Genomic DNA, 72,089 nt, shown 5'->3' on the forward strand with positions numbered 1-72,089 from the left:
TATGTACTAGATAGACCCCATAAATCACCCATATTAACAACGTCTCCCCTCAAAGTAATCAAAACAGCATTCAGAAAGTTTCTTAACCCTTTAGGCGTTTCACAGGAATTAAAGCAAAGTAGAGGGGAAATTTACAAATTGAATTTTTTTTGCTGAAATTCATTTGTAATACATTTCATTCTGTAACACAGAAGGTTTTTGTCAGAGAAACGCAACTCAATATTTATTGCCCAGATTCTGCAGTTTTTAGAAATCTCCCACATGTGGCTCTAGTCTGGTAATGGACTGATACACCGGCCTCAGAAGCAAAGGAGCACCTAGCCGATTTTGGGGCCTCCTTTTTTTAGAATATATTTTAGGCACCATGTCAGGTTTGAAGAGGTCTTGTGGGCCCAAAACAATGGAAATCCCCCAAAAGTGACATGGTTTTGGAAACTACACACCTCAAGGAATTTATCTAGGGGTATAGTTAGCATCTTGAACCCACAGGTCTTCTGCTATATTTATTGGAGTTTGTCTGTGAAAGTGAAAATCTAAATTTTTTCCCTGAAAAAAAAAAGAAAAAAAAAAAAAGAATAAAACGCACCCGAAAACTTGTAAAGCTACTTCTCCCGATTACGGCAGTACCCCATATGTGGTACTAAAATGCTGTTTGGACCCACAGCAGAGCTCAGAAGGGAAGGAGCGCCATTTGGATTTTGGAGTGCAGATTTTGCTGGAATCGTTTTCAGTGCCATGTCACGTTTGCAACACCCTGGAGGGACCAAAACAGTGGAAACCCCCCAAAAGTGACCCAATTTGAGACAACAGTGGAAACAGTCTAAAACTGACCCCATTTGGGAAACTATAGCCCTTAAGGAATCTATCTAGGGGTATAGTGAGCATTTAGACCCCATAGGTCTTTAGCAGAATTTATTAGAATTAGGCCGTGAAAATGAATATCAACATTTTTCCCACTAAAATGTTGCATTTTTTTCATTTTCTCAAAGGATAAGAAGCACCCCAATATTTGTAAAGCAATTTCTCCCAAGTACGGCAATACCCCACGTGGTTCATAAATGCTTTTTCAGGAGAAATGAACCCTTTCAGGACTTTTACATTTTAGTTTTTCCCTCCCCGCTTTTCAAGAGCCATAACTTTTTTGATTTTTCCATAAGTAGAGTGGTGTGAGGGCTTATTTTTTGCGTGAGGAGTTGTAGTTTCTAGTGACACAATTTAAAGTACCATTTAATGTACTGGGAAACGGAAAATACAATTCTTTGCAGGCTGAATTCGGAAAAAGCTGCGATTCCTCCATTGTTTTTTTGGGTTTCGTTTTTACAGCTTTCACCGTGCAGTAAAAACAACAACTTACATTTTTTCTGAGAATTAATACGATTACGGTGATACCAAATTTATACAGATTTTTTTTATATTTTACTACTTTTTCAAAGTAAAAACTGTTTGTTAAAAAAACAAAACTTTTCACCGCATTCCGGGAGGCATACGGTTTTTTTATTTTTTGGTCGATTGAGCGGTGTGAGGGCTTCTTTTTTGCGGGAAGAGCTGTAGTTTTTGTTGGTACCATTTTTTTTTTACATATAACTTTTTGATCACTTTTTATGATTTTTTTCTTAAAAGCTAACTTGACCAAAAAAAACAGATTTTGGCGTTTTAAATTCTTTATTTTTTACGGCGTTCCCAGTGCGAGTTAAATAATGGTGTATTTAAATATTTCAGACTTTTACGGATGCAGCGATACCAATTTTTTTTATTTCTTACATTACTTTAGAGGAAACATGGGAAAGGGGGATTTTGGACTTTTTTCTTTACACATCTTATTAATCCCCCTAGGGGACTGGAACGAGCGATCATTAGATCGCTGGTACAATACACTGCAATACTAATGTATTGCAGTATAATGTCATTTTTACAGGCTCCTGTAACAGCACGATCGCTGTTCCTGACCGTTAGTCCTGGGTGTCAGCTGTAATACACAGCTGACACCTGCAGAATATGGAGCGGGCGCAGCGCATGAGCCCGCTCCATATATAACCCCCCGCACCACGACATGCTATTAAGTCGTGGTGCGCGAAGGCGTTAATGCGCAGCGGATGGTGCAAAGTGAAAATTTAAATTTTCCACTGATATGCCATTTTAAATCACAATATGTTGTGCCCAGTTTGTGCCACTGAAGACAAATACCTCTTACAATGTTGAGTGGGTTCTCCCGGATATAAAAGGTCATATATGTGGATGTAAGCTGGTGTTTGGGCACGCTGTAGGGCTTAGAAGGGAGGGAGCACCATTTGGCTTTTGGAGTGCAGATTTTGCTTGGTAATAGTTCTGTTTGGGGTTTTGCTGGTATTTCAGTTTATAGTGTGGGGGTATATGTAAGCTGGGCAGAGTACATCAGGGCATAAGAAGAGGGTATAATAATGGGGTGAATAAATAATAATTCATAGATATGTGGTCGGTGTCGCACTGATAAATGGTGCCCGATTTTATCCGCTTTTGGACACTGCACAATTTCTGTCGCTATATTCTGAGAGGCAGAACTTTTTTTTATTTTTTTTTCCACCGGAGCGGTGTGAGGGCTTATTTGTTGCAGGACAATCTGTAGTTTTCATTGGTACCATTTTAGGGTACATGTAAATTCTGACATTTTACTTTATTGTGCGGGTCGATAAGATTACGGGGATACCATATGTATATAGTTTTATGTTTTGTGGCGTTTGCAATAAAATCACTTTTCGATAAAATTATAATTTTTTTGTGTCACCATATTCCGAGAGTCATAACTTTTTTATTTTTCAGTCAAAATAGCTGAGTACGGGCTTGTTTTTTTGCAAGACGGGGTGTAGTTTTTATTGGTACTATTTTGGGGTACAAGTGACATTTTGATCACTTTTTATTCTATATTTTGTGAGGGGTGATGACCAAAAAAAGTGATTTTGACATTGTTTCTCAATTCTTTTTTTTTCGGTATTCACCGTGCGGGAAAAATAATATTATAGTTTTAAAGTTTGGGTCGTTACCAACGTGGTGATCCCAAATATATGTGTATTTTTTTTTTTAAATTTTTTTTTTTTTTCCTATAATAAAAGACTTATTATAGGAAAAAAAAAAGCATTTTTTTGTTTTTGTAACTTAAAACTTGTTTTTAGACTTTTATAAAACATTTTTTTATTACTTTTTACTTGAAGACCTGCAGCACTGATAGTGTAATGTATTATAGCAGCTACCTAGGTACTGTAACGTATTATAAACTGTCAGAGTGTGACTCTCAGCATCACAGACAGGAAGCCTATGAGGACCGGCCTTCGGCTGGTACTCATAGGCTGCCTTGCATGGCAGACCCGGAGGCTGTTGTATGGCCTCCGGTTTTGCCATGCAACAGACTGCAGCACCCGCAATCGGTCCCTGGGAAAGTTAGTTATAGTAACAAACTTTCCAGTTCGTTGCTACAACAAACTTTCCCTGCGATCACATGATCAGGACCTGAACCAATTCGGTCCCGATCATGTCTCCGGGACCAGAGGCAGTGGTTAACAGCGCGATCCGGGTGTCAGCGCTACTCTGAGACACCCGGATCAAGCTTTTAAACACCTACCGTGAATTCACGTTGGCGCTGCACAGAGCCCAGCAAGTGCCGACGTGAATTTACTGTGGGCGGTCAGGAAACTGTTAAAAGGTGGGAATATCCCTGTAAACAAAACATCAAGCTTCATCAGGCTTAGGGTAAATTCACATTGAGTTTATTGGCGCTGATTTTGATGCGGAAACCATGCCAAGAAACGCCCCAAATTGCCCCCCATGGATTTCAATGAGAAGCACAGGTATTCTTTTCTCATATGAGGCTTTTGGACGCTCGCGGGGGAAAAAAAAAAAAAAGAGGGGCATGCGCTTTTTCTTCGAACGGTTTTGCCTCTGACCTCCCTGAAATCAATGGGAGGCAGGACAAACATGCGGCGCTCGTGACATTTTTTGCCAAAGGTTTTGTATTAACTTTAAAGGCTTAACCCTTTCACGACCAATGACGAAAATGAACGTCATGTTCGGCTGCTAGTTCCCGCACCATGACGTTCATTTTCGTCAGTATTTCAAACGGTCACTCCGTGTAAACACTGAGTGACAGGCGCGCGCTGACAGCTGTCCTAGACAGCTGTCACATCAGTCTCGCCAGACAGCGGACCATCGCCGCTGCTTTCGGCAATTAACCCCTTAAGTGCGGCGACGGATTGCCGTCGCCGCATTTAAGTGGTTTGAAGCACATCGGCAGCCCCCACGAAGTGATCGTGGGGGCTACCGATGCTTGTCGTGGCAATCGGAGGTCAAACAATGACCTCCGGGTTGCCATATACGGAAGCCTCGGAGGAGCAGCCTCCGGCCGGTCCTCCGGTGCTTCCTGTCAGTGTGACTGTCACGTCACAATGACAGTTAGAGTACATTACACTACGTGTGTAGTGTAATGTACTCTAGCAGCGATCAAAGCTGCAAGTCTAAATGTCCCCTAGTGGGACAAGTAAAAAAAGTAAAAATAAGCAATAAAGGTTTTAAAAAAAAAAAAAAAAAAAATGTAAAAATGAGTTAGAATTATAAACACAAAATGCTTTTTTTTCCCCTATAATAAGACTTTTATTATAGAAAAAAAAATAACACGTTAAAAAAGTACACATATTTGGTATCACCGCATTCGTAACGACCCAACTATAAAACTGTAATGTTCTTTTTCCCGCACGATGAACACCCCAAAAAAAAAAAAAATCAATAAAAAACGACGACAGAATCACATATTTTTTGGTCACCACCGCTCCCAAAATAAAGAATAAAACGTGATCAAAAAGTAGCATGTACCCAAAAATAGTACCAATAAAAACTTCAATCTGTCCCGCAAAAAACAAGCCCTTACACAGCTTTTTTGACTAAAAAAAATAAAAAAAAATTATGGCTCTCAGAGTATGGTGACAGAAATTTTTTTTTTTTATAAATAAGTGATTTTATTGTGCAAACGCTAAAAAAAAAAAAAAAAAAAAAAAAAAAAAAAAAAAAAAAAGGACCAAACCTATATACATATGGTATCGCCGTAATCGTACCAACTCCCAGAATAAAGTAAAAATGTCATTCATAGAGTACGGTGAACACTGCAAAAAGAAAACCTAAAAAACGGTGTCAGAATTCCTGTTTTTTGGTCAGGATTGCAAAAAAATGGGATAAAAAGTGAAAAAAACAAAAACAAAAAAAAAACGCATGTACCTCAAAATGGTACCAATGAAAACTACAGATTGTCCCGCAACAAATAAGCCCTCACACGGCTCCGGTGCTGAAAAAATAAAAAAAGTTCATACCCGAGAGAGCCCGCTTAACGTTTTATGAGGCATTGGTCTTCTGTGGCACAAACTGGGCACAACATATTATGCACTAAAATGGCATATCAGTGGAAAATTGCAATTTTCAGTTTGAACCATCCGCTGGGCACTAACCCCTTTGCGCACTAGGACTTAATTGCCCGTCATGGTGCGGGGGTTGATGTATGGAGCCGGCTCACGTACTGTGCCCGCTCCATACGCTGCGGGTGTTAGCTGTGTATTACAGCTGACACCCGGGACTAACTGACAGGTACAGCGATCGCTCTGTTACAGAAGCCTGTAAGAATAACAATATACTGCAATACATTAGTATTGCAGTGTATTGTACCAGCGATCCAATGATCACTGGATCAAGTCCCCTAAGGGGATTGATTAATAAAATGTGTAGAATTATAGTTATTAGTGAGAATTTTTTTTTTTAAAAGTAAAACACCTTTTCCCATTTTTCTTCTAAAGTAATGTAAGAAAATGAACAAAATTGGTATCACTACGTCCGTAAAAGTCCGATCTATTACAATATACCATTATTTAATTTGCACAGTGAACAACTTAAAAAAATGGAATAATTGAAACCGCCAAAATCGCAGGTTTTTTTTTTGTCACCTTCGCGCTAAAAAATTTAAAAAATAAAATAAAAATTAATACAACTTTTGAATCACTTTTTAGGTACCAAAAAATGGTACCAATAAAAACTGCAGCACCTCCCGCAAGAAATAAGCCCTCACACTACTCTAATGATGGAAAAATAAAAAAGTTATGGCTCTTGGAAAGCCGGGAGTGAAAATCTAATATAAGAAAGCAAAAAATGGATGTCCTGAAAGGGTTAATTCATTTCTAATGAAAAAACGTATGACCACAAGTGGGGTATTTCCGTACTCGGGAGAAATTGCTTTATAAAAAATGGTTGATTTTTTCCCCTCCTTTATCCCTTATGAAAATGAGAAAATGCAACATTTTAATATTAATTTTCGCGCCCGAATTCTAATAAACTCTGCAAAAGACCCGTGGGGTCTAAATGCTCACTATACCCCTAGAAAAATTCTTTGAAGGTTTTTCCAAAATGGGGTCACTTTTGGTGGGTTTCCACTGTTTTGGTCCCTCCAGTGCTTTGCAAATGCGACATGGCACCGAAAACCATTCCAGCAAAATCAGAAATCCAAATGGCGTTCCTTCCCTTCTGAGCCCTGCTGTGGGTCCAAACAGCAGTTTATTACCACATATGGGGTATTGTCATAATCGGGAGACATTGCTTTACAAATGTTGGGGTGCATTTTCTTCGTTATACCTTGTAAATATTAAAAATTTATGTTTCAGAAAAAAAAAGTACATTTTAATTCTTACGGACTAATTCCAATATATTTAGCGAAAAACCTGTGTGGTCAAAATACTTACTATACCCCTAAATAATTACCTTATGGGGTCTAGTTTTCTAAATGGGGTAATTTATGGGGAGTTTCTATCATTCTGGCAGCTCAAAGCCTCTCCAAATGTACAGTGGGGCCTAAAACATTTTCAAGCAAAATATGAGTCCTGAAAGCCTCCGGGTGCTCCCTTCCTTTTGGGCCCTGCCGTGTGTCCAGGCAGCGCATTAGGGCCACAATGATGGTATTTTTGGAAACAGGGTGATAGATTTTGTGGTGTGTTTCTTCATTCTCATGATCGCTTTACAAAGAAATCGGTCTTCAAACTGATACTTTTATGAAAAAAAGTGAAATTTATTTTTTTTTCACCTGCTATGTATTACATTTAGCAAAAAACTGTGGGGTCAAAATACTTACTATACCACTAGATAAATACCTTAAGGGGTCTCGTTTTCTAAATGGGGTCATTTGTGGGGGTTTCCATCACTCTGAGACCTATGAGCCTCTGAAAACCTGGCTTGGTGCAGGAAAACAAAATGTACTTCAAAATTTATAAAATTACAATTTGTAAGTCCTCTAAAATGCTGAAAATGTATTTTATTTTTTCAAAAGTGCTGCCAAAATAGAGTAAAGAGATGGAAATATATATTTAATTTAAAACATTGTACAGTATGTGTGTACATATGTGACATATTGCAGTTAAAAATATGGAAAAATTGTAATTTTTACCAAAGTTCAACATGTGACGAAAAAACAAATGTCCGAATTACTTGGAAATTCAAAAAAAAAAATGCGGGCAAAAAAAACTTTCAAAGAATGCGGAAAGAAAAAAAAAAAAAAAAAGTGTCAAGCAATGCTAGCAATTCAAAATTGGACACAAAATTCCTGAAGGAACTTTGAGGAAGATTTTTTCTGCCAGTAAAAAAAAACTAGGCATAGCTGTAAAATGTGAATATTTGCATAAGAATGGAACTGAAAATCCAAAAGAATAAACAGAACAAGTTGTGTGATCAACGATGAGTACAAATGCAAAATGAATGGTTTTATATTTAGCGATCAATACTTATACAAAAAGGAATACTAGTATATCCCATGTACTGTATATAGCTACCAAAACATCAGGGGGAAGTAGAATTAGAATTGTAAACTGTATATACATACACAAGAGAGAAAACAACACTTTTTTTTTTCTTTTCTCCCTTGTGGATGTATATATAGTATTTTTTTTTCAGGTACCAGCACTCCACCCCCATTTTGCCCAGGTGTTTTTTATTTGCAGAAAACCGCATAAAAAAAGGGTTCCTACCTAATTGTTCGCAGTTGGCCCCTGAGACTAGAAGGAAAGGTGAGCTTTTTCCATCGGTTTATTTTTTTGTGGTAATCTTTTGTTATTGTGGTGCTGTATCTGTGGGGAGACGTGGTCCAGAGCCAAGGAGGTTTAGACTGGCATCATGGGTGCTGTTGGTCTCCTGGGCTGTTCCCTCTGCAGGTGCTGTGTTGCAGCGGCATTGGTTGCCATTGGATACTGCACTGGGTAGAATAGGGACTCACATGGAAGAGGTCGCCGTGAAGCGGCAAGTGGGCTTATACTGTTTGATCAAAATGTTTACTAAGAACCTCATGTTCGTACATTTTATTTTGCTGAGCCGCAATAGATCAAGTGGATGTGCAGTCTAGGTTTTCTTTCTCCCCTTGTGGATGTATAATTGCAAACTAGTACACGAATTAGTGGCAAAGGGTGATGTTGATACATTAAATCTTTACCATTTTTTTTCCACGTATAAATCGAGAAGTAAAACAGTAGAAGCAGTGACGACTCACAGCCAAAATATCGGATATAGATATTTATATACACAGACATAGTCTTTAGCACAAGGACACAGGCAGCAAAGTTGCTTATAAGCCCAGGCCTGAGTGTGTTATAACTGGTCAGCACATGCAGGAGGTCACAGTGTCAGCTATGACACCTCTAATTTAACACTTAACTGAGAGCCACCATGACCCCCAACTCCAAAGCTGATCATTAATAAATATTCTCCCCCTACACCTAAGCACAAGGGCTTCCCCTACATACACAGTTAAGCAGTGAAAGGTTGTCTGATGGCCACCTCGAACCCACACACATCCAGATCTGACAAATAACCCAACACTCTCATACTTCAGAATTACGCCTCTGGATGATACTGATAATGTATATATTCCCAAAGAGCGAAACAGTCAACACAATGTTGAAAAGCTCAATAACTCAGAAACGTTACTGTCATTTGGGTTCCTGGAAAATGGACATGTCTTCTCCAGTAGATCCACATCTTTTACACATGATTTTCAATGTAATGATACATTCTTCACTTAAGTGTGTAATAGTCAGTTTCTGAAAACGAACTGGATTCAGCTGGAGTGGGTGTGATCTGGTAGAACCACTTACATATCATACAATACACACTTTGGCTGTGCAGCAGATAGACGCCTATACGTTATCTGAGGTCTGAACTTTATTTAATGCTCAAACAGCAGGCTTGTGGTGATGATCAGGAAGGGCAGGGAGTGTACACTTGCTTGATCACTCCAAGCCCTAGGACACAAGTTACTGTATTAAAATATCTGCCAGTCATGAACCAGCAAGAGGGAAGAAAAAGTTTCACTTGAAATAGTACTCCAGGGCATGTATGAATATATTGATGACGGTTCCTCAGAGCATTCAGCTGAGAGTAATGCTTGGTTGGGATATCGCCTATCAGCATAGCCCGTATTTTTCAGAGCTAACAATTAGGAGGCTGAAAGCCAGGTAGAACATCTCCCTAACTCCGGGCAAGAGAGAGGATGGAAATGAACGGACGTGACTAATTCTAATAAGTGTAAGGTTCAAAGATGACAGTGATATAAAGAGGTAAAAACACAGGATAGCCTCATGAAGGAGAGAATGGATTCTTCAAAAGGGGACAATTGGAGACTTAGTGTAAAAATAAATGTAATTTAGCAGGCAATTGTGCGTGAGGGGCAAAGAGGAGATGGTTGTGCCTAGAGTTATCACTGGCGTACTTTGCCTGGCACGTAATTTCTATCGATTGTTTCGTCCTGCAAGAACATATGCAGACACCGCTCATTCTGAGCAAGAGGATGTCCAGCGATCCTGCAAAAGAAGAAAGAATGGCTTATATTACATAAAGGTATTCCAAGAACACAGACATTTAAAGGCCATTTCCTCTTTGGCAGAATGTAGGTTAGCAAGAAGTATGCACCAGGTGGCATATGACCGCAGGATTAGACTACACAGGTTTTATTTGGAGTCTATAACAATAGAGACACGCAGGTCTGCACAGGAGCTGTAGACACAAGACATTTAAAAGCTGGCCGCAGAAATATATAGAATATAGGTACTGGAGCGCAGATGTAGGTAACATATTAAAGCCCAGAATATTCGCTTCTAAATATTACTCGACAATACTCGATGTGCAATATTCGGGGTGGAGGAGTTGAAAGTGGGGGAGCATATAAAAGTTTTACTTCCTGGCTTAGTGTCACTCTAAGATAAGGGACACACAAGGCGGACACGACCCACCCGGGCGTGGTCATGGCAGCGCGTCCCACTGTTCAGAGTACAGCCTGACCTCCTGGCAGGACGCTGTAGTCCATGTGACCACTGCAGCCTTTGATTGGCTGTAGCAGTCACATGGGATGAAACATCATTCCAGGAGGCCAAGCTGCAATCAGAACAGAGGATCGCATCGCTTTGACAATGGCCGGGGATAAAGTATAATCTGTTCAGATCTCATCAACTCTGCTGCTACTTCCTGTACTACGCTGCGGATTTTCCTCAATTAAATCCGCCGAAATTCTGCAGTGTACATGTGTGTGTCCCTACCCTAAGAGTTCACATATTGCAGATTTTCAACGTGGTATGTGTGTATAATATGATTTTTATATTTTATAAATTCAGATTATATTTCTGTTTTTCAAAAGGGTATAAATTGTCCCAGCAACCAAAGGTTAAAATGGACATTAATTGTTTAAACAACTTATGCTAATTTAATAGTATACCGGATATAGAACAACTCTGTAATTTACTTCTAGTTAACATGTAGTTGTTTTATCCATGCAAATTCTGTGTGAAGTTACCGCAGCTAAGTGTCTCCCTTCCTGTAATCTGCTGTCAAGCAAAGGCCATCCCTAGTTTCAGAGCAGAATTGACGGACTGCAGAAGGTGTGTGTGTGTGTGTGTCTCTAGTTACTGGCTACCAATACAAGTCTATGGAGGGGGGGGGGGGAGAGCAGAGTGGAACGAACACACACACACACACACACACACACACACACACACACACACACACTTTTCCTGCAGTAGCTTGCTGATAAGTGTTTTATGTCACCCAAGTGCCAAATTTTCAGTCATTACTGCAGTATAATGTCCTCCATGTTGCTGCTTCTAGAGATAGAGGTAGGAGAGCAGTATTCTCCTCTTCCATGTGTGGCGTATAGAGACATAATAGCAGTTAGGCTCCATGGTATTGCTTGAAAAAGCTCTCACAGAGAGTAAAAAGTCACTATCTGGTGATTAAAGTCTTTTTTTTTACTTAAATGCTGCCTTACCATCCTTTTCTACATTACATGGGGAGAAGGTCGCTTTCTTGAAGCTCTGCACCAACCGCAAGGTTTTTTTTCTTGGCTAGAAAGTTGTGCGGATATATAAGAGCTAGTAAATACAACAGCATCCTGGACACACAGAACTCACATTCAGCATGTATCACTGGCATAGATACAGCCGCAGTCGAAAATCCTCGGACTAGACAGCTTGCAAGCTGAATATCAGGGGAGTCTGAAAATTGTTTAAACTAAAAACTGACAATTAATCGAAATAAAACGGAAACCGAAACTTAGCACAAATAACTAACGCGATCTTGCGCATTTTTTTCCCCCGTTCATTTATTACAAACAGCCCATCTAATCTGCCGTCACTAACTGTACGCTATTCAATCAGAATCCCTGATATGTGAATCACAGATCAGCAATTCTGATTGCATAGCATATATCCTAACTGCCCTGGATCCAGCGAGACAGTCTCGGGTTCCTGGCGGTGTCCCGCTGTCCTGGGCAGTCATGACATGTCCCGGTTTAAACTGTATCTGTGTCCTCAGGACGAAGATACAGTTGGACTCAATCGTAGAGCAGTGAGCAGTCCGCTCCCTGATCTACCATTCACTATGTAACACCATCAGTGAGCGAAGCAGCACAGACAGGCGAAATGCTGTCACGTGATAGCGGCTGTCTACGCCAAGCCACACGTAGCACAAACTGGAGGAGACCTGCTGAGGGATCTCCTCAAATCGTCGTTGGAACGTGATAAGGCGATTATTTTATTATGTTTATTAGGCCTCTACGGGGGCATTACCCTGTGTGTGGGGAGGCACAATGGGAGCATGATACTGTGTGGGCTGAAGCTATAAACCTTCTGTATACTAGTAGGATCCACAACGCGGCGTTGGGTGGGGGGGGGGGGGGGGACTGGGCAATTGCCCTGCGCTGGCCGGCTTGATGACGTCACTGGATCACGCCGGCCAACGCAAGGGTCTGGTCTCAGGGTCTCGAGGCAGCTCCGTCCGTCGTTGTAACGGGGCTAGAGTATACTTTTTTTTAAATTTGTTTGTGGGACTGTGTGGCACCATCTACAAGACGGGGCACGCTATGGCACCATCTACAAGGGGGGGCACGCTGCGGCACCATCTACAGGACGGGGACACTGCGGCACCATCTACAGGATGGGAACACTGCGGCACCAACTACAGGACGGGGACACTGCGGCACCAACTACAGGACGGGGACACTGCGGCACCATCTACAGGACGGGGACACTGCGGCACCATCTACAGGACGGGGACACTGTGGCACCATCTACAGGACGGGGACACTGTGGCACCATCTACAGGACGGGGACACTGTGGCACCATCTACATTGGCACTGGATATAAATGTGCTGTAATCACTTATATGGTCTGTAGAGCTCCTGTGTATAACTGGAATCTACCACTATATGGTGGTAATATTATATGGTACGCAGAGCTCCTGTGTAAGACTGGCATCTACCACTATATGGTGGTAATATTGCTCTTTGTATAGTGGTTTTTATTCAGTAACAGTATGGGGGTATTTTTCAGTCACTATGTGGAGGAATTATTCAGTAACATTATGGGGTATTATTCAGTCAAGATGTGGTTATGGTGTGGTAGTATTGGCCATTGTATTGTGTTATTATTGGAAATATTGGTCTTAGAGAGTGAGTTGTGTTCAGTAACAGTATGCAGGTAATATTTCATCTGGTATAGTGGTATGATATAATAACTGTATATAGATAACTTTTTTGTGTGAGGGGGACATATGCTTTGAAGCTTGCAACACTCCTGAATGGGCCAGAAATCAGTGATGCAGTCCTCTGCACATGGCCTTCTGAATTGATTGCATTATAGATACAATAATTCAGCATTTGGGGCCCCACTTTCAACTTTGCCCACGGCCACACTTTGTCTAAAGCCGGCCCGAGTATACAGCTGGCTAAAGGGGTATATATATATATATTAATTCAATAATAGGGGGTGGCATGTACAAATGGGCGTGGTCTAAATAATCATGAATTAATCACAATCAAGGTTACATCTTCAATTAATCATGATTTTGATTTAGCCCATTATTGCCCAGCCCTATTAAAGTGACATACAAAAGTCAACCTTACTTATTAATAAACTGCTCCAGGCCTTGTCGTCGCTCTTCAATAAATGACTCCTCAAAAATGCCTTCATCTCCTCGAAATGGAAGCTGTCTCTTCAGTGCTTTTCCTGGCAATGGAGGTACCACAATCTACAGGAATGATTAATAGCACACAAACGTCTAGAATTAGATTTTAATAATATTGTTATACTACTTAGAATATTTACAAAGAGCACCAAAATGTTCGCCGTCTAGAACGTCAACTTTGCAGTTTCTTTCAAGTGTTGCCATTTAAAAGTGTTGCTCACCTTACTGTCTCTCTCCAGTTCATTCTTCAGCCACTCAAAGTCACTATACCGCCTTCTAACAGTGGAGTCCTTCAGTTTAAAGATGGGAAGATTGGTCTACAGAGGAATTAAAATAGTTATAAATCAATGTGAAATCCCAACTTTATTAAAAGTAGACCTGGCTCCATAAAGCACAGTACAGGATGATATAATCCGTAAAAACATAATGGCCCAAATATAGTTTTTAGGCCACTTTCGGCAGTATATTGCTTCTGTGTTTAAGACAAAACCAGGAGCGGGAACCTACACAAAGAAAGTATAATGGAAAGATTTGTACATTTTCCGTGTTTTCGAACCACTCCGGGTTTTAGCTTACAAATACGGATGCAAATTACTGACCAAAATATGTGGAAGTGGCCTTAGTGGGTTTTTTCTATTGCATATTTTTTTTAGCCAAAGCCAAAAGTGTATTCAAAGGGAATGAGAGATATAAAAGAAGGACTTCTATTTCTCCTTCCTGCTGGATCTACTCCTGGCTTTGGTTAAAATAAAACTCCATCAAAAACTGCAGTGGCGTTTTCCAAACAAAAAACCACTGTGAAACTACCCTTAGGCCTTGTTCACACCGTGTTTTTTGAAGGCAGAAAAAATCTGCCTCAGAATTCCTTCAGGAATTTTGAGGCAGATTTTCAACTGCCTGCGTTTATTTACGTTTTTCACTGCTGTTTTTGGCCACAGCCATTGAAGCTAATGCGATGACCCCGGGCATAAAATGCAGCAAAAAACGCTCGGAACCGAACGCCAGGTCAGAGGGGGAAACCGCAGCAAGAAAGGACATGCCACTTTTTCCCCCCCACCACGAGTGGCCGGTAGTCAGCCGGGAAAATTTTGGCGTGGATTCCAACACTGTTGTCTTGTCAAAATCAGCGCCAAAAAAACCTGAGTGTGAACAGGGCCTACGGCAGAGCAAAAGCGGCAATTTGGATCAAATATCCAAAATGTATAAGTCAATGCAATATATGAGAATGTATAAAAAAAATTGCAGGTGACACAAGGTTACTAATTATAAAAAAGAAAGACAAGAACTTAGGAAATATAAGGTGCAAAGAGATAAGAAAAACAATGTGTCACTATTATGCAACAAATCAAGTTAGGCCCCATGCACACGACCGTAGACATGTCCTATCTTTTGATTTTTACGGTCCGTGCTCCCATACTTTGTATGGGAGCTCCAGCCAAAAATGCGGATGGCTGCCCGCGGCCGTCCGTGCCCGCAATCGTAGCCCGTGATTACGGGCATGGCCGTGTGAATGAGGCCTTATACAAAAATATTTATAATCTTTGTAACACAATATTTCAAACCAAAAAAGCATCAGAAAAACCTAATGAAAAACACAAAAACTTTGGGAGCCTGGAGTGATTCCCCATGGTGAGGATTCATCATGAAGAACCCAGCCTAATAAGCTTCATACATGCAAAGATGAACATGCACATACAGATATACGAGACCAAAGAACATATGGCATCAAAGGAGTTAAATAGCCCCATGAAAGAAGCTACGTGAGAAACACGCGTTGGGGTTGGATCTCCTCATAGCTCTGGTCTGTATACTGCCTTACTATTGGACTGGATTTCTGTTGATGCCTTATATTTTTGGTTGATCTTTCATCCATATTCATCTTGTGATATAGTTACCAGTCCTATTTTTTTGCACTTTATTATAATGAGGCTGTAACCAGACTTATGTGGGGATGCACTTTATGGATAATGTGACCGCTATGTATTGTTTTAACTACATGGTTTTTCTAATAAAGATATATTTAGTGGATATTAGTTCGTGTGTGATTTATTGTATAGGTGTTGACAATGCAAAGATAAACAATTATACACTCCTCCCAAAAATAAAAGACACAAAGGGGTCCGATCCAGAGGCAAACAGCCCCACTTTTGTATCACTGGCCACACCTGCCCCATAAGGGATTGGTGGTTCAAAATATTGTGTTAAGGCCCTCTTAGGCTAGTTCACACGCTTAACAAAAAACGGCTGAAAATACGGAGCGGTTTTCAGGGGAAAACAGCTTCTGATTTTCAGCCGTTTTTTGCGGCTGTTTTTCTATTGAGTCAATGAAAAATGGCTCCAAAAACAGCTTAAGAAGTGACATGCACTTCTTTTTACGAGGCGTTTTTTTTACGCCCTGTGGGAATGAAACGCTGTTTTTCCCATTGAAATCAATGGGCAGATGTTTGGAGGCGTTCAGCCCCCGCATTTTTAGCCGTTTTTCGGGGACTTTACGGCCTGAAAAATGGCTGAAAATAGCCCGTGTGAACATACCCTTACAGCTCGTCGATTGGCACTCGTTTGCTCCTGCCACAAGGAGCTATGTATGGGGACGAGTGGTCGTTACTCCGATCGCTCGTCCCCATACATTATTATCACGTCGGCATGTGCATATCCCTGTTTACACAGGGAGATGTGCTGCCGACAACGATAATATTTTAGTTTTCTAAAACGATACGATCAGCCGATGCAAGAGCGTTTACGCTCATTCATCTACTGATTATCGGCAACGAGCATTCTATGAATGATCGTTTGCCCGATAATTGGCCCATGTAAAAGTGCCTTAACAAAGATTCTTTATATTTTTGCAGAAATTGATTTGATATATAATTCTCTTGCGTGTACATCAATACGGACACATCTGTTTTCTGTCCTACAACAATCTGATCAAGATTTTGCCACACAACAGGAGTGTCACAGACTTACCAATTGGTATTTAAGTGGCTTCATTGTGAGCACCTTAAAGGGAACCTGTCACCAGCATTTCACCTATTGAACGAAACTCACCCCTCGCTACCCGCCGCTGTCATTCATTGTCCATTGCCGTTATCCATTCACCAAAACAACTCCGACAGTAAATAACGGTCTGCAAACACTTTGCACCTTTTATGGTAACATGGCAGTTTCATTCATTCCTCTTCTTATGCCTGCCCACTGCCAAAAACTTGCCCACCCTGAATGCCAAAATCTCGCCTAAGATACCGCGAATGCGCCCGTCATGTACGATCCGACAGCCTTCCCTGCTTCGCCTGGGCCTCAAATCTAGTTACTGCGCATGATCCGCTACGGTGTCCCATTGTGCGCACGCACCAGAACATCGATGTGCAAGTGTGGGATTTCGTGTGTGCTTGGGGGAGACGAGGAGCTGTCAATCAAAAGTAAGGAGGCAAGGTTAACTCGGAAAGGCTTGAGGAATGAAGCTATCTTCGACTGAAGATATGACTCTTAGGCTGGGTTCACACGACCATGTTACGTCCGTAATGGACGGAACGTATTCCGGCCGGAAGTCCCGGACCGAACACAGTGCAGGGAGCCGGGCTCCTAGCATCATAGTTATGTACGACGCTAGGAGTCCCTGCCACTCCGTGGAACTACTGTCCCGTACTGAAAACATGAACGTTGAACCTCCATGTGCCTCACACTCAACTAATTAACCCCATCATGTACCTCATGCATTAACCCAATGTTGTCCCAATGTTATGACTCTGGGATTAATATTAATGTGAGGCACAGGGAGGTTAAAAATTCATCACACCTTGTGCCTCATCAGAAAATGTAAGAACTTTTTTTATTTTTTATTATTATTGCCAAAGTATTGTAAATTCTGGTATCATGACAACCCTAACAGAAACCGGAATACTAAAAGGTACAGAGCCTACTTAGATGATAGTTATAGGTTACATAAAAATAATTTTTCACCCACTTCCACCAGGTATTGCTGGCTTAACAGCTGAAATGCGATGACAGGTTCCCTTTAAGGCCATGTTCACACAGTGATAAATTTCCACTGCAGATGTGGCCTTTAATCTGCATCAAAATCTGGGGCAAAAATCCAGTAGAAGTCAGCATAGGACACGCTGGGGATATGAAAGTCCCCAGCATAATATGCACAGGTTTTTTTCACAGCGAGTGAATGTACTTTTGCATCAATCACTTGAATTGTTGCTCTGTTGTAGATTTTCATGGCGGAATTCTTCAATGAAAGTCTGCAACAAATACGCCACATGTGAACATGTCCTAAGGGTACCTTCACAAACCGGGTTTTTGGCAACAACCAGCTGGTGCTGGCTGCTTTCTTGAGGGCACAGCCTGGGTATCTGCTGCAGTTTTGCGTTGTGTTCCTTCCATAAAGACTTAAAAATAGTGAAGACAAATAATGCAGTGAAAATCCATAGTGGAAACTCCACATGTGAACAGACCAAAAAAGGGACAAGCATAGGCTTCAACATCTCCCATTGATATTAAAGAGGTGATCCCACATCCATCAATGAGGGAGTAACAATATACTGCAGACTTAAGGAACTAGTAAGGCTGGGATCGCACATCGCGTATTTGTTGCGGGATTTCGGTTGCGGATTCTACACCTAAATTCCACAACAAAAAAGTGCAATGCAAGAGAATTAGGGCTGGGCAATTAACTGAAAAATAATCAAAATAGAATTTCATTGCAATTAATCTACATCATCTTGCGAAGTTTGGTTTTATCAATTATTCTTTCCCGGTTTAAAATGTATCTGCATCTTCAGGATGCAGACACAGTTGAACCCAATGGTAGAGCAGGGGACCGTAAGGTTATAGAGTAATATACTATGTAGAGGCAAATATGGGGCATTATACTGTGTGAAGGGCATTTACGGGGGCTTTATACTGTGTGAAAGACAGTTATGGGGGCATTATACTGTGTGGAGGGCAGATATAGTGGCATTATATAGTGTGGAGGAAGTTATAGGTGCATTATAATGTGTGGGGGCACATATGGGGCATTATACTGTGTGGGGAGCACTATGGGTCATTATACTGTGTGAGGGCAGTGTCGGGGTATATTATATACAGTAGTATACAGCAGGCTCGGGAAAAAATATTAAATTCAAGGGCGTAGCATGCAAATAGAGGGGGTGGCATGCAAAAACAGGTGTGGTCTAAATCGTTCAATAATCGTTAATCGAGGTTACATGTTTAATTAATCGTGATTTTGATTTAGGTCATAATTGCCCAGCCCTAAAGTAAATGGTATTTTAACAATTCCCCACTCACATACACTGTCAATCTACAGGCATGTTGTGGATATGCGTGGTCGATTTCACTCATTGCGATACAGATGGTGACATACAAATCTAAATCCGCGACAAAATGTGTAACAAATGCAGAATTCTTGTGTATTTTGGTGCAGATTTTCAAGCTGGTTCAATAGCGCATTTGCAAGACGTGCGGGAACCCAGCTTTAGACCATTTCAGTAGTAAACAAACGTTTTCGGTATCCCGCAAATGAGAACGTTTGCGGTTGCACGAAACACATTTTTAAGCACATTGGCTAACGGGCTCCAAGGATTTTCAAGATCTGATCTACAGGGATAGACAAAACACAGTAGATTTTAAGAAATTGTTAAACCATTGAAATAGCAGATAAGATTTGTTAGGGCTCAGCAATAGGATCTCTCAGATCAAGCTAAAAATGTAGGCAGCGATGATAAATTACGAGAAGCATTGGTTACTTGTTTCATGCCCTGTTGAATGAACATGAGCAAGACTGGCGTCGTGGTCAAAATGCAATTTTTGCCAAGAACCGCGGCAAAATGTCATGGTTCTTCCATGGATATTGACAATAAAATGCATTTTGACAGTGAACGAGAGTAGCCAGCCTAATATAGGCAACTGAATAAGACTAACCCATATACACTGACCATCAGCGGACAGCTCTCCGGACACAATCACGCATCAGCCAAACGTGCAGGTTCATTTCAACAAGGAGATGTAGATAACCTGCTGTCAGACATCTCTAGAAGCATCCCATCTTCATGGTGACGAAGGATTAGGGTGAAAACCGAATGCCTGGTCTTTCATTCCCGTAACAATTACAGTTGGGGTGGGGGGGGCGACTGTTGGGCTCCCCCTATACGCATCAGATCCTGCCAAAATCAGAGCGTTTGTCTGACTTTAAAAGGGTACCTCCAATTATAAAGGACATTTAGAAAGACAATTTAGTGCAGGAGTGCGCACAATCGTTTTTCTGATTAACTTGTATTAGCACCACGAATTGCGATGGGCTCAAAGCTCTGGATTAGGAGACAGCGTCCTGCTCGTCTCCTGGGCTCCCGTCGCTAGAACGTCCGACAGCGCTGTATGATCACATTACATTCTACAGCACTGGTGGCCATTCTGTATAAGGGAGCCATGGAGACAAGCAGGACACTCTCTCCTACTGCAGAGCTATAAGCCACCAGAAGCCCAAAATATACACAATCCGTGCTGCTGTTAAAAGCAAAATTGCGAATACAAATAAAAACAAAACAAAAACCATCAACTATTATTGTGCACACTCCGGCCCTATAATAGTTTTTCTAAATAATGTCTGTATAACTGGAAGTACGCTTTAATGTGTGTTATCCCCATCTAAGACATTTATGGCATATATCCACAGGATTTGCCATAAATATCTAATAGATGTGGGTCCCACACCTATATGAAAGAAAGGTGGTCCTGCAAACCTAGTCCTACTTGGTGCGGCAGCTGCTGGCTACCGAATGCAGGAGGAGAATCAATGGGATCAATCATTCATTCTCCGGCTGGATGTTGCAAATGGCATCCCCGTCCTTTCTGGAAAAGTGGGTTTGGAAACATGCTGCCTTAACAGGTTAACTCCCCAGTTATAAAAAACAGCGTAAGCTCACGGTGCTATGCTGGTTACGTAACTCCTATTCACCCCTACGGGAGTTACATAACCAGCGTAGCTCAGTGAGTTCAGATGTCTTTGGAATTCCCATCTAATTACATAGTTAGTACGGTTGAAAAAAAGACACATGTCCATCAAGTTCAACCAAGGGATGGGAAAAGGGAAGGGAAAATTTTCTACACATAGGAGCTGAAATTATCTAAACCTTTTTTAAAGCCATCTACTGTCCCTGCTGTGACGGCTCCTGCAGTGACTATTCCATAAATTCACCGCTCTCACAGTAAAGAAGGCTTGTTGCCTCTGCAGGTTGAACATTTTTTTCTCCAGACAGAGGGAGTGCCCCCTTGTTTTTTGAGGGGTTTTACATGGAACAGAATTTCACCATATTTTTTGTATGTGCCATTCATATATTTCTATAAGTTAACCATGCCCCCCCCCCCCTTAGTCGTCTTTTTTCAAGGCTAAATAGGTTTAATTCTCTTAATCTTTCCTCATAACTTAGATTCTCCATGCCCCTTATTAGCTTTGTTGCTCTTCTTGTATTTTTTCTAACTCCAGGGCATCTTTTCTATGAAATGGAGCCCAGAACTGAACTGCATATTCTAGATGAGGCCGCACTAATGCTTTGTAAAGTGGTACTATTATATCTCTGTCCCGCGAGTCCATGCCTCTTTTGATACACGACAATATCATGCTGGCCCTTAAAGCAGCTGATTGACATTGCATGCGGTTATTTAGTTTATGATCTACAAGTACAACCAGATCCTTCTCAACAAGTGACTCCCCCAGTGTAGCGCCCCCTAGGACATATGATGCGTGCAGATTGTTGGTACCCAGGTACATAACTTTACATGTATCTACATTAAACTTCCTTTGCCAAGTGGACGCCCAAACACTTAGTTTGCTTAAATCTCCTTGCAATTCACGAACATCTTCCATAGACTGAACAATACTACATAGCTTGGTGTCATCTGGAAAAATAGAAATAGTGCTATTAATCCCATCCTCTATATCATTAATAAATAAGTTGAATAATAGTGGTCCCTGCACTGAACCCTGAGTACACCACTTATAACCGGGGACCATTCAGAGTAGGAATCATTGACCACAACTCTCTGGATACAGTCCTTGAGCCAATGCTCAATCCAATTACAAATTATACTTTCTAAACCTATAGTCCTTAAATTTACCCATTAGACGTCTATGATTGACAGTGTCAAATGCCTTTGCAAAGTCCAAAAACACTATATCCACAGCGGCCCCTCTGTCTAGGCTTCTGCTCACCTCTTCATAAAAACAAAATCAGGTTGGTTTGACAACTTCTGTCCTTAGTAAAACCGTACTGGCTGTCACTTATAATACTATTTTTTTGTCACATAATCCTGTATATAGTCCCTCAAACATTTTCCCCACGATGGATGTTACACTTACTGGTCTATAATTACCCGGGGAAGACCTAGAGCCCTTTTTGAAAATAGGCACCAAATTTGCCCTGCGCCAGTCCCGTGGCACTCTACCAGTCACCAGAGAATCTCTAAATATTATGAAGAGGGGGACAGAAGTAACTGAACTAAGCTCTTTAAGAACTCTAGGGTGTAACCCATCTGGTCCCGGGGCCTTGTGTACATTTATTTTATTTAATTTAGCTTGGACCATATCTACATTCAGCCAATTCAGTACATCAACTGATATATTAAAAGCACTGGCACCAGCTGCTCTTTCTTCTGTTGTATATACAGAGCTGAAGAACCCATTTAGTAACTCTGCCTTCTTTTGATCCCCTGTGACCAACTCCCCATTACCACTATTTATGGGTCTTACATGTTCAGACCTTGGCTTTTTTTGCATTTATATACTTGAAGAATTTTTGGGGATTTGTTTTGCTATCCTTGGCCACTCACCTTACATTTTGTATTTTTGCTTATTTTATTACCTTTTTACAGTTATTATGCTCTTTTTAAGTTATAAAGGCTACAGCTGTACCCTCAGATTTGTATTTTTCAAATGCCCTTTATTTTTTGTCATGTATTGCCCTTTTTACAGAAGGTGTAAGCAATGTGTGGTTTAATTTTAGTCGTTTATACTTGTTACCTATAGGAATAAATTTTGCACTATAATTACCCAAAGTAGATGTGAAAAATATCCCATTTATCATTTGTCCCATTTTTTGACATTAGTTCTTCCCAGTCTATATCCTGAATTGCAGCCCTCATCTTGGGGAAATTTGCCCTCTTAAAATTAAGTGTTTTTGCCCTCGCAGACTGTGTTTGTTTTTTACAGTACAGGTAAAATGTAACTATATTGTGATCACTGTTACCGAGGTTTTCACGAACATTGACATTCCTAACAAGCTCTGCATTATTAGAAATGACCAGATCCAACAGAGCTTCACTTCTAGTCGGGTTTTCCACAAACTGGCCCATAAAATTTTCCTGCAACAGGTTGAGGAAATTTCTCCCCTTCACAGTTGAAGCCGAACCATGACACCAATTAATATCCTGGTAATTAAAGTCTCCCATTATCACTACAGGACCCCCCCCCCCCCCCCCCCGTGCAGCCCGCACCATTTGTTTATAAATTTGACCTATCTCTTCAGTTATATTGGGGGGGGTGTCTATAGATCACACCAAAAGTAATTTTCTTCAGTGTTTACCTCCCTTTGTAATTCTACCCACAAGGTTTCAACCTCCTCACAGTCTTCACCCTCTAATGTCTCTTTCACACTCGCCTTCATATCACTTCTCACATTACAGACATACACCACCGCCTTTCCGAAACCGTGTAAAACCCTGCAGATTTAGTCGTGTCTAGCCATGTTTCAGCAACACCAAATATATCTATATTTTCTTCCAGTACCAAGGCCTTCAGCTCCCCCATTTTGCTTGCTAGACTTCTGGCATTTGTGAACATACACTTGTCATAACTTGTCTTTAATTTTTTCACTTTCAGTTTAAGAAATGTGATTGACATTTGGGCATTTTTATTTTCCTTGCCGTTTTGTAACAAAAGGATCTCCTTATCCTGTTGACTAGTCCTCCCCCCACAGTCTGTTTCTCCACCCACCAATATAGTCTGACCCCTCTCTAACCTGACTACCCCTTTATTTTCTACATTGACCTTCCTGCTCAGCCCTAGTTTAAATACTCCGCCACCCCAGCTAGAATTCTCTCCCCCACCACAGCAGACCCCCTTCCATTTAGGTGCAAATCATCTGCAGAATACAGTTTGTACCCCAATGAAAAGGCAGCCCAGCGCTCTAGGAATCCAAAGCCTTCTCCACACCAAAACTTCAGCCATGCATTTAACTCCCTCAGCTCCCGCTGTCTTTCCTGTGATGCGCATGAAACAGGCAGTATTCCTGATAGGGATGTCACAATACCAGAAATTGGACTTCGATACCGATACTTTGTTTAGTATTGCGATTTCGATACCAATTTCGATACTTTGCCAACAGTAATAAAAAAAATAATTCTTCCGTTTTCTGATGTGAGGCGCGACGTGTGATGAATTTTGAACGCGCCTCACATTAATAGTAATTAATCCCATCATGTTTCTCAGTCATAATGGGTTAATGTGCGAGGTACATGATGGGGTTAATTACTATTAATGTGAGGCACATGGAGGTTAAATTCATCATCGCACCTCGTGCCCCACAATAAGTGATAGAAAGCAGTTTTTATTTTATTTTTTTACAGCGCACACATCATAAATGATGCAAAAAAATTCTTGCGCGCGCCATTACTGAATGTGTATATTTTATGTATTGAAGCTTATTTTAATGTTTATTGTAAAAAAGGTGAATGTGTATTTTTTTTTAATTTTAACAATACTTTGTTTTTACTTTATTTTTAAACTTTAATGTACTGACATATATCCGATATATGCCAGTACATTAGCCTGTGGACGGATAGCACCCAGGCAGTTGTTAGGACATACTTGGGTATGTCCTAACAACATGAAATATGGTAAGACAGCCCTGGGGTCCGTCAATAGACCCTGGGCTGTATGCCCATATATGGTATGGCCCTCGATCGTGTCACAGGAATTCCCTGTGATGCGATCCAGGGGCATCCCCCCCCTTCTCATTTTCTCCTGAATGCTGCAGTCAGCTGTGATCGCAGAATTTAGGGGAATAACGGCGGAGATGAGAGGTTTCTCTGATCTCCGCCATTATAGAGCAGGGCTGCGGCTGTGTAATACAGCCATTGCCCCGCTCCTGACAGGAAGTGCGTGCGCGGTCAGCATAAGGAGGTGCTGCCGGCGCTGCACTAATGAGCGGCAGTTCAGGAACTGGAGACAGAACATGGGGGTGTTTTGCAGTGCGCCCGCCATGTTCTGTCTTCAGTGCCGCAGATCATTAGTGCAGCGCCGGCCGCATCGCATCATCCTGACCCCGCAAACTTATCATGACTCAGGAGCGGGGCTGTGGCTGAATTAAACAGCCGCGCTCCCATACATTCATGTATTACTATACTGAGCTGTGCGGCTGCGCAGCTCAGTATCGAAATACAGGAAATAGCGGTATCGAACCGTTTAGGGATGCACAGTATCGAAACAGTATCGAAGTTTCGATGCACCGTGCATCCCTAATTCCTGAGAATACAACCTTGGAGGTCCTTCCCTTCAACTTGTAGCCTAGTTCTTTAAAATTATTTTTAAGGCTCCTACACCTACCATTTATTCTGTCGTTGGTATCGACATGGACCACAACAGCTGGGTCATCACCAGCCCCTCCCAGTAATTTATCCACCCGTTCCACCACATGCCGAACCCTGGCACCAGGTAGACAGCAAACCATTCGGTTGAGACGGTCTTGGCGACAAATTACTATATCCGTCTTCCTGATTATAGAATCCCCTACAACTATCAATTGTTTTGCCATACCTGCATTACCATCCCGCCGACTACTAGCTGAGCTGTTCTCCCGGCTATTAGGGAGATCAGTATCCACTAGGACTGCCATTTCTGGGACTGACACCCTCGCATCATCACCCAACTTGGTAATTTTGCTTGGCATATCAGAAACAGGATTGGCCTTCCTTTTCTTGGACCCCTTCTACTGCCCCTAACTACATTAACCCAGCTACTTGCCTGATCCTGCTGACCAGTGTCTTCCCCCTCCAGTTCTAACCTACTGATTGCTCAGTGAGCAGCATGCTCTGCTCAAGATTGTCTATCTCCCTCAGTGTTGCATTTTGCTCCTCCAGATCTCTAATGCGAGCTTCCAGGTGAAAAACATGCTCACATCTGCCACAGAGGTATTCACCTTTGAACTCCTGCTCCTGTCATGCATACATATGGCAAACTGTTAACTGAAGAAAACCTCCAGTCTTGCTATCCATTATCCCAGTTTCAAAATAACCGTGAACAATTGTTAAAGTAAAAGAAAAGAAGAGTACTTACAGGGGCTTTAACTCCTCTTTTTAACTCCGGTTTAGTAACTCCACTTGTTATACAAACCACTTGATTTAGCAAGACAAAACAGAATCCACTGCCTGGATGCGTAGCCAGTTCCCGCCTCACCAGGTGGGATAGGTTTGGTAGATAGGTGTCGGTCCCAGAGGTGGGACCCACATCTATCAGACACGTATGGCATATCCTGTAAATCAAGAAGTCTGCTGTACTGAGGATTGTGGGAAGAACAAAACAATTACTTAATTACTAGGCTGCATTGAATAGAAGCATGTGAATAGCTTGCTGCAAAACGATCATGTCACAATAATCTGCAACATATCAACAAGTGACTGTATATGACTTATGTTGGAAGAGGGGAGATGTAGCACAACTTCAGGATTTGCCAATGGCAAATACGGACATGTATTTCACAAAGAATCTGCAGCAGAAATCCAAAGCAGACACGGACTTCTGCTGAGGATGTGCCATTGGATCCACACTATGATTAACCCAATTCTCATTCAATGGGGCTAATCCACGGCTTTTCCGTGCAGAATTAAATGACAATAATAATTATGCTCACGGATATTTTTTCTGCAGCATGGACAAAAATCCGCACAGATCTTTTTTTGAGCATGTGGATAGGGTATATTCACTTGCTTAGGATGGGGAACGGTAATGGATTTGATCGGAATCCAAACCCTCATCTAATCCTTAAAGGGGTTTCCCATAATCATTATTTATAAATCATCTAAAAAATAGGTGATAAATATCTGATTGTGGTGGTCTGACCGCTAGGACCCCTATAGATCACAAGATGGGCTTACTTTGCCATTCCTAGGAGCCCCATTGAAGTGGTGTGGTAGTGAGCATGCTCGGCCACCCCTCCATTCATTTCTATGGGATTGCCGAATATAGCACTCGGCAGCCCCATAGAAAGCAATGGAGTGGTGATCAAGCATGTGCACTACTGCTCCATTCCTATGAGGCTCCCAGGAATGGCAAGGTTAGTCCATTCTAGTGATCGATGGGGGTCCCAGAGGTCAGACCCCCACCGATCAGATATTTATCACTTATCTTGTGGATAGGTGATAAATAATGATTATGGGAAAACCCCTTTAACACGTGAACATAGCCTTACAGCACACCTCACCACCTCCACACCAGGAAGCGCGCGCGCGCGCACGCACGCACGCACGCACATATATATATATATATATATATATATAAAATTAAACACACTAGTCCTAATTAAAGAATTAGAATATCATCAAAAAGTTAATTTCAGTAATTCAATTCAAAAAGTGAAACTCATATTATATAGATTCATTTTTTTATATTTTTTTTCATCGATTGAGCAGTGTGAGGGCTTATTTTTTGCTTTTTTATCTTTTGGTTCCGTTCTCCTTATCGATCACACGATTCCCCCATCCTGTGGATAGGGGATACATGTGTTTTATGGCACAAGCCCGTTAAACAGCCAGGAACAGTGAAAATGCTGTTCCTGGCCGTTATAGCAGCGTTTCAGAATCGGACACCTGCAGTGTATGGAGCGGGCTCAGCGCGTGGACCAACACTGTTGCTCGGTGGTCCAAAGTCCTGTTTTCAGATGAATGTAAATTTTGCGTTTTATTTGGAAATCAAGGTCCCAGAATCTGGAGGAAGAGTGGAGAGACGTCAATCCAAGTTGCTTGTTGTCCATTGTGAAGTTACCACAGTCATTGATGGTTTGGGGAGCCATGTCATCTGCTGGTGTTGGTCCACTGTGTTATATCAAGTCCAGAGTCAGCGCAGCGTCTACCAGGACATTTTTGAGCACTCCATGTTTCCCTCTGCTGACAAGCTTTATGGAGATGCGGATTTCATTTTCCAGCAGGATTTGGCACCTGCCCACACTGCCAAAAGTACCAATACCTGGTTTAATAACCACAGTATCACTGCGCTTGATTGGCCAGCAAACTCGCCTGACCTAAACCCCATAGAGAATCTATGGGGTATTGTCAAGAGGAAGATGAGACACCAGACCCAACAATGCAGACAAGCTGAAGGCCGATATCAAAGCAACCTGGGCTTCCATAACACCTCAGCAGTGCCACAGGCTGATCCCCTCCATGCCACGCCACATTGATGCAATAATTCATGCAAAAGGAGCCCCGACCAAGTATTGAGTGCATATACCGGACATACTTTTCAGTAGGCCAACATTGTTCGGTATTATAATACATTTTTGAAATTGGGCTTATATAATATTCTAAGACACTAAATTTTGGGTTTTCATTAACCGTTACCATAATCATCAACATTAAAATAAAAAAAATGCTGGAAATAGATCACTTTGTGTAATGAATCTATATAATATATGAGTTTCACTTTTTAGATTTAATTACTGAAATAAATTAACCTTTTGATGATATTGTAATTCATTGAGGAGGACTAGTATATATGAAAAAAGTAGAGGCAGCACTCCAATGATGTGGAAAAAATTGGGGTGTTTAATTCACCCGAGTAGCAACGTTTCAATCCGTCTCGATGGGATGCTTGACAAAGATCCCATCGAGACGGAATGAATCGTTGCTACTGGGGTGAATGAAACACACAAATTTTTTTCCACATCATTGGAGTGCTGCCTCTACTATTTTGCGCTATATATTTTATATATATATATATATATATATATATATATATATATATATATAAAAATGTCTCTTGTATGTTCTTTATGCATGGCCAAACGACTACACCAGTCTAGGGTTGCACAATACATCGAAACTTCAATACTGTTTCGATACCCTGAAGCAGTTCGATACCGTTCGTTCATGTATTTCGATACTAAGCTGTGCGGGCGCACAGCTTAGTACAGTTACACATGAATGGTGTCAGAGCGGGACTGCGGCTGTGTGATATACGTGTAATACAGCCATTGCCCGCTCCTGAGTCCTGACAAGTGCGCGCGGTCAGCTTGATGTGACTCGGACGGCGCCGCACTAATGATTGCCAGCACTGAGGACAGAGAACATGGCGGGCGCACTGCAAAACACCCCCATGTTCTGTCTTCAGTGCCTGCGCCGCTGCTCATTACTGCAGCGCCGGCCGGATCACCTTATGCTGACAACGCACACACGAACGCTTATGGTCAGGAGTAGGGCAATAGTTGTATTACACAGCCGCAGCCCAGCGGCAGCGATCACAGAAATCTCTCATCTCCGTCGCTATTCCCCTGAATGCTGCGATCAAAGCTGACCGCAGCATTCAAGGTGTAAATGAGAAGCGGGGATGCCCTTTGGATCACATCACAGGGAATTCCTGTGACGCATTCGAGGGACATACCATATATGGGCAGACAGCCCAGGGCCCATTGGAGGACCCCAGGGCTGTCTAACTATATTTCCTGATAGGGCATACTGAGATGTCCTAACAACTGCCTGTGTACTATCAGTACACATGCTAATGTATTAGCATATAGATATATGCCAGTACATTAAAATGTAAAAATAAAGGAGTAAAAGAAATAAATGTAGTAACGTTAAAAAATAAAAATTTTTTTTTACAATAAACATTAAAATAAATCTCAATACATAAGATACACACATTCAGTATCGTCGCAACTATAATAAATTTATAGCGTCATTTATGAGGTTTACGCGGTTATAAAATAAAATCTTTCTTTCACTTATTAATGTGAGGCACGAGATATTATGAATTTTGAGCCTCCATGTGCCTCACATTAATAGTAATTAACCACATCATGTACTTCACACATTAACCCAATGTTGTCCAGTATGACTGAGGAACATGATGGGGTTAATTACTATTAATGTGAGGCACATGGAGATTCAAAATTCATAATACCACCTGCCTCACATCAGAAAATGGAAGAACTTTTTTATTGTTGGCAAAAGTATCGCTTTGGTATAGAGTATCGCAATACTACACGAAGTATCGTATCGAAGTTCAAATTCTGGTATCGTGACAACCCTAGACCAATCTGCACCAAATTTGTCACATAAGTAAATCACACGCTTCCGAAGGTTTTATACCGGGTTTCCGCTCTCTAGAACCTACCAAACATATTCACAAAAGCAAATACAGCACCACTGGCTTCCACATCAAGGACCCTCCTCCATATCTCATCAGATGACCTGAATTAGCCAATAGAAGCTCGCAGGTCCTTTATGCTTAGCCTCACTCACATACACACAGTTTTAGACCAGGTTTCCATAACAACCCAGCCATTTTTTCTTTACTCGACGTGTTACTCGCTGTAAATTAACTGTACCTATACTGGATTTGAGCATTCTCATGAATTGAAACACTTTCATAGCATTCATGCATTTAATAAGGAACCCTGCACTTAAAGAAAGACTCCTGTGGCAAAGCGCATGACTGCTGAAATCTCTCAACAGAACCAAGCCTGTGGATTTCAGCACTCTCATAAATTGAACCCCTTTCAGACCCAGTCATGCCCCCAAAAAGGAATCCTGCACTTGGACTTTATTAGATATGTTGGCTTCATATCAGTAGGAAACGAAGTTTCTAACCACACACACAACAAACAAATGGATCAGTGTGCTATTCTATATTATAAAAGTGAATGTCTGTTTGTCGTCCTCTATAGGCATCCAAACGCCTGAACCATTTGACCCCAGATTTGGCACATAGGTACATCGGTTGTTCAGAAAGGTTTTCGGAAATGTCCTAAACTTGCCGTTGTTCTCTTATCAGCCATAATAGAGAATGTCTGTTTGTCGTCTTCTATAGGCATCCAAACACCTGAACTATTTGACCCCAAATTTGGCACATAGGTACATCGGGTGTTCGAGCAGTTTTTCGTGAAGGTCCCGACCTTGCTGTTCTCGGTTATCAGCCATTATCACAATCCAGACATTCGCTTTTATAGTAAAGATGTTTTTAGCTGGCAGTAGCAGGCAGTGCACTTTACAAGATAATCCTAGATGGGAAGGTACAGGGGACCAGTTACCCATAGCAACCAATCAGATTACTGATGGCCGGGAGGAAAGCTGCATTACTAGCTGCAGAGACTCCTCTTGCCCAACTGCAAGCTGATCAAATGCGTCATACTGCTGCTTGAGCTGCTGAAACTCCTCAGCAAACTCGGGCTCTCTCAGCAACAGATCAGGCAGGTGGCTCTCAGAACGCGCAGAGACTCCTGCCCAAACCTAGGCCAGAAAGCAAGCTGCTAGAGCACATCATGATGTTCAGCGTGCTAATGAGTGGGATATCATGCATGATGCGGTTTTCAATTATGATCCAACCATAGTCTACGGCCAACTGGTAATAAAACTGCCACTGTTGTTAATCAACAGGCTCGGTCACAGTCTTATGGCTCCTTTCCCTACCAGTTTAGCGGTTAGGTATTTAGGAAATTAAAATTGAAACAGTGTGTAACTGCCGGGGTATATAGGGCTACTAGCGATTTCCCCGTGAATCAAGAAAATATGAGGGCATGGATAATTCCTGGGCACCATTGGAACAAATCCAATGAACAAACAGACAGACCGACACGTTATAACCCGGGCAGGGAATTATAGTTATGGGCTGATGAACATGTATTAGTGATAAATATTGCACAGACCTTAAAGGGAACATATATCTTGATTTTCTTCCCCCCAAACTGCCGTCATAGGAGTTATACAGCTGTTGAATAGCTTTACCTACATGCTGCTGTATAAACTGACCGTTTTAGCTTTATATAGAAAACAAACTTCTAATAGAGACTGCTGTACGCTGATTATTACTGAATCGTAAAAAATTTTTGTGGGTTGATTGACGTTCCACATAGCGGGTTACACCATGAACTGCATGACTTTTCACGAGAACGACACCTCCCAAATGACTATTCAGTAATGATCAGCATAAAACGCGCAGTATTAGAAGTTCACTTTATACGTAATGCTAAAACGCAGAGCTTATACAGTGGCACGCTGATAAAGCTATTCCACCGCTGTATAGAAATATGGTGGCAGTTCAGGGGAGCAAAATCAAGTGACAGGTTGAATTTAATATGGCAGTAATGCTTTTCAATGATGGCATGCAAACTGCTCCCAATAAATCCTGAGGAGAGGGCTGCCCATTTCTTAAGGATACCGGACATAGATGCCATATTCTCAATGGATGATGGGCCAAGCACATGCCATCTGCCCAAGTTGAATGGCGCACATAGATGCACATCATGCAGCATACATCGGTTAACCAGGTGATAAGGGGAAACAAGGATGCCCTGGACGTACACAGGTGGGCTACACGTCTCCTAGTGACGGGGGTACGGATCGGCTCCATACTCTTGGCATATATATGGACCAGTCTCACACGTGAGCACGACTTCGAGTCACATACATGCACGCTGCCCAACGGCTGAACACAACCTGTAGAAATGCACCCCTGCTTTTTGGGGGACAAGCTAGCACACATGCACCCTACTTGCTGGGGGACTGGGTCATGCCTGCAGCTGATGTATATGCCGGTGATAGGATCCCACCTATTGGCACCATTCTCTGGGTGACACCCTCATTCTATATGGTTCCCCAGAAGACAGTGGCTTGCACACACATGACAATATATATGGATACCGTCTCCTAGAGGACATAGCGGACAATGTACTGCAGCATATGTGCTCTGCTAACAGCTGAATCACTCACCCTCATTCGGACCTCGTATACCGTATACCGGTTTCGTCCCACTCCCACTGTCTGTGGGTTGAAGATGTCAATCTCCAGAAAGTTGCTGGGCGGACCGTATGCGTCTGTTAGATCCTGGGGTTTGGAGTTTAGACGGCGGGTATCCGCCACCGAGGCGTCCGACATACTGCCTGGAAACCAGAACCAATAGATGGAGGGACCGACACACCCGGCCCAGAGTCCACACAGCACATGCGCAACGCGTACAGCTAAGGGTAAATACTATGCGCCGAAAGGACCTCCTGACGTCAGTAGGTCACGTGACATTCCGACGTCACGTGACAGTCTCAAATTAAGCGGCTCTGGTTCAGACACGGGCTGAGGAGGAAAGGTGGCATTACGCGCATGGTGAGGTGCGTGATACGTCGGTGGGAGAGACCTTCCATACTCTGGTCGTGTTGAGTGACTTCTAAGGCATATGTCACGCTCTTGGATTCTTGTATTGAGCACTGTAGTCATGTTGAATTTGTGGTGATCTGGCACGCTTGTGGTTGTAAGGCACATGGGTTGCTCTGGGATACTTTTAGGGGACATAGCTCTACACGCTGGGATTGACTTGTAAGGTACATGGGGCACTCGGATTTCTTTTAGGGTCCACTGGAATCTCTTGGTTTAGCGTGGGTTTTCTTGATTAGGGGGTGATTGCAGTAGGCACATTACCAAACTCGGTCACCATATGGTGTAAGGAGCTGTGCTGTTCCAAGCACATCGCTATAAGCTCACCATGTGTTTCATGGGCACTCCAACAAGCCTGCCAGCCCGCATACCAGAGCTCCAGAGGTGCCTTTGAAATACCAGCAAAAGCTCCCCCATTCAACTCCAGTGTACCCCAACAAGCATCTAAGACGGATGGGGAACCTTTTTCTCTGCCAAGGGCCATTTGGATATTTATAACATCATTCGGGCCATACAAAATGATCAACTTAAAAATGAGCCTTCTATATTTGGTCAATCGTGATGTGAGGGCTGGAGCTGCTTCCCTTAGGTGAAGCGCGTGATCTTAGCCGGTATTGATGATGTTGCTACTGCGTCAGTCAGTCTAGAGCGGTCGACTCTTTGGTAAGTTTTGAAAACAACTGCTTGCAGCAGAAAGTTGTTCTGACTTCCATAACCCCTTAGGCCCCATGCACACGAATGTGTTTTTGCGGCCGCAATTCCCCCGAAAATCCACGGGAGAATTGCGGCCCCATTCTTTTCTATGGGGCCATGCACACGACCGTAGTTTTTGCGGTCTTTGCACGGCCCGGGAGCCCGGACCTCAGAAAGAACGTGCATGTCTTATTACGGCTGTGTTCTGCGGTCCGGGCTCATTGAAAACAATGGCGGCGGCCATGTGCATGTCCCGCGATTTGCGGGCGGTCTGCGGCTGACCCGAAAATCACGGCCGTGCACACGGCTACGGTCGTGTGCATGAGGCCTTAAAGGACGGGTGTCGCGAAAATTATTTTTTTATATAATATTGCTTTTAGTATGTTATTTATTTGTGGGTTTGTGTTTTACTTTTTTCTAACTTTTAGGCTATGTTCACACTGAGTATTTTGGCGAGTTTTTTGACGCGGCAACCGCGTCGCAAAAACGGCCCTAAAATGCCTCCCATTGATTTCAATGGGAGGCTTCGGGCGTTTACGCCTCTGACCTCCCATTGACTTCAATGGGAGACAGAGAAAGCGTATTTTGCAGTGTTTTATGCCCGCGGCGCTCAATGGCCGCGGCCGAAAAAAGGCGCGAAAATCGGCGTGCAGGGAGAGGAAATTCTACCTCAAACTTCCAAACGGAATTTTGAGGCAGATATTCATCCTGCAAAATACTCCGTGTGAACATAGCCTTACTTCTCTATGGGGGCTGCCATTTTGTTTTTCATCTCTGTATGTGTCGATTAACGACGCATACTGAGATGGAATACGGCAGCTACAGTGCATAGGAGTCAATTAACGGGAGCCGTTCCATTGACTTTGCTCTCTGGCTCTGTACTGCGCAGACGCAGGTCAGAGTCACACAGCAGAGCAGCTGTTTGCAGGGAGATAGCAGGCGCCATTATGAAGACCAGCTGCACTGCAGGTAAGGTGTGTGTCTCGGTCTGTCCCACTCTCTATCTCACAGACCCCCGCTCTCGTGACACCCGACGGGCCCCCCTCCCTGACGACACCCCCCTAACGCCCCCCCCCCCCTCCTGTATGAAGGACACATGATGCAACTGTACAGGGAAAGCCCTGAACGGTAAATCTCTCTAGTTATGCTGAGACTGTTTGGGGATGTGACTAATGAACCTCTCAGTCTCAGCACAACTAGGGATTTACCGTTCAGGGGTCTGGGAAAGCTGGGTGACCACCATTACTCCTCCTACTGGAGTGTGAGAGGTTCATTAGGCCTCATGCACACTTCCATCACCGTTTTCTCGGCCGTTTTTGACGGATCCGTGTGTCCGTTTTTGTTTCCGTGTGCACTCAGTTTCCGTTCCGTGTTTCCGTTTTACACGGACGTTTTGTCTCCGTTTTTCCGTTTAAAAAACGGATGTGAACTTCAATTGAACTTGTCACATGTCCCAGGAAACACCCATAGAAAGTTTACAAGAAGTTTTTGGTGCCGCCATCATTATGACACTCCGTTTGGATGTTCGTAAACAGAAAAGCATGTGGTGCTTTTCTGTTGTCATTCATCATTTTCACAGCTGTTGCGCGAATCACGCTCGTCCCACGGAAGCGCTTCCGTGCGACATGCTTGGTTTTCACGCACCCATTGACTTCAATGGGTGCGTAATGCGCGAAAAACGCACAAAGAACGGACATTTCGTGACTTTTACGCAGCGGACTCACGATGCATGAAAATCACGCACCTGTCTGCACGGCCCCATAGACTAATATAGGTCTGTGCAACGCGCGTTGCACGGACGTATATCCCGTTCGTCTGAATAAGCCCTAAGGGTAAGGCCACACACAATGTTTACAGCTGAAAAATCGGAAGCAGAACGCCTACAAGCATCTGCCCATTGGTTTCAATGGGAAATACGGTGTTCTGTTCCGACAGGGCGTTTTTTACGTGGTCGTTTCCAAAACCGGCACGTAAAAAGACGCCCACCAAAATGAAGTGCGTATCACTTCTTGGGACGTTTTTGGAGCCGATTTTCATTGACTTTATAGAAAAACAGCTCCAAAAACGGCCGTTAAAAAACGTGAGTTTGATTAAAAAATGGCTGAAAATCATGAGCGGTTTTCCCTTTTGTTTAGTAAGCGTGTGAACATACCCTTAGCCTTTTGGCGTGTCCTATAACACACCCAAAATGGCTGCCGGACACTGCTTAGCAATTTGAAGACACCTTTTCCTGGCTTGTGGGAGGGGAGGTGAGATTCCCTCCCACATTTACAGCAGCTGTGAGTCAGGTTGCTTTGCCTTATTCACCTTGCTGTAATTCTGGGAAGTGCTTCCCCCCTGGTGGCCAACATAGGAAAACATGTCAAATTATTATTTGATTTTTTAATACTTTCCACCATATGGAAGAAAAAAAAAATACAGCAAGAAACTTAAAAATATATAATAGAAATAAGTAACGACACTTAAAAAAAAAAAAAAAAAGGTTTCATTCGCGACACATTCCCTTTAAGGACGTGGACTAGTTGGCACGTTCAGGACGCAGCCCCATTTTTCAAATCTGACGTGTCCCTTTATGTGGTAATAACTTCGGAATGCTTTTACCTATCCAAGCGATTCTGAGATTGTTTTCTTGTGACACATTGTACTTGGTTACTGTTAAAATTTGCTCGGTACATTTAGTATTTCATTGTAAAAAAACACAAATTTAGTGAGAAATTGCAAAAATTAGCATTTTTCGAAATTTAAATGTATCTGCTTGTAAATTAGACAGTTATACCACACAAAATAGTTACTAATTAACATCCCCCATATGTCTATTATTTTTCTAGGACGTTACAAGGCTTAGAACTTTAGCAGCAATTTCTCACATTTTCAAGAAAATTTAAAAAGGCTATTTTTTCAGGGACCAGTTTGGTTGTGAAGTGGCTTTTAGGACCTTATATATTGGAAACGACCAATAAGTCACCCCAGTTTAAAAACTTCACCCCCCCCCCAATGTATTCAAAACAGCATTTAGAAAGTTTCTTAACCCTTTAGACGTTTCACAGGAATTAAAGCAAAGTAGAGGGGGAAATGTACAAATTGTATATATTTTTTTTGCTGAAAGTTTTCCCCGAGAAATGCAACTCAATATTTGTTGCCCAGGTTCTGCACTTTTAGGAAATATCCCACATGTGGCCCTAGTGTGCTACTGGACTTAAGCACCGGACTCCGAAGCAAAGGAGCACCTAGTGGATTTTGGACACTCCTTTTTATTAGAATATATTTTAGGCACCATGTCAGGTTTGAAGGGCTCTTGTGGTGCCAAAATAGTGGAAATCCCCCAAACTAACCCCATTTGTGAAACTATACCCCTCAAGGAAATTATCTAGGGGTATAGTGAGCATTTTGACCCTACCAGTTTATTGCAGAGATTATTGGAAATAGAATTAAAATCTACATTTTTTCAAAGAAAATGTAGGTTTAGCTAATTTTTTCTCATTTCCACAAGGACTAAAGGGGAAAAAAGCACCTCAACATTTGTAAAGCAATTTCTCCCAAGTAAAACAATACCCCCCCCCCCCACATGTGGTAATAAAAGGCTGTTTGGACATACGGCGGAGCTTAGAAGGGAAAGAGCGCTATTTGACTTTTGGAGCTCAAATTGAGGGGTGGCACTGAAGACAGAACATTTCAGGCACACTGCAAAACACCCCCATGTTCTGTCTTCAATGCGTACGCCGCCGCTCATTAGTGCAGCACTGGCCGCATCACCACACTTATTGTCAGGAGCGGGGCAATGGCTGTATTACACAACCGCAGCCCCGCTCTATAACGGCGAAGATCAGGGAAACCTCTCATCTCCGCCGCTATTCTGAAGAATGCTGCGATCAAAGCTGACCGCAGCATTCAGAGGTAAATGAGAAAGGGGGATGCCCCTTTGGATCGCGTCACAGGGAATTCCTGTGACGCGATCGAGGGCCATACCACATATAGGCAGCCAGCCCAGGGTCCATTGAAGGACCCCAGGGCTGTCTTACCATATTTCCTGTTAGGGCATACTGAGGTATGTCCTAACAACTGCCTGTGTACTATCCGTACACAGGCTAATGTACTGGCATATAGACATATGCCAGTACATTAAAGTTTAAAAATCAAGTAAAAACATAAAGTAATGTTAAATAAATACACATACACCTTTTTTACAATAAACATTCAAATAAGTTTCAATACATAAAACATACACATATTCAGTATTGGCGCAGCCATAATAACCTGCACAACAGTGTTTTTTGACATTTATGATGTGTACGCTGTAAAAAAATAAAATAAAAACGGCTTTCTTTCACTTATTGTGATGAATTTAACCTCCATGTGCCTCACATTAATAGTAACTAACCCCATCATGTACCTTACACATTAACCCATTATGACTGGGAAACATGATGGGGTTAATTGCTATTAATGTGAGGCACATGGAGGTTAAATTTATCACACCTCACGCCTCCCATCAGAAAATGGAAGAAAAAAGTATAGTTTTGGTATCGAAATCGCAATACTACACAAAGTATCGGTATCAAAGTCCAAATTCTGGTATCGTGACATCTAATACATTGCACTACGTAGGTAGTGCAATGTAATAATAAAAAATATAAATCAGACAGTTGGACCTTCAAGTTCCCTAAAAAAGTGTAAAAACAGTATAAAAAAAGTTTTAACATATAATAAAAGTTTCAAGTAGTAAAATAAAATACAATGGCCCTTTTCCCTTATTATTGAAAAAAAGAAATCCTACTTATTGGGTATCGCCGTGACCGTAACGGCCTGAACTATAAAAATGTTATTCATTCCACACGGTGAACGGCGTAAAAAAAAACACTTAAAAATCCAAATGGCGATCCCTCCGCTCTGAACCCTACTGCGTGCCCACACAGCAGTTTAAAGCCAGATTCCGCTCCTTCCCTTCTGAGCCCTACCGTGTGTCCAAACAGCGGTTTATGACCACAAATGGGATATTGCCATATTCGGGAGAAATTGCTTTACAAATGTTTGGATTGCATTTATTTTTTTTGCCAAAATTCATTTGTAATAAAAAAAAAATTCTGTTTAACCTGAGAAATGCAATTCAATATTTATTGCCCAGATTCTGCAGTTTTTAGAAATATCCCACATGTGGCACTAGTGTGCGAATGGACTGAAGCGCAGACCTCAGAAGCAAAGGAGCACCTAGTGGATTTTGGGCTTCCGTTTTTAGAATATATTTTAGACACTATGTCAGGTTTGAAGAGCTCTTGTGGTGCCAAAAGAATGGAAACCCCCCAAAAGTGACCCCATTTTGGAAACTACACCCCTCAAGGAATTTTTCTAGGGGTATAGTTAGCATTTTGACCCCTCAGGTTTTTTTGCTGAATTTATTGGAATTAGTCTGTGAAGATGAAAATCTACTTTTTTTTCTGAAAAAGCATAGAATTTTTTTATTTTTACAAGGAATAAAGGAGAGAAAGCACCCCAACATTTGTAAAGCAATTACGGCAATACCCCATATGTGGTAATAAACTGCTGTTTAGACCTACGCCAGAGCTCAGAAGGGAAGGAGCGCCATTTGGAGCACAGATATTGCTGGAATGGTTTTCAGTGCCATGTCGTGTTTGCAATGCCCTGGAGGGACCAAAACAGTAGAAACCCCCAAAAGTGACCCTATTTTGTAAACTACACCCCATAAGGAATTTTTCTAGGGGTGTGATCACTTTTTTTTTTAGCCCAATAGTGTTTTTGCAGAATCTTGTGGAAATCTGGCATGAAGAATAACATTTTACGTTTTATTCACAAATGGCTCATTTCTAGGACATATTGTTCCTACATAGTAAAAGAAACTGATGAAACACACCAACATTTATTACCTAGTTCCTCCTGTGTCCAGAAATACCCCCACTTAGGCCGTAATCTGCTGCATGCCCACACAGTGGGGCCCCAAAGCAAAGAAGCACCCTTTGGCGTTTCGGAACATAATTTTAGAATGAATCACTTAATAGGCCCCACTCCATGGCTATAAAGGATTTGAGTTGGCAGAACGATCTGACACCCCTAGAAATGACCCCATTTTGAAAACTGCACCCCTAAAGTATTCACCTAGTGGTTTAATGAGTGTTTGTACCGCTAGGTTTTCATAGCCAGAATCGTGGTATTTAGGTGGTAATTTTTTTTACCAAATCTATTATTTTTGGGGCATGGTTGCCTTCCACAGCATATTAACCCGTAGAAGTGCATTTGCCAGTGTATGTAACTGTCTCATGCTAACAAAGCAGATGACCAACAAATGTCAGTCCATAGCTGTTAACAGTTAAAGCAGTATTAAAATTAGAACTGTATTGGACTGAAGGGCAATATATTTAAGAACTGGAGGAAATATGTTAGAACTTGAGCATGTTCACAGGATGAAAGAACAGGGCTTTATAATGTCACATCGTTTTTCAAAGGGACTGGTCATACAACGTCTCTTTAGCCCCATCAATCTCTATTTCAGAGACGAACGTGCTAAGGGACGTTGGCACACCATTACAGGTCCCTGCCCGGCAAAGTAGGAACCGTAATGTGCGCAAAACAACCAATCACCTACAGAATATATAAAAGGGCAGTGTCCAACACCATCTTTATGGACAGTAAAGGATCACTAATCCCCTAGGATATTGTCAGCTTTCCTGGAAGTATTTTCGGATTTAACAGGTTGTGCAAAAACCTGAACAAAACAATAAAAAAGCCCCATAATCTATTGATCAGGAACAGCTTGGAAATTGTGTAGCCTCCAAATATAAAGAACTATGCCCATATCGCCAAATAGTTTATAAGAATTAATATAAAAGCTTTATATGGCAGGACATAGTTGTTATAATAGGCAAACTCCGTAAAATAATAAAAAAAAATATGTATTGAAGGAATATTACATTTATATGAAATAATTCTGTCAAATAAAAAAATAATCTTTTATCAAGTATTTCAGTGATTCCAACTGACCTTATTTTAAAAACTCTACCCTTCAAAGTAGGGATGTCACGATACCAGAATTTGGACTTCGATACCAATACTTCGTTTAGTATTGCGATTTCGATACCAATTTCGATACTTTTGGCAACAGTGATAAAAAAAAAAATTCTTCCGTTTTCTGATGTGAGGCGCGACGTGTGATGAATTTTGAACGCGCCTCACATTAATAGTAATTAATCCCATCATGTTTCTCAGTCATAATGGGTTAATGTGCGAGGTACATGATGGGGTTAATTACTATTAATGTGAGGAACATGGAGGTTAAATTCATCGCACCTCGCGCCTCACATTAATAAGTGAATGAAAGCCGTGTTTATTCCATTTTTTTACAGCGTAAACATCATAAATGATGCAAAAAAATTGTTGTGCGCGCCATTACTGAATGTGTGAATATTTTATGTATTGAGACTTATTTGAATGTTTATTGTAAAAAAGGTGAATGTGTATTTTTTTTTAATTTTAACAATACTTTGTTTTTACTTTATTTTTAAACTTTAATGTACTGACATATATCCGATATATGCCAGTACATTAGCCTGTGGACGGATAGCACACAGGCAGTTGTTAGGACATACTTGGGTATGTCCTAACAACATGAAATATGGTAAGACAGCCCTGGGGTCCGTCAATAGACCCTGGGCTGTCTGCCCATATATGGTATGGCCCTCGATCCAGGGGCATCCCCCCTTCTCATTTTCTCCTGAATGCTGCAGTCAGCTGTGATCGCAGCATTCAGGGGAATAACGGTGGAGATGAGAGGTTTCTCTGATCTCCGCCGTTATAGAGCGGGGCTGTGGCTGTGTAATACAGCCATAGCCCCGCCCCTGACAGGAAGTGTGCGCGCGGTCAGCATGAGGAGATGCGGCCGGCGCTGCACTAATGAGCGGCGGTTCAGGCACTGAAGACAGAACATGGGGGAGTTTTGTAGAACGCCCGCCATGTTCTGTCTCCAGTGCCGCCGCTCATTAGTGCAGCGCTGGCCGCATTGCATCATCCTGACCCCGCGAACTTATCATGACTCAGGAGCGGGGCTGTGGCTGAATTACACAGCCGCAGCCGCGCTCCCATACATTCATGTATTACTATACTGAGCTGTACGGCTGCGCAGCTCAGTATTGAAATACAGGAAATAGCGGTATCGAACCGTTTAGGGATGCACAGTATCGAAACAGTATCGAAGTTTCGATGCACCGTGCATCCCTACTTCAAAGTATTCATCTAGGGGTATAGTGAGAAATTTGTTAGGGGTTTTTCAAAAATATTTTAATTTTGTGTGACCAATTATAACGTGAAACCACGTAGGTATTCATCTAGGGGGTATAGTGAGAATTTTGTGAGAAATTGTCTATATAGACCTATTATATCCATGGCCAAGTAGCGGGTGTATAAGATCCCATACAATTTTTCCCTGAGACTAAGGGAAGGGGGGCACTCTGGGCGATCAATTTTGGAATCCCTTCCCTCATAAATCTGGAAACAATGTGTGTACCTTGTGGAACTTTCGCAGATCTTATATAGCTTTATTCCATACCGGGCCCTTTTATCTGGGAGGTATTGACGGAAGTGGAGCCTTCCCTTAAAACTGACGAGAGACTCGTCGACCGCAATATTTTTACCTGGGGTGTAAATTTATCTCAAGTATGCTATTTCAGTGATTACAACTGACCTTATTTTGAAAACTCTACCCTTCAAGGTATTCATCTAGGGGTATAGTGAGAATTTTGTTAGGGGATTCTCAAACATTTTTTAATTTGGTGTGACTAATAACGTTAAACCAATTTAGGTATTCATCTAGGGGTGTAGTAAGAATTTTTAGTTTTGTTTGGGCTTCTTCTAAATTCTAGTAAGTGGGCAAAAATATATGAAAATAAAATTACTCCGTTTCAAAAATCAATTTCAATAAATTAAAATGGTTGACAGGACTTATTTTATATAAACGGTCATAATTTGGATCATCGGGGGGTGGGCAGCAGGTATTATCTGTTTGAGGATGACCTCAAATCTTTTTCTGGTCATAATGGTGCCATAAAGGGGGGTATTATATAGGACATCCGATGACCAGTAGTCCCTAATGCTGGGTTTCTTTATGAGGCCCATATTCAGTAACAGGCCCTAAAATTTGCAAAGCTCCTCTGAGTTTGTGGGGGTCCAAATTTGGCCTTTGGAATAGTAGGATGTGGGATTGTGGGCGAGAAGTTGTTCCGCATATGAATTTGTCTGTTTGACCATTTACATTTTATATATTCAACAGAGAAAAATTATTTGAAAAAATCAAACTCTCCGAACCCTGTGGTTTCCACTTGGATTCCTGGGGATGCGGTGAAGTCGGGAACCTGGGTTGCATAATTTGTAGCAGGCATCCATATCTCCTCACTATCGGGGGGCTGATCAGAACCAGCAACTCTTCTGCGCTGCTGGGGGGGCTCATCAGACTCGCTAGACTAAGATTATGTCAGCACGAACTGCATTTCATCCTCGCTAACAGAGCCTGTATCAGAGCATAACATAGCGTATGCCTCCTCTGGGCTTTAAAATGTCTGCACCATATTGCAGTAATGTACACTACAATGTAATAGATATAATTTTATCGTAACCCTAAAACGTAACTGTCCCTAAGAAACATTATTTATATATATATCTAAAAAAATTTTTTTATGTATTAACTAGAAAAAAAACTGCCGCTCAAATATGTAGGAGCGGGATGGAACGGATTTGGATCACTGCGTAAGGGCATGACCACACGTGGCGGATTTCCTCCGCAACTGTCCGCATCAATGCCGCACAGAATCTGCGTTGCGGATCTGCACAAAATGTGCAGTAAATTGATGCGGACTAGCTGCTGCGGACTGCGGTAAAAGTACTTCCCTTCTCCCTATCAGTGCAGGATAGAGAGAAGGGACAGCACTTTCCCTTGTGAAAGTCAAAGAAATTCATACTTACCGGCCGTTGTCTTGGTGACGTGTCCCTCCTTCGGCATCCAGCCCGACCTCCCTGGATGACGCGGCAGTCCATGTGACCGCTGCAGCCTGTGCTTGGCCTGTGATTGGCTGCAGCCGTCACTTAGACTGAAACGTCATCCTGGGAGGCCGGACTGGAGACAGAAGCAGGGAGTTCTCGGTAAGTATGAACTTCATTTTTTTTTTACAGATAGCTGTATATTGGGATCGGTAGTCACTGTCCCGGGTGCAGAAACAGTTACTGCCGATCGCTTAACTCTTTCAGCACCCTGGACAGTGACTATTTACTGACGTCTCCTAGCAACGCTCCCGTCATTACGGGAGCCCCATTGACTTCCTCAGTCTGGCTGTAGACCTAGAAATACATAGGTCCAGCCAGAATGAAGAAATGTCAAGTTAAAAAAGCAAGACGCATCCGCAGCACACATAACATGTGCATGACAGCTGCGGACTTCATTGCGGAAATTAGAATCTCCATTGAAGTCAATGGAGAAATTCCGCCATGAGTCCGCCACTGCTCCGCAACAGACAGAGCATGCTGCGGACACCAAATTCCGCTCCGCAGCCTATGCTCCGCAGCGGAATTTTACGCATCGTCTAAACGAACACTGCTAAATTAAAGTGGAAGTCAATGGACAAACGGCTCCGCTGCGGATTAACGCTGCGGAGTGTCCGCAGCGGAATTTAAGTGAAATTCCGCCACGTGTGAACCCAGCCTAAAACTGTCACTGTATGTGGCACGGCAACAGTGAATGGTGGCTATCTGTGTGGATCGTACTGGACACTGACACGGCTCAAAAATGTTCTCTCACTGGGCAGTGGGACACCATCTGGTGGTATTAAGGCTATTGCCTAAAGTAATATGGCGCAGTAATTTCACCGGGGTAATGGGTGGGAGATTTGGGGACTATTCTATAATTACTGGGACAGGAGAGATCTGGGGAGATCTAGAAGAGATCTTCATTCACTTTTCTTTCACTTTTTCTTTCTGACAGGGCTTCACACACCGACTCTCACAAGCTCTCTGACAGAAATCAGCTTGTCAGAGCCGGTGATGAGAAGAATCCTGCGTCTTTTGTTTACCTATGCTGTGATTGGTCAATCAGTTTTGAATGACCAATCACAGCTATCGACGTCACAGGACCTCTCTGATTGGTCCTGTGCCGGCGAGCGGTAGGTGTATGTCACTCGCTGCCACGATCTGCCTGTTGTCACCATGTCATCTAACATGGTGGCCGTTTAGTGTCGTCACGTAACTGTACATGGGAAGGCGGGAAAACACCGCCGATTGTCATGTACAGTTACGTGATTGGGCGGGAAGGAGTTAAGGCCCTATTTATTTATTTTTTTATGGCCGTCACATTGGTGCATTAAAATCCAATGGGGCGATTTACGTGGCCTGAAGTCCCTGAGCAGAGCATCAGCTAGCGCTCTGCCCGGCTGTCCCCAGCACTGCTCCTGACAACACTGTCCATATATGGACAGTGACGTCAGGACTATCCCCAGGGACAGAATCCCGGAGCAGAGCCTCTATTAGGTTATGTTCACATGCTTACTAAAAAACATCTGAAAATACGGAGAGGTTTTCAAGGGAAAACAGCTCCTGATTTTCAGCCGTTTTCTAATTAACCCTCGTTTTTCACGGCCGTTTTTGGAGCTGTTTTTCTATACAGTCAATGAAAAATGGCTCTAAAAACGGCTGAAGAAGTGACATCCACTTTTTCGCGGGAGTTTTTTTACGCGGCCGTTTTTCAAAAATAAGCTGTGTGAACATACCTTCAGTGTTATGGACAGTGACATCAGGAGCTTTCCCTGGACCGTAATCCCAATTCATTTTATTTTAATATATATATTTTTTATGTCCGTTTTTTAAACTTTATTACTACTGCCTCTGTAATGGCCGCTGTCTGATTGACCGTGTCCATTACCAAGTCAGGGCTGAGTGTTAGCCAGTGAAAAGGCTTACACTACCGCCCCATTATTGTCCCGGTACCCACCGCTACTAGGTGTACCGAGAAGAGCCGAGTATGATCCAGTACCCGACCATCTGTAGTGACGGTCGGGTAATGGGGCGGCCGCAGGTTGGTATTATTAGGCTAGGAAAGCCCAAAAACCATGGCCTTTCCCACCCTGGTAATGCTAGCCTGCTGCTGCTATGTTGTATCTGGCTGGTTATGAAAAATAGGGGGACCCCACGTCATTTAAAAAAAAAAAATAATGAAATCAGAAAAAAATGAAGTGGGGTCCCTTCAATTTTTGATAACCAGCCCTGCTTCATAGGAGACTATCAGTATAACTATCTACTGCAATAAATTAGTATTGCAGTATATCATGAATCACTGGGACTACTAAAAAATATAATAAACTTAAAATTTACCTATTTATTTATTATTTTTTTTAATCTAGAAAAGTATTAAAAGTTCCCATTTCCCCCAAGCACAATGCAAAAAAATATATAAAAAAATAATAATACTGCTATAATATAACATTATTTAACCCGCATGGTAAACGGCATAAAAAATAACAAGAATAGTTGTTGTTTTTTTCATTTCCCACAATAAAATGGATAAAAAGTGATCAAAAAGTCCCAAAGATGGCACCAGTAGATAGCTCTGTCAATGGAAAAAATAAAAAGTTATGGCTCTCAGAATATGGCGACAAAACTTATTTTAAACAATCAGTTTTTTTTCCTTGTAAAAGTAGTAAAACCTAAAAAAAAGCTATATAAATATGGTACTGCCGTAATGATATTGACCCGCAGAATAAAGTTAAAATTCAGTTTTTACCACTTTGAGAATGCCGTAGAAACTAACTCTCCCAAAAAAATTGGGGAATCACTTTTTTTTTCCCCCCATTCCACCGCACAGAGAATTTTTTTCACGTTTCCCACTACATTGGATGGTACAATAAATCTACAACTCGTTTCGCAAAAAAAAAGCCCTCATACATATTGAGGAAAAAATAAAAAAAGTTATGGCTTTTGGAAGGTGGGGAGGAAGAAACGATAGTGAATCAGAAAAATCGCTGCGGCAGAAAGGGATAACCCCTTAACGCCCTGTGACGTACTATTACGTCACGGACGGTGGACTGTTAAAGCAAACTGACGTATGATTACTTCACCGCGTTAACGGGGTACTGTGTCTGCAGACACGGCTGCAGACACCGTTTTAAAGCAGTGATGGCTTAACGCTATCACTGCTTCAAGGCCAGGACCGGAGCTAGCCTCCGATCTGGCCGATTAATCCCTTAGGGTATGTTCACAAGCGTCTGAAAATACGGAGCTGTGTTCAAGGGAAAACGGCTCCTGATTTTCAGGCAGTTTTTAAGATACTCGCGATTTTCTCTGCATTTTTTTACGGTCGTTTTTGGAGCGGTTTTCCATAGAGCCAATGAAAAACGTCCGAAGAAGTGTCCTGCACTTCCTTTGACGAGCCGTCATTTTATGCGCCGCATTTTGACAGCGACGCGTAAAATAAAGGCTCGTGGGAACACAACATCGTAATTCCCATTAAAAGCAATGGTCAGATGTTTGTAGGCGTATTAGGGGCGTTTTTTCAGGCGTAATTCGAGGCGTAAAATTCCCGAATTACGTCTGAAAATAGGCCGTGTGAACATACCCTTAGATGCAGCCCTCAAAACCGAGCGCTGCATCTATGGTGTTTACAAGCAGATCGGAACTCTGCAATTAAATCACAATCAAAAGTGATCGCGGCATCTTAGTGGTTTGTAGCGATCGGCATCGACGTGATCGTGACGAGGCCGATCCTTGCTATGGCAACCGGAGGCCTAATAATGGCACCCTGGTCTGCCACGTACAATAGCCTATAAGGCCCCGCCTATAGACGGGACCTAATAGGCTTGCTGTCAATGAAACTGACAGCTTTAATGCATTGCACTATGTGGGTAGTGCAATGCATTAGAGTAAAGATCAGAGGTGCAGGCCCTCAAGTCCCCTAGTGGAACAAAAAAAAACCGTTTAATATAAGTGTAAAAACAAGTTTCAAGTTAATAAAAACAAACACTGACTTTTTTTTCCTATAATGAGCTTTTTATTATTGGAAAAAAATGAAAACTTAAAAAAAAAAAAAAAAAGTACACATATTTGGTATCCATGTCCGTAACGACCCAATCTATAAACCTGTAATGTTATTTTTCGCTATTTTTATTTTTTTATTACCACCCCTCACAAAACATGGAATAAAAAGTGATCATAAAGTCCCATGTACCCCAAAATAGTACCAATAAAAACTACAACCACTCCCGCAATAAACAAGCCCTTACACAGCTTTTTTGACTGAAAAATAAAAAAGAATATGGCGACACAAAAGCGGATAAGATTGGGCACCATTTATCAGTTTGATACCGGCCACATATCTCTGAAATATTATTTATTTACCGCATTATTATATCCTCTTATTATGCCCTGATGTTCTCCGCACAGATTATATGTGCCCCCACATTATAAACTGAAATACCAGCAAAACCCCAAACAGAACAACTACCAAGCTAAATCTGCGCTCCAAAAGCCAAATGGCGCTCCCTCTCTTCTGAACCCTACAGCGTGCACAAACCGCAGTTTACATCCACATATATGGCATCGGCATACCCGAAAGGACCAGCTTAGCAGTTTACGAGGTATTAGTCTTCGGTGTCACATACTGGGCACAACATATTGTGCACTAAAACGGCATATCGGTGGAAAATTGCAATTTTCACTTTGCACCATCCGCAAACAGCAGTTTATAACCACGTGTGGGGTATTTCCGTACTCTGGAGAATTGCTTTACAAATGTTGGGGTGCTTTTTCTCCTTCTATCCCTGAGGAAATAAAAATATTCAACTTTTTTTGTGGAAAAAATGTTGATATTAATTTTTACGGCCTAATTCCAATAAATTCTGCAAAAGACCAGTGGGGTCTAAATGCTTACTATACCCCTAGATAGATTCCTTAAGGAATAGATTCCTTAAGTGGTCACTTTTGGGGGTTTCCTTTTATTTTGGTCCTGCATGCACTTTGCAAACGTGACATGTCACCCAAAAACCATTCCAGCTAAATTTGAGCTCCAAATGGTGATCCTTCCCTTTTGACCCCTGCCGTGGGTCCAAACAGCAGTTTATGACCACTTGTGGGTTATTGCAGTAAACAAAATTGCTTTTCAAATGTTGGAGTTTTTTTTCTCCTTTATGCCTTGTAAATATTGTCAATTTCTACGTTTTATTGGGAAAAAAATTTAGATTTTCATTTTCACTGCTTCATTCCACTAAATTCAGCAGAAAACTGTGGGGTCAAAATGCTCACTATACCCCTTGATAAATTCCTTGAGGGGTGTAGTTTGCCAAATGGTGGCTTTTTGGGGGTGTTTTCACTGTTTTGGTATCACAAGACCTCTTCAAACCGGATATGGTGCCTAAAATATATTAGAGTAAAAAGAAGGCCCCAAAATTCTCTAGGTGCTCCTTTGCTTCAGAGGTCTGTGTTTCAGTGAATTGGCACAGTAGGGCCACATGTGGGATATTTCTAAAAACTGCAGAATATGGGCAATAAATATCGAGTTGCATTTCTCTGGTAAAACCTTCTGTGTTACAGAAAAAAAGGATTCAAAATGAATTTCTGCAAAAAAATATGAAATTTGTACATTTCATCCCTACATTGCTGTAATTCTTGTGAAACACCTAAAGGGTTAATAAACTTCCTAAATGTTGTTTTAAATACTTTGTGGGGTTCAGTTTTTAAAATGGGGTGATTTATGGGGATTTGCATTGTATGGGCGCCTCAAAACCACTTCACAACTGAACTCATCCCTGTAAAAATAGCCTTTTGAAATGGTCTTGAAAATGTGAGAAATTGCTGCTAAAGTTCTAAGCCTTGTAACGTCCTAGAAATATAAAAGGATGTTCCAAAAAATTGCCATATGGGAAAGTAGACATATGGGAAATGTTAATTATCTTTTATTTTGTGTGGTATTACTATGTGTCTTACAAGCAGATATATTTAAATTTAGAAAAATGCAAATGTTTGCACTTTTTTTTGCTAAATTTTGGTGTTTTTCACAATAAAATACTGAATGAATCGACACAATTTTACCACTAACTGAAAGTATAATGTATCACGAGAAAACATTCTCAGAATCACTTGGATAGGTATAAGCATTCCAGAGTTATTACCACATAAAGTAATAAACTAAAAGAGAGGAAACAAAACACAGCGCCACATAGTGCAAATTACCCAGGAGATTTGCAGAGAACAGGAGAGATCATAAAATGCGCTCACCTTGGAGTGTTCGTACTGGCAGGTACAACACTGGGAGATGCAGATAAAACGCGGGGATAAAGTTGCGGCCTGGTCCATAAAATGCAACAACAAAAATGAGTAGGAAAAGAGAAAAAACAAGGACCACAAACGGCGCTGCTAATAAGAGGGAAATTTGAAATGAACAGTGTTCATAATTTTAATAAAAATAATATATAAGTCGACAAGCTACGCGTTTTTAACGCGTCTTTATCAGGCCAATACAATTGTGGCGATTGAAAGCAGTTTAAATACCGTATTTTTGGACTAAATAATAGAATAAATCTTGCTAAAAAGTCCCTGTGTCTTATAGTCGGCAGTCAGGGGACCAGGCATCGCCGGGCATCATGACTGGTTCATTACTTTACCCCTTCCCGACCCATAACACGCTGCTGTAATGGCCAGGAACAGCAATTTCGCTGTTCCTGGCAGTTTAAAGGGCTTGTGCCATAAAACACATGTATCCCCTATCCACAGGATAGGGGATACATGTGTGATCGATAAGTAGAACAGGGCCCGAAAGTTGCTAAAAGCGCTGCACGAGAAGCTGTGACTTCCGCGTTCTGTGTCCGGCAGCTTCATAGAGATCAATGGGATTCTTCGGCACATGCGCCAGCGGCTCTCCATTGATCTCTATGGAGCTGCGGAACAGATAAGCCGGACACAGGATCCGGAAGTCCAGGCTTCTCATGTAGTGCTTTGGGTGACTTTCGCCCCCGTTTTCCTTATTGCTGTGGATAGGGGCTACATGTGTTTTATGGCAAACCTCTTTAACTAGTTAAATGCCGTGGTCAATAGCGACCGTGGCATTTATAGGGGTTTTTCTATGAAGGACATTTGACATATCCACAGGATATGTCAGATAGATGCAGGACCCACACCTATCTCTAGAACGGGGCCCCCTAAACCCCGTTCTAGCTTTCTGTGCATCTCCCGGCCACTTGATTACATGTGGAGTTATTGAAACAGCGTAATTCGCTGCGCTACGCTGTTTCCGTAACTCCCATAGAACTGAACAGTAGTTACGGAAACAGCGTAGCACGCATGCTACGCTGCTTCCTTAACTGCCATTCACTACTATGGGAGTTAGGGAAACCGCGTAGTTACGCTTTTTCAGTAACTCCACATGTAACCAAGTAGCCGCTGGTTCAAGTCCCCTAGGGGAACTAATAAAATGTGTAAAAAAAATAAAAATGCTAGATACATTTTCAGGAGTGTAAAAAAAAAAAAAAAAAAATATTGAAAGTTCAAAAAAAAACCTTTTCCCACTTTTCCCCAAGCACAATGTAAAAAATTAAACAATTTGGTATCGCTGTGTCCGTAAAAGTCCGTTCTATTACACTATACCATTATTTAACTCACATGGTGAGTTTAAAAATGTAAAACCTCAAAATAGTTTTTTGGTCACCTTCGTGCTTAAAATATGAAATGAAGAAAAAAGTGATAAAAAAAATCGTATGTACCAAAAAATGGTGCCAATAAAACTACAGCTCGTCCCGCAAAATATAAGCCCTCACACCGCTCAATCGATCAAAAAAGTATAAAAAAAATGTTGGCTCCCAGAATGTGGTGAAACAGAATAAATGATTTTTTAACAAATAATTTTTTTCCTATTTTCTGTTGTCTAAAACCTGGGTGCGTCTTATGGTCAGGTGCGTCTTCTAGTCCGAAAAATACAGCACACAGTGAAATACAATCAAGATTAAAAAAATAATATTTAAACCGAGAAAAAAACACCAAAAAGACTGGTCAAATATCATTCATTACGTCACAATAAACGTATATCACAAAAAAGTATCAGATTTGCAGTAAAAAGCTTTAAATAAACAGATAGTAATATTTTGTCACAGAAATAGAAGTTGATTTTGATTTGCAACAATATGTACAAGGCTGCAAAATTTGCAGAATGGTAAATGGACCAGTACATGATAAAACTTTAAAAGTATCAAAACAACAAAAACAGTGATATAAGATTACTGCGCTATTGTTTCTGGTAAAACCACGGACACCCCAACGAAAGCCATTAAAGTCAATGGGTTCCGTTAGGGGTCAGTTGTCTTTTGCACTTCCAGCATTTACATTGTTCTGCTCCTCTGACTGAGCAGAACAACGGAATGGCAAATGTGAACAGGGCTTTACCTGGTTACTAGCGATCGTTCACCTACCTTTTGAAAGTAGGTGAATGACCACTAATAACTCCTATTGCAGGGACTCCTTTGTATCTGAAGGAGTTCCCACACTAGTTTTTTTTTTTTTGAGTGGTGCACAGGCCCGAGATGCGCCAAAATTCTGGTGCAACTCGGGTGATCGTGCGCTTCTCACAAGCCTCAGTTAACAAAGCCGTGACAGCTCTATGCTCTCATTGGTTAGTTTACATCACGTGGTGCCTGGCAACTCAGTTCATTGTCCTACTTTTAAAAGTCGGCTGATGACCTGGGACCATGTGATGTAAACTAACCAATGTTAGCCCACATGTGTGACTGCTTTGTTAACTGTCTCGGACCCAGGAAGGTAAGTGTAATAATAGTTTTACTTTTTAAATATTACTAATGTTTTTTTTGTATTTTGTGTTTTTTACAGGTTCAGTTGCTGGACTACTTCGATGACCGCTTTTTTTATTTTCAATAAAATGGTTAACGAGGGTTGTCTGGGGGTTTTATTTAAATAACATATTTTTCAGGTTTTTTTGAAACTTTATTACTACCGCCTTAGTAATGGCATATACACACAAGAAACAGAGTGTTGAGCCAAGTATATATGAAAGGAATAACAAATTTTATTAAATACATACATCTTAAAAAGGTACATGAGTGGAGAGACTCAATATGATATATACACAGGTGAATAGGAAAACCAGGTGTATGATGTATTTAAAGTCCTTGTATTAAGGACATATGAATAGGGCAGTGCACTATCATGAATAGCGTTAGTTGCTTAGAATATAAACTGTTTTGTTAACCCCTTAAGGACGCAGCCTAGTTTTGGCCTTAAGGCTCAGAGCCCATTTTTCAAATCTGACATATTTCACTTTATGTGGTAATAACGTCGGAATGCTTAAACCTATCAAAGCGATTCTGAGATTGTTTTCTCGTGACACATTGGGCTTCATGTTGGTGGTAAAATTTGGTCGAGATATACAGTGTTTATTGGTGAAAAATTGCAAAATTTTGAAAAAATAGCATTTTTCAGAATTTAAATGCATCTGCTTGTAAAACAGACGGATATAGTTACTAGTTCACATTTCCCATATGTCTACTTTAGATTGGCATCGTTTTTTGAACATTCTTTTATTTTTCTTGGACGTTACAAGGCTTAGAACATAAACAGCAATTTCTCATATTTTTAAGAAAATTTCAAAAGCCTTTTTTTTAAGGTACCTCTTCAGTTCTGAAGTGGCTTTGAGGGGCCTATGTATTAGAAACCCTGATAAAACACCCCATTTTAAAAACTAGACCCCCTCAACGTATTCAAAACAGCATTTAGAAAGTTTTTTTTAACCCTTCAGGCATTTCACAGGAATTAAAGCAAAGTGGAGGTGAAATTTGCAAATTTCATTTTTCTTGCTGAATTTCAATTTTATTCAATTTTTTTTCTGTAACACAGAAGGTTTTACCAGAGAAACACTACTAAATATGTATTGTCCAGATTCTGCAGTTTTTAGAAATGTCCCACATGTGGCTCTACTGCGCTCGTGGACTAAAACACAAGCCCAAGAAGCACCTAGTGCATTTTGACGCCTCTTTTTTTTATTAGAATATATTTTAGGCAGCATGCCAGGTTTGAAAAGGTGTTGAGGTGCCAAAACAGTAGGAATCCCCCAATAGTGACCCCATTTTGGAAACGACACCCCTCAAGGAATTCATTTATGGTTGTTGTTACCATTTTGACTGCACAGTTTTTTCACAGCACCTATTTGAATTGGACTGTGAAATTAAAAAAATGTAATTTTTTCCAATAAAATGTCATTTGTGATCAAAATGTCTTATTTTCACAGGGAACAAAATACCTCATTTTTTTGCCCAATTTGTCCATAGTGCGGCAATACCCCATTTGTGGTGATAAACTGCCGTTTGGGCCCATGGGAGGGCTCAGAAGGAAAGGAGCGCTATGTGTAGCTGGATTGGTTTTTGGGTGCCATGTCGCATTTGCAGAGCCCCAGAGGTATCAAAGCAATGGAAACCAACCAGAAATGACCCCATTTTGGAAACTATACCTCTCAAGGAATTCATTTATGGGTGTTGTGACCATTTTTACCCCATAGTTTTTTCACAGAACTTATTTGAATTGGGCTGGGAATTAAAACAAAATTAATTTTTTCCAATAATATGTAGTTTTGGCTAAAAATTTCTTATTTTCACAAACAAAATACCCCATTCTGTTGCGCAATTTGTTCTGAGTGCCGCAATACCCCATTTGTGGTGATAAACTGCGGTTTGGGCCCATGGGAGGGCTCCGACGGAAAGGAGCACCATTTGGACTACTGGGGATTTTCTGGTGCGAAGTCATGTATGCAGAAGCCCCTGAGGTACCAGTACAGTTGAAACCCCTGAGAAGTGACCCCGTTTTAAAAACTACACCCTTAAGGCATTCATCTAGAGGTGTAGTGAGCATTTTGACCGGAGACATACACCTCATAAACTGTAATGTGGGTTCTCCTGGGTACGGCAATACCCTACATGTGGCTGTTATCAGCTGCATGGGCACACAGCAGGGCCCAGAGGGGAAAGATGAGGGGGGATAAGCTGCGGAGTACATCAGGGTAAGTAAAATTGGGGTAAATTATAAACCAAGGGATGTATGATAAATTTTAAAACACACTTTCATACAGAGCTCTGGTTTTTCGGGACACGTGTCACATTGATATATTGTGTCCTCCCTTATCCCCCTCTTATAGCAGACTTTACACCTCTTTTGATTTTTTTCCCTTCTTGCCAGTTTGGGGAACTTCTCCTGGAAAGTGTTGCCCTGGTATGATGCGTGTGGCCCTGCTTCCAGAAGTACTGGGTGCCCCCCCCCCCCACTTCTTGGTCCCTAAAGATTAGGGTCTTGATAATCACCTCTTGAAATTCTGGGGGCTGAATACTGCTGTCCTTCCCTTCATATATCCTAATTCTGTAGGTATACCCTGATGCACCCTCGCACAGCTTATACATCTTCACGCCATACCTTGACCTCTTACCTGGCAGGTACTCGCGGAATTGAACCCTCCCTTTAAAATGTACCAAGGACTCATCAATAGAAATACACTTCTCGGGGGTGTATGCTTGGGAAAACTGGGCACTGAAACGGTCTAATAGGCGTCTCCGTTTATACAAACGGTCAAAACTGGGGTCATCTCGGGGTGGGCCCGGCTCATTATCAGTATAATGTAAGAAGCGAAGTATTGCCTAATTAATTTATTTTTTTTAGGTTACAGTTCAGTTATGAAGTTGCTTTGAGGGGCCCATATATTAGAAACCCCTATCAACCACCCCATTTTAGAAACTAGACCCCTCAAAGTATTCACAACAGCATTTAGAAAGTTTATGAACCCTTTAGGTGTTTCACAGAAATTTAGAGCAAAGTAGAGGTGAAATTTACATATTTTTTTTGTCAGAAAATCCTCTTTATACCATATTTTTAAAACACAAAAGGTTTTACCAGAGAAACGCAACTTAATACGTATTGCCCAGATTCTGCAGTATTGAGAAATATCTCACGTGGCCCTAGTGCGGTAATGGACTGAAGCACCGGCCTCAAAAGCAAAGGCGCACCTAGTGGATTTTGAGGCCTCTTTTTTTATTAGGCAACATGTCCGGTTTGAAGAGGTCTTGTGGTGCCAAAACAGTGGAAACCCCCCAAAAGTGACCCCATTTTGGAAACTAGACCCCTTGAGGAATTCATTGTAGTTTTCTTGGGGTGCATGCGGCTTTTGGATCAATTTTAATTCTATTTTTAGGTGGTGTGGTGACTAAAAAACAGCAATTCTACTATTGTTTTTTTATTCTATTTTTTTTTTACAGCGTTCACTGAGCGCTATAAATGACATTCACTTTATTTTGCAGGGGCGATACGATTACGGCGATACATTATATTTATAGTTTTTTTTTTATGTCTTATGCCGTTTGCACAATAAAATAAGTTTTGTAAAAAATCAACTTTTTGTGTTACCTTATTCTAAGAGGCAGAAATGTTTTATTTTTCCATTTTAAATTTTTACAAGGAATAAAAGGAGAAAAAGCACCCCAACATTTGTAAAACAATTTCTCCCGATTACGTAAATACGTCATATGTGGTAATAAAATGCTGTTTGGACCCACAGCGGGGCTTAGAAGGGAAGGAGCGCTATTTGGCTTTTGGAGCTCAAATTTCCAAGAGCCATAACTTTTTTTATTTTTCCGTCAATAGAGTGGTGTGAGGGTTTATTTTGTTTTGCGGAACGAGCTCTAGTTTTAAATTGGTAGTGTTTTTTGGTACATACAACTTTTTGAGCACTTTTTATAAATTTTTTGGTAGAGCCAAGGTGACCAAAAAACAGCGATTTTGCAGTTTTAAATTCTTTATTTTTCACGGCGTTCACCATGCGAGTTAAATAACAGTATATTGTAATAGTTTGGACTTTTACAGACACAGCGATACCAATTTTGTGTATTTTTTTAAAAAAATGTTTACATTACTTTAGAGAAAAAATGTGAAGGTTTGTTTTTTTTTGGACTTTAAATATTTAATTTTTTTCACTAATTTACTTTTGTTTTTACACAGTTTATTAGTCCCCCTAGAGGACTTGAACCAGCAATCAGTAGATAGCTAGTACAATACACTGCAATACTAATGTATTGCAGTATATTGTAATTTTTACAGGCTCCTGTAACAGCGCGATCGCTGTTCCTGTCCATTAGTCTTGGGTGTTAGCTGTAATACACAGCTGACACCCACAGCGTATGGCGCGGGCTCAGCGCGTGAGCACGCTCCATACATCACCCCCCACACCACGACATGCTATTAAGGTGTTAATGCGCAGCGGATGGTGCAGAGTGAAAATTGCAATTTTCCACTGATATGTATGCCTAGTTTGTGCTACTGAAGACAAATACCTCATAAAATATTAACTGGGTTTTCCTGGGTATGGCGATGTGATATCTTTGGATGTAAACTGCTGTTTGGGCACGCTGTAGGGCTCAGAAGGGAGGGAGTGGCATTTGGCTTTTGGAGCGCAGATTTAGCTTGGTAGTAGTTCTGTCTTGACGTTTTGCTGGTACTTCAGTTTATAATGTGGGGGCATATGTAATCTGTGCGGAGTACATCTGGGCATAAGAGGGTATAATAATGAGGTAAATAAATAATCCGCAGATATGTGGCCAGTGTCGCACTGATAAATGGTGCCCAATCTTCCGTTTTGGAACACTGCACATTTTCCATCGCCATATTCTGAGAGCCAGAACTTCTTTATTTTTTCTTTACCGGAGCTGTGTGAGGGCTTATTTGTTGCGGGACAATCTGTAGTTTTCATTGGTACCATTTTGGGGTACGTGCGATTTTTTTATTTTTTTATTTTTTTTGATGACTCATTTTTTGGCAAGCAAGCTGACCAAAAACCAGCAATTCTTACAATGTATTTTATTTTTTTACGGCGTTCATCCTGGGCTATAAATGGACCATTTTAATTTATTCTGCGGGTTGGGTACCATTATGGCGATACCATATGTATATAGTTTTTTTTTGTTTTGCAGCGTTTTCGCAATAAAATCACTTATTTATAAAATTATTTATTTTTTGTGTCACCATATTCTGAGAGCCATAACTTTTATTTTTCAGTCAGAAAAAGCTGTGTAAGGGCTTTTGCGGGACGGGTTGTAGTTTTTATTGGTTCTATTTTGGCGTACATTACATTTTTTGATCTCTTTTTATTGTATATTTTGAGAGGGGTGGTGACCAAAAAATAATGATTCTAGCATTGTTTTTTTACTTATTTTTTTGCGGTGTTCATCGTGCGGGTAAAATAATTAAATAATTTTATAGTTGGGGTCGTTATGATAACCAATATGTACTTTTTTTTTTTTACGTGTTCATTTTTTTCCCCTATAATAAGACTTCTAGGAAAAAAAGCATTTTTTGTTTATGTAACTTATAACTTTTTTTATTTTGACACTTTTTTTCAACTTTTTTTTTTTTTACTTGTTCCACTAGGGGATATTTAGACTTGCAGCTCTGAACGCTGTTAGAACACATTACACTACCTACGTAGTGTAATGTGTTCTGTCATTGTGACATGACAGTGAGTCACGCCATTTTGATGACCAGGTACAGGGGTCGGATGGGGGGGGGGGGGTGATCGGGGGTCTAATAGGGGGTGCTGGCCCTTATTTTGACCATTTCTCTCACAGAGTATATTCTGTGAGAAAAGAGAGAACACTAACCGCTGCTGTTTTTACAGCGATCGCCATTATTCGGTGAATAACAACGATCATGTGACCGGGGGACAAAACAGTCCTCGGTCTGTGCTCCGAGGCTTCAGCTACCTAGCGGAGTACACAGAGTTTAAGCGCCTCCCGGGGGTGCTATCTTATGCCAAATCACCGCCGTGAAAAGTTGGTTCTCTGGCAGAAGTACCCTTAATGGCTGCCATGAAAACACGTATAGGCGGTCATTAAGGGGTTAATTGTTAGTTCTTCAAAATGAAAACACACCGCTGAAATCAGCGTATCTGTCAACACTTTATGCCGCCCTCAGAGAGAGCAGGTAAAGAGGGTGACAGGTTCTTTTTAAGGCTGGATTCACACAAGCATGTTCGGTCCGTAAAGGACGGAACGTATTTCGGCCGCAAGTCCCGGACCGAACACACTGCAGGGAGCCGGGCTCCTAGCATCATAGTTATATACGTGGCTAGGAGTCCCTGCCTCTCCGTGGAACTACTGTCCCGTACTGAAAACATGATTACAGTACGGGACAGTTGCCCCGCAGCGAGACAGGGACTCCTAGCGTCGTACATAACTATGATGCTGGGAGCCCGGCTCCCTGCAGTGTATTCGTTCCGGGACTTGCAGCCGAAATACGTTACGGACCGACCGAACATGCTCGTGTGAATCCAGCCTAAGTCTGCACTCATAGAGCACGTACTTGCATTTTATTTCCACAGGAAAAGTATATGCTTCAAAAAACTACATTTTATGCCTATGAGAAAAATATTTAGCAACGCAAGTACTATAGAAATCTGTCTGCGTTACAGAATATTTTTCCCTGAGGCTTAATTGTAGTTTTTTGCAGCATATTTTTACACTGCAAGTATGCCACTTGTGAGCGCATCCGTTGTTTTGTAACTTGCGAGTTGTGTCTGCAGCAATGTTTAGGTAGGTGGTACGCGTCACATTCACATGAACACCAGGACCCAAAGTTTCCCAGCAGAACATTGCTTAGAGCATCACACTGCCTCCACCGGCACTCTTCTTCCTATAACGCATTATGGTGCCATCTCTTCCCCAGGTAAGCGACACATGGCCGTCGACTTGATGTAAAACCGGATCCATCAGACCAGGTTGCCTTCTTCCACTACTCCAAATCTGATGTTTATGTGCCCAGTGTAGGTGGTGGACCGAGGATCAGCATGGGCAAACTGAACGGTCTGAGACTATGCAACCCCAAGCAGGAAGCTGCAATTCTCTGCGTGTTCTGAGAACTTTCTATCATAGCAAGCAGTAACCTTCAGCAATTCATGCTACAGTAGCTCTTCTGTGTGATCGGATCAGTAGGTTAGCCTTCTCTCCTCACTCAGCAATGATCCTTAGGTGCCACCAACATTGTCATCCGTTCTTTAAACCACCTTTGGTAGGTACTAACCACTGCATACCAGGAACACCTCACAAGACCGGCCGTTTTGGAGATTCTCTTACCCGGTCGTCTGGCCATAACAATTTAGCCCTTGTGAAAGTTGCTCAGTTCCTTACCCTTGCCCATTGTTCTTGATTCCAACACATCAACTTCAAGAACTGATTGTTCATTTGCTGCATTTTATATCCATCCTGTGTCAGGTGCTATTGTAACCAGATAATCAATGTTATTCACTTCACCTGTCAGTGGTTTTAGGGTACGGTCCCATGTTGTGGCAGACAAAACCACACCCACATGCGATGGTCATTGCCCAAATAATTTTACCGTTAAAATGGTCACTACCAGCAAAATAATATGGCCATTAGCCATGGATCCGTAGCCTAAATATTATCGCTGATTGGCGTATATTATTATTTATTGTTAAAAATAGACTTTTACTAGAATTTTATTCTCCCAATAACATCTTCCAAATGGTGTTTTTTTTTCAAGTTTTTATTTATAATCTTCCAAAATAGTTAAGCACCGTTTTAATGTAGCATTTTTTTTGCTTCAACTAGAAAGCTTACTAACTAATGTTAGTAGTTATAAAAAAACCAACAAACCTCTACAAAAATAATAATAAAAACCTTGATTAAAAACCCATCAAGCTTCAATATAAAACCTGAGTAAATAAAGGTCCTCCTGGAGTATGAGATCTAGTCATTTCTTTATGTCGGCTAGATACCATCACTCAAAAAGACCTCACCAGTATGAAACCTCAGTATATAAACAGGTCCTTCTGGAGTGTTGGAAATAGTAATTTTTATGTAAGTTGGCTAAATTCCATCATTAGAAAGAACCTCACCAGTAAAAAAAAAACCTCAGTATATAACAAGAAGGCACTATGGCCAGAGTAACCTCTATTTAGCAGGAAAAAACAGAGATGATCCAGCGATAATGATATCAAAAATGGGAAAAAACTTGGTTTCCACTTTATTGAAATACAAGCTATTGGAGCTTGAAATAGAACATCAGGAGGAAAAACAAGGTGGTGATGCGGCAATAGATTAGCCTACGCGTTTCAAGCACTTAGGCTGTGCTCTTAGTCATGGCTGTATCGAGTGAGCTCCTGCAAGCTGAGAGTGAATAAATACCTAAGAAATTGGAGGTTGGACCTTGAACGAAACGACTTGCTCAGGTGTGATAATTGCATGTCAGGAAGTAAGTCTTCCGTAGCGAAATAAATTAGAGAATGTATAATAACTAGTGTTTATATACCAATGTCATCAGTATATGATAAAGAATAACGACCAAATGAAAATAGGGAAAAAATGATGATATGTATATGACATTGTACAAGTAATATACAATCGCTGGGATTCATTATAGGATCACATCACTGAAGCTTGCTGAGCGGCACCCGACACATGTACAATCATGGAAAACGTGAAAAGAGAAAACCATGGAAAAATGTGACGAATATATACATTTAACATGAGGAAAAACAAACAACTGTATAAAAACAGATATGCATGTATGAACACATGAGAAGAAAACATACATATGTTAGATAAAATTGCGATAATGGAATAAATAACTCCGGAAAATGCCCGATAATTAGAATGACATACATATTTACGGCATAATAATTCTTGTTATGGGGAATATATCGTAATAATGATGAAAACACATAAATAAATACAGATGAATAAATGTTGATGTAGCCCCATAAACTAAAGATATCGGAGAAAATGTTTCTATGTTGAAACGAAAAAAGAAAAATTTATATATAAATGATGATCAATGCATGATGATATTAAATAAATGTATGTAAACTCCTATAATAAATATAAACAAATTTATTAAAGGTAAAAAGAGGGAGCTAAATCTCAATGTGGAAAACCTTGCATACGAAATGAAAAACATAAAAACGGAAAATCTTGGTGTGAAAATAACAAGTTGAAGCCAACATTGGTAAGCAAATAAATGAGAGTATATATATGTATATAACTATATGTTTAAGTTTGGAAAAGCTGAAGTATATTGTCTAAGTTGATGCCTGTACATAAAGATATCAATGTAACAATTAAATCTGGGGTGTAATGAGTGAGTACATGGGAACCAAACACGGTGTTACAATACTGTGGGACCTGGCTATAATGTAGTAGATAAATACATAATAATGTTATATTATGAGGATATTGAACCCTTGAGGTAAACCGGACATTTAAATATGTGAGTATGAGTATATATCAGAGATAAATGCCAGCTCATAGATGAAATATATTACAGAAGAAAATTTTTTTTCACTATTATTGAAAATATGATATATTAGTTGAAAGTTATAAGACATATAAATAATGGAGACTAATCTGTCACATAGAAAACTAGTGTGTGAATATTAATAGTGGAACATTAATTCCTTACGGAGATTAAGACCGTTTGGGAATCTGGTGTTCAAATGGTAAATCCAAAAGGCTTCCCTTGTCAATAGTCTATGTTTCAGATCGCCTCCTCTGATAGTTTTGATCATTTTTTCTATACCGTAAATTTTGAGAGAATTAATATTTCTATTGTGGCAAGTGATGAAATGTTTGCTAACATTTGAAATGTTAACGATAGCTGGATTTCTGATATAACTCAGATGTTCAAGGATTCTGATCTTTAATTTCCTTGTAGTACACCCCACATATTTTAATTTACATTGAGAGCATTCCACTATATAGACCACATGATCGCTGTTGCAATTCATGTGAGTTTTGATTGAAAAATTGGTTGTGTCATGGGAGTCAGAAAAAGTTTTTGTAGTTTTACTGACCGTGCAAACCTTACAAGGGTGGGACCCACATTTATAGTAACCTGTGTAGTGCAACCATGTTGGAGACTTAGCTTTCGATGGTAAACAGGAGGGGGAAAGAATGTTCCCCAAAGTGGGTGCCCGACGAGAGACTACTCTAAAACCATTTGCTAAGATGGATTCTAGTTTAGGATCTTCAAATAAAACGGGAATATACCGATGAACCATTGCGCGAATTTCAGAAAACTGATTGCTGTATTGCAATACAAGCGTAGGTTTAGATGTATTTTTTAATGTCGAGATATCCCTACTTATTTTATCCCTATCAAGGGAGAGTAAGTCATTCCTATCTTTTTGATTTACTATTGCTTGGGCCCGGTCTAGTGTCCATTTTTTGTAACCTCTGTTTGTTAATTTTTTATATATTTTTTGTTGTTCCAATAAAAAACCCTGTTTGTTGGTGCAATTCCTCTTTGCCCTAGTCAATTCTCCTACAGGAATAGACGAGATAGTGTGCCTAGGGTGGCTGCTGGTAGCATGAAGGATTGTATTGCCTGAAATCGGTTTGTGGAAAATCTCCGTTTGTATGCCCTTATCTGCAGACCCCATAAGTGTTAAATCCAGAAAGTGAATAATGGAAGAATGGTGAGTGTATGTAAATCTGAGATTGAATCCATTCAAATTGAGAAATTCCAGAAAACCAGGTACGGCAGATACATCTCCCTCCCAGATGATCAGGAGGTCATCAATGTATCTGCCGTACCAATGTATGGAATGAAAAAAAGGATTGCTGGCAGAAAAAATGGTTGTTTCCTCCCACCAAGCCATAACCAAATTGGCAATGGAGGGGGAGAATTTAGCACCCATTGAAACTCCACTGTTTTGCAAGAAAAACATGCCCTCATAGATGAAGAAATTGTGCGTTAGCAAAAACAGTAAAACATCTGACATAAAGAGCTGTAGCGTCTCTTCATATGCACTATATTTGGATGTATGATGTTGTAGTGCTTGAATTGCTATATGATGTGGTATAGAGGTATATAATGCCACAACGTCACAACTTAACCAGGAGAACTTAGGCTCCCAGGGTTTTTTGTCAAAGATGTGTAACACATCCTTGGTATCTCTGAGATGTCCAGGGGTCCTTTGGACAAGGGGCTGTAACAGGTAATCGAGCCACTCAGAGAGTTTTTCTGTGAGTGACCCGATACCCGAAACAATAGGGCGCATGGGTGGCGGAATAATGCCCTTGTGGGTCTTAGGTAAGGCGTACAAAATCGGAGTAATAGGGCTCTTGATAAAAAGATAGTCATATTGTTTTTTGTTATGGTGCCATTCCCTAGGCCTTTGTCAAGCAATTTAGTAAGACGTTGTTGAAAGATGGTGGTAGGGTTGGAATCTAATTTGATGTAAGTATTCGTATCGTTTAACATTTCTGCTATCTGTTTAGTATATATACAACGATCCATGATGGTGATACTTCCCCCTTTATCTGATTTGCGAATAACAATATCAGTATTATTTTTTAAGCATTTTATTGCATCTTTCTGATCCTGTGTAAGATTCCGCTGTGGTTTTGTTTTATGACTGTTATCAGCAATTTTATGTAATTCTCGCTCCATAATGGACTGGAACCTCTATTTACCATGACCATTAAAAGGGTTTGACTGGACATTTTTTTTATTGATGGCCTATCCTTAGGATAGGTCATCAATATCAGATCGGTGGGGGTCCCAATTCCGGCACCCCCACCATCCGCTGTTCAATGGGGCAACGGTGTTCATCGCTGCGGCCTTTTCACAGTATACAGGCACATCGCCGTACACATCGGGAGCGGCTGTGCCTGGGATTGCATTTCAGACCCCATTTCAGACAATTGGACTGAACGGCAATCGCAGGCACAGCCGCTACCGATGTGTACTGCACTCTGCTTGGTCAACACTGAAGAGGCTGTAACGATAAATGGCGTCAGCTGATCAGCGGGGGTGCTAGATGTCAGACCACCACCGAACTTAAATTGATGACCTATATTAATGATACGTCTTCAATAAAAAATGTCCAGACAACCCTTTTAAATGACCAGGAATTGATTAAGAGCCTTAGCTATATACCAAATCATACCGTATACTCAGAAATAAATGCATAGTGATACTCTTAATGTTTTATTGATTGATTTTTGTAGCAAACAAATGAAAATGAATGAACAAGTTAGAAAGTAAAATATATATATATTCTGCTGTTCAATTGTTTTACTTTATTGTACACCTTAACCATTTTAGGACCAGACTAATTTTCGTTTTTATGCTTTTGTTTTTTCTTCTCCGCCATTAAAAGGTCATAACTCTAACTTTTTCGTTGACTTAGCCATATGAGGGCTTAATTTTTATGGGACAAGTTGTACTTTCTAATGGTATGCAATGTTTTTTGATTGTTGAAGTGGCAAAAAAAAATAAAGGGCAATTAAGCAATTTTTACCTTTTTTCCCCGCTACCACGTTCACCGATTTGGATAAATATTTCTATAGTTCGGCCATTTTCGGATGTGGGGATACCTAATGTGCTTGTTTATTAATTTTTATATGTGATCTAGGGAAAGGGGGTGATTTTGAATTTTTATAAAACTTTTTTTTTACACATTTTTGTCTTTTTATTTAGCACCCTTAGGGGGCTTGAACCTGCGATCATTAGATCGCTAATGCCATAGACTGCAATATCACAGTATTGCAGTCTATGGTGAAATCATTGCATTGCTATTGAGACCTGCCGCAGGCTGATAGCGTTCACAAGGCTCCCAGCTGCTAGAGGAATACACCGGCTACTGCGATCTCCCCGCGTGGGAGCCGGTGACTGGTCCTAAAGTGAAAGGCGCAGAAAAAAACCCTCAAATGCCAGTGGTTACATCTGACACCGGCATCTGAGGGGTTAAATGTAAAGGATCTGCCAGACACAGCTTCTGTGTCGAAGCCCGTGGTTAATCAGTCTGCACCTGCTCCTAGGTCTGATAGTGACTCGATCTGCTACCACTCAGGCTGGTAGGCTCAGGAGTGGGAGAACCTATCACAGCCTGGCCAGACGGTTCTAGCTCCCGCCCTCGGCCTATTTATACCTTCATTTCCTGCTTGTCTTTGCCTGTGATTGTTTCCTGGCTTTTCTGCTCCTGCTATTATTATTGACCTTGCTTCATTTTGACCCTGGCTTTACTGACTACGCTCCTGCTCTGCGTTTGGTACCTCGTACACTCCTGGTTTGACTCAACTCGTTCACTACTCCTATTGCTCACGGTGTTGCCGTGGGCAACTACCCCATTTCCCATAGCGTCTGTGTACCCTTGTCTGTTTGTCTGTCGTACACATATTGAGCGTAGGGACCGTCGCCCAGTTGTACACCGTCGCCTAGGACGGGCCGTGCAAGTAGGCAGGGACTGAGTGGCGGGTAGATTAGGGCTCACCTGTCTGTCTCCCTACTCCGTCATTACATTAAATGCTTGCGATCAGAGACTCGGAGTATATGGCGCCCACTCTGCTTCTGAGAGGGCACCATATTTAAATACCCTTTCCCGACGTAAGTCGGTGAAGCGACGTGAAAGGGTTAAAGTTGTTTTTTTTTAAAGGGGGGGGGGGGGGTTTATCCGGGAAGTGAAAATTTTCTCTTAGGGGCTGCAAATGAAATAAATAAAACAAAAAACCAATACTTACTATCACGGCTGTGGGATACGTGGACCCACTAGGCCACTCTGCCGTAACAGAGCACCAGCTGGTCAAACGGAAAGTCTATCACAGACACTAGGGCAAGAGTACCTGGGTAGGTGTGTTGTGCTGTGCCGGACTATCGGAAGCAGGCTTGTACCAAACTATTGGAAGCAGGATTGTGCTGGCTAACCGGACTTAAACACTGAAGTCGTCTCGGACACTGGACTTGAACACTGAAGTTGTCTAAGACACTTTACTTGTGTCAAGTAACACCGGACACGGATAGTGCAGTCGTCTCGGACACAGATACTGAATAGGGGAATACGGGATACAGCTAGGGAAGCTTTGCAGACAAACACTAGGAAAGACAAAACATTGCTCAGGCAAAGATTTAGTGGGCAGGGCTCCTTTTAAAGTCCAGGGTGTGCTGGGATAGGTTGGGATCCCTACGGTCAGAGCAGTGGAGAGAGTAGAGTGCGCCGTCGTCCTAGAGCAGGGAGACGCCGGCACGGAGGACAAAGGGGCTGATGGGATGAGACCACCGGCGCTACAGTAACCCCGCTTACACCCACTCTTCTTAGGTCCAGAGCTTAAGAAGAATTTTTTGATGAGAGCTGGAGCATCCACATTCACTTCAAGCTCCCTGATCAGACCTCTCCTCAGGACCAAAATCCTTCCAATCTACCAGGTAGAAGGTCTTCCCTCCTACCTTCTTGTAGTCCAGGATATCCTTGACCTCGAAGACGTCAGAAGAACCAGTGGAAACAATTGCAGAGCCAGGACATTTACTGTACTGGTTGAGGATCACAGGTTTCAGGAGAGACACATGGAAGGAGTTGGGAATCTTGAAAGTAGGGTGTAGACGTAACTTGTAAGACACCAGGTTGATTTGTTGCAGTACTTCAAAGGGACAAAAATCTGGGAGCGAATTTGTAAGAGGGAATTTTCAGTCAAATATTATATTTCAATGTTTTTATTGAAATTTCCAAACATAATAGGGAAAAGGGGAGTGTAGGGAAAGGGAATACATACAGGTTACAGTATATTCAGCAATGAAGTAGACATTCATGAAGACTGTTTAATTACATCTTATTACATGGTACAATACTATAGGTCACTTGTTATAGAGAAAAAGTTAGTCAGATGTAAACAAGGGGGAATGGATGTTAGGACAAGGAAGCTTATCCAAAGAGCTTCCCTGTGGAGAAACAGAGGAAAATATGAAAATCAAACAAAACATTAAAAATTGAACACTCTCTCTCTTGTCTGATCAAAAAATCTCACCCGTTCCATATGTGACCAGCATGTCCCTCAGGTTATCGTCCCCTCAGCAACACGGCGGCATGTTTCTTTACCACTTCCAAGCAACTGACAAGGGATTCTCTTGGAAACATACAGTCTGTTCCAAACATCTTTTAATCAAGTGTTGTGTGTCTAGGTGTAACATAAGTTAGGCCCCATGCACACGACCGTAAAAAACGGAGCCATTCACTTTCATTGAACACTGACACTTTTCCGTAGCACTACGGAAGGGTGTCAGTGCCGTGGAAATGTTCCGGAAATTATGGAACATGTCCGTTCTTTCGCATTTTGCGGGCTGTGCTCCCATACTTTGTATGGGAGCACGGCCCGGAAATGCGGCTGTCAGTCAGCGGCCGGCCGTGCCCGCAATCGCGGGCCGTGATTGCGGGCATGGTCGTGTGCATGGGGCCTTAGGCGTTAAAGAGACTCTGTCACCACATTATAAGTGCCCTATCTCCTACATAAGGAGATCGGCGCTATAATGTAGGTGACAGCAGAGCTTTTTATTTAAAAAAAACGATCTATTTTTACCACTTTATTAGCGTTTTTATATTTATGCTAATGAGTTGCTTAATGCCCAAGTGGGCGTATTTTTACTTTAGACCAAGTGGGCGTTGTACAGGGGAGTGTATGATGCTGACCAAAGTAAAAAATACGCCCACTTGGGCATTAAGCAACTCATTAGCATAAATCTAAAAACGCTAATAAAGTGGTAAAAATAGATCGTTTTTTTTTAAAATAAAAAGCACTGCTGTCACCTACATTATAGCGCCAATCTCCTTATGTAGGAGATAGGGCACTTTTAATGTGGTGACAGAGCCTCTAAGCAATTGGTGGGTCCCCTGACAAGAGCCTATCTTTCATCTCAATTGGCAATAAAACGTTCCCAGCTATCGAAGAAATGTTGTACACAAGTTTCTTTTTTGGTCGAAGCCTTCACCCAGGAAAGAAAGTTTTTCTAGATACATTCTAAATGGAGGGGGTGTGGGATGTGTCCATGTGTGTAGAATAGTTTTTAGACCTGCAGTAGAGACCATATGTAGCAACTTTCTGCTCCCTGAAGTACATGGGGTGTATTCCACATCGATGTGACCAAAGATTGCCCAAATGGGATTAAATGGGGCTAATTTACCAGATGAGTGGTGATAAAGGTGTGTATCTTCATCCAGAAGGACTGCACCTTCGGGCAGCTCCAAAGACAGTGATAAACATCTGAAAAATCCTCCCGGCATCTGAAACATTTATCAGTGGGAAATATAGTCATGTGAAACCCCTGAACTGGCGAGATATTAGCCCTATGGTAGATCTGTAAAGTCATTTCAGTATATCGACTTGAGGGGAGGCATGTGATGCTATTTTCAAGAGCAGTGACTGTATTGTTTATTGTGTGCTGTCAATCAACCATTTAGTCATAGATAGCTGAGACTCTTGATAATCCAAGGGACAATGTAGGAGCGAGACAATAACGAACAGAAGGTCGGGTTCCACTCCAGGGAAGCCAGATGTGGAAGTATCTGCGTTATATAGCTCCGCGCTTGTAGGTTTTGTAAAGAATGTGAAAGTTATCTGTGGGTATTTGGTTTTGAGGTTGTCAAGGGAGTGAATACTCTTGTTGTGCATATCTACTAAATGACCAATGTTTTCAATTCCTCCCTTTTGCCATTGAAAGAAATGGGCATGTGACATACCAGACTGGAATTCCGGGTTGTGTGTTAGGGTGAGGAGTAATGAATAATTAGGCTGGAGAGATCTAGTAGATCTCATTTTCTGCCATGCCCGCCATGTCATGATTAAGTGTGGGTTGTTTTTACATACATCTAGAATTTTGTGATATTGGAGGTGTAGAAAGTTAGGCAGTGTAATGGTTAAGCTATATTTCCCATCACTAATTGTGTCCATAAATTGTGAAGTTTTGTGCAACCAATCCATCGCAACTCTCATCAGCGCCGCTATATTATAGGCCCGAAAATTAGGAAAATCAAGGCCCCCATAAAGTTTTGGTTGTTGCAGGATATTGTATGAAATTCTACGACGTCCCCCTTTCAATATAAACGAGCGATACAAAGAATTTGTTTTTCGTCCTTAGGACGTAGGTAAATGGGTAAAGAATGGAACAGGTACAAAAAGAACGGAAACTCTACCATTTTGATCAGGTGAGCTCTTCCCACGTAAGATAGGGGTAGAGGTCTCCAATTTGTTAGAGTATTTTCCAAAATGTAAATATACGTTTTGATGTTGGCTCTATAAAATTTAGTAGGACACTTTGTAATGGAAACCCCCAAGTACTTTATAGAACCAGCACGCCACTGAAATTAAAGCGTTAGGCCCAGGACGTTCTATGTAAACCACGCAACATCAGAGCTCGTGTCTTGTCGGGATTTATATAATATCCGGACTATTTCCCCAATTCTTGTATATCACGAATCACTGGCTCTAACTTCGCCATGGGATCTCTAATTATTAGTAAGACATCATCTGCAAAATTTGCCAATGATGGGCCGTGGTGATGTCCCCCCAATGTCAAAGTGTCCTGAACCGGCTTTAAGTGAAACAACTGGGTCAAGGGAAAGGTTGAAGAGTAAAAGTGAAATGGCGCGTGCCTCTAAATATATCCAATGGTGCAGTATTCTGTCCATTGACTGTAAGTTGCATCTGTATGTAATGAAGAGAATTTCTAAAATCTGAGCCAAATTTTCTCTTTTGTAGAGTAGTATGTAGAGCTGGCCAGGAGACCTTATCAAAGGCCTTTTCTGCATCGAGGCTTAGCAGCATCATACGAGGTTGTTCCGATTCTTGTGCGGTTATGGTAGCAGCTACAGCTGCACTGAAGTTCGTGGCGGCTTGTCTATATTTTACGAACCCCCTCTGAGAGGGATGCATGATGTTTAGGAGAAATGTTTGAATTGAATTAGATAAGATTTTAGTTAGAAATTTGTAATCGCTATTTAATAGCATTATGGGTCTATATGAGTGTGGTAAGGTATGATCTTTATCTGGTGTCGGGAGCAAATTTGTTCTGGAATCCAGAAAAAGGTCCACCTGAGCATTATTATGTCTTATTATTAGCAGAGAACATTATATCCGTCCTGACTTAGTCTTCCATGATATGAGAGTCAAGTGAAGCGGTATGTTCTTCTGACAAGTTGGGTAGGTTTAATGTTTGTGAGAAGGAGTGTACAGGGTGGGCCATTTATATGGATACACCTAAATAAAATGGGAATGGTTGGTGATATTAACTTCCTGTTTGTGGAACATTAGTATATGGGAGGGGGGAAACTTTTCAAGCTGGGTGTTGACCATGGTGGCCATTTTGAAGTCGGCCATTTTGTATCCAACTTTAGTTTTTTCAATGGGAAGAGGGTCACACACTGATAGCAACACAGCAGAAGAAATGCTAGCACAGGCTTCCAGTATCCGTAGTTTCAGTTGCTGCACATCTCTTATCTTCAACGCATAGACAATTGCCTTTAGATGACCCCAAAGATAAAAGTCTAAGGGGGTCAGATCGGGAGGCATTTCTTCTGCGGTGTTGCTATCAGTGTGTGAAGAGTGGGAGAAGAGTGTTGCATTGACAATCCAACACAATGGGCAGCACTTTGAACACATTTTATAAGTGGTCAGAAACTTGTAAATAACTCATGAAAGAATAAAGTAACGTTAAAACCAAGCACACCATTGTTTTTCTTGTGAAATTCTCGATAAGTTTGATGTGTCACATGACCCTCTTCCCATTGAAAAAACTAAAGTTGGATACAAAATGGCCGACTTCAAAATGGCCGCCATGGTCAACACCCAGCTTGAAAAGTTTCCCCCCTCCCATATACTAATGTGCCACAAACAGGAAGTTAATATCACCAACCATTCCCATTTTATTTAGGTGTATCCATATAAATGGCCCACCCTGTATATTAGCTATATCCATCGGGGCCGCCCTATATAAATCCTTGTAATAAGCGTGTAAGACCAGACCAATATCTTCAGATGTGGTATAACAAATCGCCTGTAATCGTGTCACGGAGTGGGGTTATAGGCTTGTACTTCGAGCGGGGATTTGTCAAGCGAGCCAGCAGCTTTCCTGGCCTATTTGCTTCCCTGTAGAATTTATTTTGATCTCATCAACCAAATAATTTGGCTGTCAATAAAAGCATGCATGATCTGTTTGGCTTCGATGTATCATTCCCTTACCTGGGCACCCTGGTGCTTTGAGAATGGTCGTTGACCATGAAGAAGCGATGAAAACGCTTGTAACGAGAAAAATTTGGATATGGTATGTTTACATTTCAGATTGACATAGTTAATAATGTGACCACGAAGGACCGTTTTAGATGTGGCCCAGAGCAAAGGAACATCATCCGAATGTGTTATCGTCCATAAAATGTACCCAATGCGTGCGAAGATATGTTTTGAAATCATCTGAGTGGTATAAGTGCGCTGAAAATTTCCAGAACCTAGTCCTCATTTGAGGAGTAAGACCCTTTATGGCAAGCGTGATAGGCGCATGATCCGATATAGCTATGGGATGTATCAGACTATTGACCGTAAATTCAAATACATTTAGGGAAAGGAGGAAGTAATCTATTCTAGAAAAGCGGTCACGGGCGGGTGAGTGATGGGTGTATTCTCTGGAGTTAGAATTAATAGTACGCCATGGGTCG

At 41.4% G+C, this 72,089-nt stretch overlaps 1 protein-coding gene and 1 long non-coding RNA gene across 2 annotated transcripts in view; one reads left to right on the plus strand and one right to left on the minus strand.

The window, feature by feature from the left end:
• Window positions 1-8,540: 8,540 nt before the first annotated feature.
• Window positions 8,541-32,735, minus strand: SNX12 (sorting nexin 12). Its single transcript, XM_075835685.1, has 4 exons — window positions 32,471-32,735; window positions 13,714-13,809; window positions 13,431-13,555; window positions 8,541-9,839 (listed from the first exon to the last, which is right to left on the minus strand). The coding sequence occupies exons 1-4, from the start codon at window positions 32,633-32,635 to the stop codon at window positions 9,737-9,739; spliced, it is 489 nt and encodes a 162-aa protein (XP_075691800.1). The 5' UTR covers window positions 32,636-32,735; the 3' UTR covers window positions 8,541-9,736.
• Window positions 32,736-61,519: 28,784 nt separating this feature from the next.
• Window positions 61,520-72,089, plus strand: part of LOC142659497 (uncharacterized) — a 57,262-nt gene continuing 46,692 nt past the window's right edge. The window contains exon 1 of the long non-coding RNA XR_012850337.1: window positions 61,520-61,621. This is a non-coding gene — a long non-coding RNA (uncharacterized LOC142659497). The remainder of the gene's footprint in view (window positions 61,622-72,089) is intronic.

This window comes from Rhinoderma darwinii, chromosome 8 (assembly GCF_050947455.1).
Source record: "Rhinoderma darwinii isolate aRhiDar2 chromosome 8, aRhiDar2.hap1, whole genome shotgun sequence".
Classification (NCBI taxonomy): domain Eukaryota; kingdom Metazoa; phylum Chordata; class Amphibia; order Anura; family Rhinodermatidae; genus Rhinoderma; species Rhinoderma darwinii.

Bases quoted from the DNA above. Each gene is read 5' to 3' on its own strand.
- SNX12 (XM_075835685.1), bottom strand. From the start codon at position 32,635: ATGTCGGACGCCTCGGTGGCGGATACCCGCCGTCTAAACTCCAAACCC. The intron at 13,556-13,713 runs GTGAGCAACACT...TCATTCCTGTAG, and splicing joins AACTGGAGAGAGACAGTAAG to ATTGTGGTACCTCCATTGCC. The intron at 9,840-13,430 runs GTAAGGTTGACT...CTTCTTTTGCAG, and splicing joins CTGGAGCAGTTTATTAATAA to GATCGCTGGACATCCTCTTG.